Consider the following 72,089-nt stretch of genomic DNA (forward strand, 5'->3'; position numbering starts at 1 on the left):
CTTAAGACAAATTAATTAACTAATGATTTGAATTTAAAGAGTGTTGAATAGGCTTTTTACCACAGGTCCCCTTCTTCCTAGCAGCTACTGTGTATTTCATTTGATGGCAGTTTAACTCAAGCTGCTACTCTAAGAACGCCAGTATTAGCTAAAACAGAAACAGAAATCTCACAAACATTAACTTATTCTAAAAAAAAAAAAAAGAATAGAACACACAAAACAGATTTGATATTTCTAGAGAAATACCTCTTGATTTCTGGCAATCTTTCTTATTGTTTGAGCACAGAGAAAAGTCTGAATCCTAGTTTCTACTGTTTCATAGAACTAAACCTATAAAATGTAAAATTTAAGCACTAATTAATGTTTTGCTACTAGTTTCACATGGAATTGAAGAAAAATTCATGAATTAAGTTCAGAATCAAAGAAAACTTACTTGTTCAGTTGTTAGAAATCGAGATGGAGACAAGGAACGATGCTACTGAATTCTTCTATCAATCTATGTCGACTTTGACTTCTGCTACCGAATTTACTTCGATTCAGACAATTAGGGTTTTTGAATCTTGCAATTCAACATTTTGGGTATTAGGTCCGTGTTTGTGGATGATATCCTCTGGGTTTGGGGTTATTTGATCCATTCAGTGGCAGGGACATAATTTATCCAAAAAAAAAATAGAGACTTTTGGTTATTTTCGTTTAAAATGCGGAGCCAGGCCTACTCCAATTCGTTTCGAGCCTAGGCTGTGTGTCCTGAATTGTTTAAATCTTACAAAAATATGGAGTTTCTGTTTTAGATATTTTGTCCGATGATAGTAAGTCATTTTCTTTTCTTTTTTTCTCCTCCTTTTTGTTAACTGTAATCGTAGCTAAACTATGTAATATGTAATATGATCCCTTTCTATTTCAATAAAGGCTGACCTCATTTATTTAAAATATATATATATATGCGCACCATAATCAATAGTGTAGTGACTATTAGTTCAAAATCATTAATTACTATTAATTTTTACCTAATCTGCCCATTATGGTGCTGTTAATTCCAGTCTCCTCTTTGCTGTTTTCTTTGCTAGCTAGTAACCCATTTCCTTCTCTATTTTTGCATGTTTTTCTTTCTTTAGTTCCTGTTTTTCTTTTTCTATTTTTTGTCGCAATCCCCAATTTCTAGGTAGACATCCATTATCTGAATTTACTAATTTTAACCGATACATGGGGGAAGAGATCGATATATAATTGACAAGCCGCCAAAGCCATGTTCATATCATTGTTATCCGGTTCTAAATTGGTAATTACGCCATCAAAATGTCTTTGAGAGCTTTGTGTTGGTCGTTCCTTGTCTTCTTTTTCGTTGTCTATGTCAATGCTCATGATCATCATAAGCCAAAGCCTCATGATCAGCATAAGCCAAAGCCTCATGACCAGCAGAAGCCAGCAAGGCCTGATGGTCAGCAGAAGCCAAGGCCTGATGATCAGCAGAAGCCAACGTTTGATGATCAGCAGAAGCCAAAGTTGCAGTCAACTGAATGGAAACATGCTCATGCCACATTCTATGAAGGAGGTTCCGGAACATTTGGTAAGAACTTATGGTCGACAACCACCCTTTATTTTATAAGTACCGTACCATATGCACGGTGGTGACCCAAAAAGATTCGTATATTAATTCTCAAATTAATCGAGTTCATTTCTATCTTGGCTTGGTTGATAAGGTATCGTATGTAGCATCACCTTGTTTTACTAATTATGAAACATTTGGAGCATCCTGTTAGGTGGAGCTTGTGGATACCATGATGTAGTTCAAGAAGGTTATGGCCTGGACACAGTAGCATTGAGCAATGCATTGTTCAACAAGGGGGAGATGTGTGGTGCATGCTTCGAAATCAAATGCGAGGACTCGCCTCAATGGTGCAAGCCTGGCCAGCCAAGTCTCATTGTTACAGCAACCAACCAGTGCCCTCCTAATTACAACCAACCGAGTGATAACGGAGGATGGTGCAACGAACCCCGTGAACATTTCGACATAGCAAGGCCTGTGTTCGAGACTATTGCTGCGTACAAGGCCGGCATCGTTCCAGTCTCATACCGCAGGTACAATATATATATACCGATATGATTGTCTTAGTGCGTTGCTTTGTAAGTTTTTAGAGGTAAATACATTTAATTTTTGTAGCTTTAATTTACATTTTTTTGTGCCCCTACACATTTAATTTCACCACAAGTTCACTTCCACCGTACAATTTAATCAATTATAGCTAACCGTTAACTCCTTCATTAATATATATTTTTTATTAATGAAAAATTTCAGTTTATTACCCTGTGGTTTGCACTCAATATCATGTTAGTCCCTCTCCTTTCAATTTCATCGGCAACACTCATGTGCTTTCAATTTCTATCAGCCGTGTCCAAATTTTACCATGCCGTCCAATTTGGACGTTTACTTTGACGGACGGGCCCACTTAAAGGGCTAAATTTGTCTTTCACACAATTTTCCTAAAATAAAATAAAATAAAATCTAATCAAAGGACCTTCCATCTCCACCCACCTCCTCTCCCTCGACCCTCATATCAACACCAATACCCAATACCCAATACCCAATCCCAACCCATCTCCGATTCCATTCTCTCCCACCTCCAAACCCTCTTCGACACCAATGACCCCGACCCCATGGACCGCTTCTCCGACGAGCTCGCCACCAAGTCCCTTTCCCTCTCCAATCTGGTCCGCCCTATCGCTGCCGCCATGGATTCGCCCGGCCCATTTCACCCTCTCCCCCTCCAAGCTCTACCTCTCTCTCCTCCTCTCCCCCAATTCCCTACTCTGCACTCTCTTCACTCCCATGGCATTTTTCTCTCTCCTCCAGTCGATTCGCTGAAGCGCCTTCGCACCAAATCGGGTCACAAGGAATTAAAGAACAGTGAAGATTGCGAGAGTGAAGAGAGAGGGAGTTTGATGTTAGGGTTTTGTTTTCGGTGCTTGAAAAATTGGAACTTGTGATGGATTTGGTTCATTTGGATTAGTTTTCGGATAGTTTGAAGCCTGAGGTTGACTGATTTGTACTCTAAGGTTTTGCTTAAGGCGTCCAAGCCTGAGGTTGGTGACCATGCCAACATTGCAGCTGAGGTGTTCAAGTCATTGGCATCGATGATTCTTCAGCCTCAAGATGGTCCACCATCTTGATGCTCCGTCTGCAGATGAGTTCCTAGAGATTTTCAAAGGAGAGCTCGAGCTATTGGGTCGGATCGTTAGAGACCCGATCTAAGAAGATGAGGTAGGCGACTACGGTAGGGACTTTGGTCTGGTGCTTGGAAAGCCAATCGAGCTTCAATATTTCGGTGGGAGAAGAGGCAGTGGAGGAGGAGTCGCTGGGATTGGGCTTGCGGCGAGGTAAGAGGAGATTGACCTTGGAGAGCTCCAGCAAGGCCAAGGTGTTGATTTGAGGGTCGAGGGAGAGGAGGTGGGTGGAGATGGAGGAATGGGGTCATTCGATTATATTTTTATTTTTTATTTTTATTTTGATTTAGGAAAATTGTGTGAAATGAGAAATTTAGCCCTTTAAGTGGGCCCCTTCGTCAAAGTAAACATCCAAATTGGACGACACAGTAAAATTTGGACACGGCTGATTGAAATTGAAAGCACATGGGTGTTGCAAAGGGGAGGCAGTAACATGATGTTGAGCGCAAACCATAGGATAGTAAACTAAAATTTTTCTTTTCATTAATTACTAACATGATGCGATAGTAGAGAACTAACTTGCTGCACTACATCAACAAAAATATAAGCCCCATAAAAGCACCATTAGCGATTAATGAAAAAAATTGATAAACTAGTTCACGAAAAATGAAATTAACTAAAAATACAAGAGCACGGTGATTATTGGATGAAAGATTAGGAAGGTACAATAAAATTAACCACATATTTTTATACTGCATAGGTTTTATTGGATCAAACTTGATTAATATGCGGCTCAATCTACAAACATTTTAATGGTTCATTTTACATACTTTATATTCATTATCAATCATCGTGCAGGATTCCATGTGACCACAAGACTGGAGGCATTAAATTTACAATAACTGGGAATCCTTATTTCAATGAAGTGTTGGTGTGGAATGTTGGAGGTGCTGGGGATGTATGCAACGTCAAAGTGAAACCTGAAGACCAACCGAATACATGGCTGCCGCTGCAACGAATGTGGGGTCAGCGGTGGATTTACAACGGAAAATTGTGCGAGCAAGGCGCGCTTAGCTTTCGAGTGACATCGGGTGATGGAAGAACCGTAATCTCTGAAAATGTTCTCCCAAAGGGATGGCAGTTTGGCCAGACTTATGAAGGCAAGAATTTCGCCGTGTAGGAACATATATCATAATATTTTCACCCATGAATAAACAACACATTTTTTGAGACAAAGGAGCAACACATTGTATATCTGTTACCGGCTGAATTTTGTACCTTTAATCGTTTTCCATTTTTCTTTTCTAATTATACATTGAACTTTATGTAAGATTAACCAATTTTCAATGAAAATAAATATCCATGTGTTTAAGGAAAATTGAAATTGTGAGATAATTGAGTCGTACTTTCATTGATAATATGGACCTCTTTATATAGAAGATTACAACACATAGAATCAGAGTTGTACAAGGAAAGATAATCATACAATTAATCAGATATCTATGAATATCTCTGAGAATATCTCTAATTCGAAACCCTATTACAACTAGGTCAAGTAACCTAGAGTTTGGGTCAGACACATATTCTAGATTTACTTGAACACTCCCCCTTGTGTCGCCCAAACGTGGTGCTCCTCTCGTTGCCTCATTAAAAACCTTGTCGAGTAACAAAAACCCTGTGGGACAAAAAATAACCTTGGTCGAAGGGAAAAAAGAGCACAACACACCCTTCACGTTTCAAGACCATACATGTAGAAATCTCCCCTTGATGACTACGGCCATGGGAGTTCGGATAACTTCCGCAAATGATGCTACCAACATGTTTCTCGAAAGTGGAATTTAGGCATTGACTTAGTGAGCAAGTGTGCCACACTGTTCTCAGATCGAACCTAGTTCACTTTGATCTTTAGGAGAGTCTGTTGTTGTTGATTATGCTTGGTGTTATCGCTTTTGATGTAGCCTTGCTTTATTTTTTCAAAACAAGCAGCATTATCCTAAATACTTGTAGGCTCATCTGTGGTAGACTTCAAACCACAATTGCTTCGAACATGCGTAATTATGGATCCAATCCATATACATTCACAAATCACTTCATGAAGAGCAAAAATCTCTTCATGGTTCGAAGAAGTAGCGATTAGGGTCTATCCTGTAAACCTCCAAGAGATTATGGTCTTTACCCATGGTGAACACATCACATAACCAGTTTGGGAATGACCTTTGTGTGGGTCAGAGAGATACCCAACATCAGCAAAACCTTCTAAAACACATGTCGTTTTGGGATGGGGATAGAGAACGCAGGCCAACGTTGGCGGCGTTCCCTGTGTGTGATGGGTCCGAATCCATCGTTCCTCTGTAGGGATAGAACAAGCCCATATCAATCGTACATCTCAAGTACCAAAAGATATCTTTTACACCAATCCAATGGCATTGCATTGGAGCAAAGCTATATCTAGCTAACAAGTTTACAGCATATGAGATGTCTGGTCTTGTGCATTGAGCTAAGTACAATAATGCGCCTATAGTACATATGTAGAACACTTCCGCCTCTAGCACATCTTCGCATCATCCTTCGAACGAAGTTGATTTTTTTTAGGATCAAGACTACAGACGATCATGGGGTTGCTTGAAGGCTTGACCTTGTCAAAATGCCTAAGCATCTATCAACACATTGCTCAAGTTCCAAACCAAGACATAATCGTGTTTTCCCAAAATCTTTCATCTCAAAATCGAATTTCAAGTGTTTAGCGGCTTCCCTTAACTCTGTAAGGGCTTCCAATGAAGACATGTCCAACATGAACCGCGATAGAATCTGAAACTTGTTATAGAAATGCGCGGACATAACTCTTCCCAATCAAGTAGTCAATTTAGTAAGCATTTCAACCTTATTATAAACGTGCTCCATGGTCTAGAGCCACTTGACTTGGGTAAATGAAGTTCACGATGAACCTTCATGTATATTCTGTATCTAGATCCCCATATAGATACATAGTGACCACATTTGTAAGCTGCATGTTCAGTTATTCGGAAACTACTAAAATGACAGGGTAGTGGAGTGCAATGACATCCATTATGAGAGAATATGTCTCATCGTAGTCAATTCCAGGGCATTCTGTGAGAAGCCTTAAGCAATAAGGTGAGATTACTATCTCTTTTTCTCATCACGCTTTCTAACGAAGACTCATTAGTCAACAGGTTTTATGTTAGGAGGTGTTGGCATCACTGGCTCAAAAACCTTCCTCTTCGTTAGAAATCTAACTTAACCTGGATCACATCTTTTCATTTAGGCCAAATCTCTCTACGTTGGCATTCATTCATCAACGGAACGTGGTTCGATATCATCAGACTCAACAAACTCATGCGCGATTACATCATCAATCATGATGGAGTTTCTATCCCACATCTCATGTACACTAGTGTACTTTTTATAGAACTCTATATTCTCAAGAATAGGTTTTGGCATTGAGGCGTCCCCCAACGATAACCATAATCCGGAAGAATCTCATGAGACGGATTTTGAGTATTGATTATCAAAGGATTGGAATGTGCCAAAGTATCCTTTGAACCTACGGGCCTCCCACGCATCCTAACTGGGGCCATGGCCTATAACGCCAAAGTGCAACTCTCTTTGACGTTGGCGCCATGCCTACCTCCGTGTAGGGTGGCGCTACGTCCTCTCGTAGGGACGTCCTTCCTTGCAAGCATATTTCCAGCAGATATATGTGATTCGTCACTTTAACAGGGATCAAGATGAGACATAGTGGGGACATGCCATGACAATTCATGTCATTCCTGCTGAACATTCGTGTTCTTATCTCCCCCTAACGACGGGAAGACTGTCTCATCAAAGTGACAATCCAAAAGACATGCGGTAAAGAGATTGCCTAGCAAGGGCATTAAGTGGCGGATGATTGTTGGAATCTCAAATCCAACGTAGTTGCCCATTCGTCTGTATGGACCCATTATAGTGCGTTGTGGCGGCGCAATTGGCACACTCAAATTTGCGTAAGTACGAGCTGGTACCCAGTCACTAGCTGTAACGCAGTAGTAGATTGAGTAGCGGTGGGGCGTAGATGAATTGGCATAACTGCATGCGATATTGCATCATCCCAAGCAAATATAAGGAGATTGGTGCGCATTACCAATATCCGGGCTACCATAGTAGTCATTTGTCCAAGATCATTTGGATGTATACATGATAATATGATGTCCAACATTAGTCCCAGTGATATGCAAAACCATCGAAAGTCTTCGATGTAAACTCTCTAGCAATGTCAAATCCAATTGACTAAATACGATGATCCGGGGAGTGAGCCCATTGTCATATGATATTTGCTACGAGTGTAGCTTAGGCAGCATTTACGGGTGGACAATGGCATAACACGTGACCAACATGTTTGTGTATCAGCCAATAATATGAAATATTTAAGCGTTCGCAAGTTGGTTGAATCAGTCCACAGAATCCACAGAATCCCCATGGATTCTATGTAAGAACAGAATGAGTATTTTCATATCCTTTGCATAAGACGGTCTCAGTCCTAATTTCCCAAAGGAACAAGCTTTGTAAAACGAACGAGAGACTTTAGAAGCAACCAATGAGGATTTTGGTTGGGCCTAAGCGTTTAAAACACTATTTGAAGCAAAGTTGGTGATTGCAGCATCACCTAGGGCGCCATCACCATGATATCCATGGAATCATGGATAAGTATTGTGCCAGCCCTAGGTTGGTGGTGGACTGCGGCTGCGCCAAAGGCGGCGGCAGCGGTTACACTTAGTTCAGGAATCAACTTTTGATTCATGCTTCGTTTCGCTTGAGAGAATAGATACCCGTGTGAAGTTTTTAGTAGACGGATCATCATATTATGACCAGGATGACTTATCCTGTCGTGACAAAGCCAATATGTGTCTAAATCCAAGAGATCTTCTCTCATAACTTTATTGGATTTAATAGCTCAAATAGTGACATAGAGTCTACTAGAGAGATACATAAACTTCTCTAAGACGCGCATTTCTTCGCAATCATTAGAGATATTGAAAAGGAACTCATTTCTGTTCTCTACATGCATTTTGGCATGGAATTCATTGGCTGGAATAGCTCAATATGGTGTGTTTGTCCCTAGGAGCGTAGAGAGCTTTTGCGACATTAATCAAGGTGTCATTTGGCAAAGGGAACTTGGGTACGTTTGATAGGAGCATTTTAATGCGACGTTTTAACTGCATTTCCCTACATTTCTTGCGTTATTTCCTTAATAAAACTCTGTTTAGGAAAGTTTCCATTCTTCAATTGGGAAAGTTCCTATTTGTAGAAAGTTTCTATTTTGTAGTTTCTATTTTTCATTTTTAGAAAGTTTCCATTTTCAGTTTAGGAAAGTTGCTATTTTTCATTTTAGGAAAGTTTCTATTTTTCTTATTAGTTTCTATTTTCAGGACCTCGAAGCTAAAAAGTGGAAATGAACTCATAAATGGAAAGAGGAGCTTGCGAACATTAATGGGAGCAAAGATGAAGAACAATGAGCCACAGAAATGAGCAGAAATGAAGAAAAGAAGTTTTCCTGCTTCAACCAGGAAACCCTGCGAAAAGGAGGAAAGCTTACCAATGAAGTTTCCAACGTTATTATGAAAAAAGAAATGGAAAAATGAAGTGTTATGACGTTGGAAGGTGACAAGGCTTTAATGAGAAGTAACAAGGCCCAAGAACTCTCAAGACTCATTGGATTTTCGGCAATTGGATTAAAGGCCCACAAAAGCCCATGGAATTAGGGTTTGTGACGCAAAGAGTAAACCCTAGGAAGTTGTTTCCGTGAAATCCTAAGAGATAAACAAGGAAGTTGGCGTGAAAATCAGAAATTAAAAGAAGATTTCGGTTGAGATTTTCTAGGGTAATTTTTATGGAAAGAAAATATGCTTAGAGACTTATCTTGGGGATTTGCCGTGAGAAACTAAGAAGAAGGAAGGAAGCAACGTGAAACCCTAGCAAAGATGACGCCAAGAGAGATTCAAGGGAGAAATAAAAGGAAAGAGAAAAAGGTGGAGACCAAGAAAAGTTCAAAAGAAGTCTAGATACATTCCTACATTCCCTAAAGGAAATATTGGCCGAATTTAAAGTATAAAATCAGAATATTATCAAGGGAATTTCGGCAAGATTATTAGGGAATTAAATGGAATTTTGTGATTGGTTGGACCACCTCATAGGGCTTATGTGGCAAGCTACTATTGGAGGAAATTATGTGGAGTTATCACATTGTTGCCGTGAGAATTTTGAGAGAAGTACACGGCTTGGAGAGCAAGGAGGCCGTCTGGCGTGCTCAAAGCAAGCGCGCAATTTAACCCTGAAATATCGTTAGTAGTATAAGCAAATAGGGATCGTTCTATTCCGGGGATTGAGGGTACACCTGTAATTGTGTAACAAATAAAGAAAAGTATTATTTACAAAAATAAAATAAAGAATATAAATATATACAATTGTATAAACAAATAAAGAATTAAAATAATAAAGTATTATTTACAAAAATAAAATAAAGAATAGAAATATATACAAGTAACAAAATAAGGGGGGGTTTAGGATTCTTAAAATTAAAATTAAAATAAATAAAATAAAGAAAACGTAAAAACATATATACAAGGGTGGAACGCAAGGAACAAAGATCAAAATCAATTCCATGTAATCAAATTCGATTCAAACCCTATAATTGTTCATCCAAGTCATGAGAGAGGAGTTGATCATGTGAAACATTCGAAAGCAAATGATTTCCCATATTTTACTTTTCAATGCTAATTAACCTAAGCGAAAGCACCTAGATTAATCCTATCAAACATGCAATCAAACCCTAGAAAGCTAGTCAATCATGTCATGTTTAACGCATTACACATAGAAAAAGGCTATCAACTCAAGTGTACAACTTAGTATGAATAAGTTCACCTAATTGCAATCCTCTTCAATTGAATTCGATTTTTGTCCAAAACCTTTACTACTTTGATTCAAGTTTACACAAAACGAAAAGTCGATTTCATGTTCTTAAACCTAGCACCAATTACATGCAAATCCTATAAGTGTCGACCCAAATAAGATAAACATATAAAAGTTTTCTATCAAGCAAATTCAATCGAACAAACTCACATAAGCAACTTAGAATCACAATTATGGAATTCGAAAACTTTATTTAAACATAGAAATTGGGCTTAAACTTTGCCCTAAACATTATTGTTAACTAGAAACAAGTTCATACGAAATCAAACAAGGAAACCAAAAAGGTTACAAGGAAAAGGAACGAATTACACCGTGAGTGGAGATGGAGATGGAGAGCTAGATGGTTGGATCTTAAATCTTGGAAGCAAGCCTTCAAGGTGGATGATGGAGGATATGATCTTCACGGCTCATTCTTCTTCTTCCTCTCCTTGCTTGAAAATGCAGAACTTTGCAACTAGAGAATGGAGAAGGAAAATGGAAAGGAAATGGAGAGACAAAGAAGATGAGATGGATGAAGGAATTGGTTTAGGAAAATGGGAAGGAAATGGAGAGACAAAGAAGATGAAATGGATGAAGGAATCTATGGGAAAATGAAAACTAAGGAAAATGGAGAGGAAATGGTGAGACAAGGAGATGAAATGGATGAAGGAATGTATTTTGAGAGTGAGAGGAGAAGTGTATTTATAGCCCAAAAAATGATGAATGGAGGGTGGAGATGAACATAAATGAAGGGCTAGATATGTTAGACAAATTTGTAAAAAATATCTTCCCACATGTTTATCACTTGTTCAACTTGAATTGATTTTCCTCCTCAAGTTTTTCCACTTGGTTGCAATTTTGATTTTCCTCCTCAAGATTTTCCACTTGCTTGCAACTTTGATTTTCCTCCTCAAGATTTTCCACTTGGTTGCAACTTTGATTTTCCTCCTCAAGATTTTCCACTTGGTTGCAACTTTGATTCTCCTCCTCTAGATTTTCCACTTGGTTGCAACTTTGATTCTCCTCCTCAAGATTTTCCACTTGGTTGCAACTTTGATTCTCCTCCTCAAGATTTTCCACTTGGTTGCAACTTTGATTTTCCTCCTCAAGATTTTCCACTTGCTTGGAGGCTAGGTCCTAAAAATAGAAACTAATAAGAAAAATAGAAACTTTCCTAAAATGAAAAATGGCAACTTACTAAAAATGATAAATAGAAACTACAAAAATATAAACTTTCTACAAATAGGAACTTTCCCAATCAAAGAATGGAAACTTTCATAAACAGGGTTTTAATAAGGAAATAACGTAAGAAATGTAGGGAAATGCAGTTAAAACGTCGCATTAAAATGCTCCTATCACCGTCCCCTATATATACTCTCTCATTCTCAACGTCAAGGGTCCTCTCCCATACAATTTACACTTTAGAAAAAAATCAGAAAATCTTCTTAGCATAGCCGTGAGTTTCTCCATCCTCTAGTCATCTCCACGAGTTCAAGCAAGGCCAAGGGAGAAGAAGCATAGCCGTGAGCATCCATCATCCATCTCCAACCTTGAAGCTTGCTTTCGAGATTCAAGAGACCACCACATCAATCGTTCATCACCATCTCCATCTCACGGTGTAATCCGATTCTCCTTTGTAACCTTTGCTTTGAATTTCGTTGGTTATGAACTAGTTGACATATGTGTTTGAACAAATATTAATTCTGGAATTTTTATGATTAATTGAGAATTTTCAGATTCATATTATTGTTCTTCGAGAGTTGCTTATGTGGGTTTGTTTAATTAAATTTGCGTTATAGATAACTTTTGTATTTTAATCTTATGTGGTTGCAAACACTTAGGGTTTTGATATAATTGGTGCTAGGTTTAAGAACATGAAATCGACTTTTCGTTTTGTGTAAACTTGAATCAAAGTAGTAAAGGTTTTGGACAAAAATCGAATTTAATTAAAGAGAATTGCAATTAGGTGGACTTTTCCATACTAAGTTGTACACTTGAGTTGATAGCCTTTCTCTATGTGTAATGCGTTAAACATGACATGATTGACTAGCTTTCTAGGGTTTGATTGCATGTTTGATAGGATTAATCTAGGTGCTTTCGCTTAGGTTAATTAGCATTGAAAAGTAAAAAAATGGGAATTCATTTGCTTTCGAATGTTTCACATGATCAACTCATTTCTCATGACTAAGATGAACAATATTAGAGTTTGAATCAATTTTAATCATATGTTTCGGTTTTTTATCTTTGTTTCTCTCACTCCATCTTTGTATTTATGTTTTTGCATTTTAATTGTTTTGTTTACTTAATTTATTTTCGAAAACCAAAAACAAAATCCCCCCTTTTTCGTAAATAATGTTTATACTTGTGAATATCTTTGTGAATATTATACTTTGTTTTAATTTTAATTGTTTGAATGACAGATGTACCCTCAATCCCCGGAATAGTACGATCCCTACTTACTTATACTACTAATGATATTTTCAGGGTTAAATTGTGCGCTTGCTTTCGAGCGACATCAACGTTATTCCATGTCCTTGAACTAATATTGATGGCCCAGCTACCGTAGTCATAAAGTAATATGGTCAGAATCAAAATGGAGTCATGAAAAGAACTCAAAATTTTATTCATAAGCCAATGAAGTACATCATTGTTTCTTAACTATTAAGAGAATCTAATCCAAATGCTAGCTAATGCAAAACAAAGATAGTCGTTTGACTTATTTTGGTAACTCCAAAATAAATATGACCATGTGAGTAGAGAGATGTCGGTGGAGCAAGGCTCGCTTAAGTACCACTTATCTCAAAACCTTCCTAGACATCATACTCATTTTGGATGACCCTATGTGAAGAAAACTAAACTAATGGCATTTACTACAAAGTATATGGCAATTGCCTATTACATCTCTTGGAAAAATAAAGACTTAAATAGAATTGGCGATCTATTGATTCCATCCAGATTTGTAGTCTGCAACCCTTCACTCTAGATTATCTTCTTGATCTTCTTGTTCCACATAGTGAGCTTCTCTTGCTTCACAATATGCTTTGTAGGCGGTGACAATTTCTTCACGAGCTCTACAAATGTGTGCCCAATGACCAGATACTCTATATCGAGAACATACATCTCATTGCTCAGACTCCATTGATTGAGGCACTTTGAAAGCATCATTTATATGGCTCTTAATGTTGGTGGCACCACCAACATAGCCAGAAGCGTTGCCTTCCTCTCTCTTTCCACGTTGACCTTTTCGGTTCCGTGTTCGCCTATTTTGGCTGTTACCTTCGTTAGTAGAGCGATTATATGGACAAGAACGTCTAGAAGTATCCCAAAGATTAGGGTTTCGCTCTAAGCACATTCTTTTAAGGGCGTGACTATAATTGGACTCCGAAATATGCTCTCTTTTCACTTATCTCAAATTATAGTTCTTCACAAGGATGTTGTCATGCTTTTCAGCAACATTCATAGCTCCAATGAGCTCATGAAACCTTATGATCCGTCCTGCAGTAACATCAATTCGATAGTTCTTAGCAACCATCAATGCAGAGATGAGGAAGGTAGAGAGAGTCTTCTCAATCAACATCGCATCTGTGATCTCTTTACCACATAATTCCATTAAGGATTTAATGCGAAGTGTTTCCGAGTTGTAGTCAATAAGTTACTTGAAATCAAAGAAGCGGAGGTTATGCCATCTCACTTCTAGGTCAGGAAGCAGAGAGTCACGGACGTTACCAAATCTTTCGTCAAGTGAGACCTACAGTCTTCTAGGGTCTTTTTCATTCATACACTCGTACTTGAGCGAATCATCCATATGACTAGTTATTAGGATGATGACTTTCGCCTAATTTGCCTCTAAGGCTGCTCTATTTTCTTCCAAAGCTTGAGCTTGCTCAACAGTTAGCACATCCTGGCTAGGCTCGAGAATTGTATGCAGGATTCCATCGGCCTTAAGATGCTGGCAGACATCACGAATCCACCTGTGATATCCAGAGCTAGTTGTTCTCAATGGATCAAAGTCCAATTTGTTCAGGTTACTCATCCTGAAATAGAACAAGAAAAAGGGTTAGTTTCTGAGCAGAAAAAGCTACCACGAAAACATATAAAATTTCTGAGTGTAATCACTCCCAAGAAATTAGTAATTTCTGAGCGTAATCGCTTCCAAGAATTCCATTCCAAGAGGTATTAGATTAGATCGAAACAACGACATAAGTGGTCGATCATAAATTCTCTACAAACTCTAAGTTTGGAGATCTCAACAAGCTCCAAGCTTGGAGTGAGCACGAACCCCCATAATTCGGCTTAATTAGGTCTCCCCTATGATGAAGAAAGGGGGTAGAAGAAGGAAGTTTGCAAGTCCCCGAGAAAAGAAGAGAAATTGAAAAAACTAAAAAATGAGAACTTGTAGTAAAACATACCTCTTAGGGTTGCAATGTGCCTTTGATCCTTGTTGTCGGATTGCAGATGAGCTTTCGATCCTTGGTCGGGATTGCAGAAGCTACTTCAATCCTGATTACGTGCAGTAGAACAATTCACATTTTTCTACCACTTATCTCTCTGCAATAAATGTTTCACCATGTGGAGATTTCTAGTTATTCCTTAAAACTACCTTTGCTAATAGAGTTTCTATTGAGACTCCAAATTTTTTCACCTAACCTCCAACTTTTTTTAGTTATTGAATGAAATACTTATCGTCATATTAAATTAATGTTTTAGACAATAAGCAAATGATATATATGTATGAATGATATTTACGTATATCACTTAATAATTTATCCAACAGTGGAAATAAATTAAATTAAGATAAGATAACACTTTGAAATTATCAAATATGGGGAGATTATAAGTAATTTATTTCAAAATACTATAATAAAATAAAACAAAATAAAAGACATGACATCGAGAGAAGAGGTTATCTCTCAGTGGTGTTTACCTGGTTAGTAACTAAATAAAAAAAATATGTTCCACTACCGTGGGATGTAAATCTAATAATGGAAAAAAGAAAAAAACAACTCAACTTAAAAATAATTATTTCTATCGGTGAATTTACATCCAAGGATAGTTGAGCATAATTTTCTTAGTTAATTACTGATCAGGTGAACATTATTGGGTTGCTTGCTTCTTGTGTCAATTTCATGTGTACGTATTTTATCCTTGGAGAAGAAAAACCTGGTCTGTGAAAATAAAAATAGAAAATAAAAAATAAAAAAGAGATTTTCCCCAAATTGGGTCAAAGCATGTCAAATCTCTTTTTGGTTAAAACTCTCCTCCAACATTGCAAAAATTAAAGTAAAGTTTTAGAATTCTCTAGCGATAGAACATAAAGCTTAATTACCAACCCTATAATATTTACAAGATTTATTATTCTCCTACATTGTAACTTTGAAAAGTAATTACAGTGTACCAAAAGAATGGGATTAGTTCCCACGGGGTCAATTGCATTCTCAATATTCACTCAAAAATGCAACAAAATTTAACATAACATAAGGGTCACAATTTCACTGTCGAGGATCGCACCTTATCCGATGTTATGAACATAGCTTATTTACCACAACTCCTAAACCCTAAACTAGCATATGTTAATGTAAAAAATTCATCTATATTTCATTGCAATTTATAAGTTTTGCTCCAAAAAAAAAGCACTAAACTGGCATGTTTTTGCCATGTTTTAAAGAGTTCCTGATTCTGAACGAGTTTAAGATCCAAAGCTACTATACTGGATCCAACTATGTATGAATCAGTATTCAATCGAAAAAACTACATATGAATCAGTCCGAGTCAAGGGACCTTGAAGTAATATTGAGAGAGAGAGAGAGATAGAGTTAAATATCAATTATTTGTTTCTGGAACATATTTTGTAAATCACATTGCTAATCGCTTGAAGATGATTTTACCGGATTTGATATCTCCTTTCCAGAGTGCATTCGTCCCTGGCAGGTTGATTACAGATAGCATCCTTGTGGCAAATGAGTTAGCTCATTTCGTACACAACAAGCGAGAAGGCTGTGATGGCTATATGGTGTTGAAGCTGGATCTTAGCAAGGCTTATGACATAATGGAGTGGGTATTCCTTAGGAGAATAATGGAGAGGTTCGGGTTTGCTCATTCTTGGATTGAGATGGTGATGCAGTGTGTTTGCTCTGTGCGATTTTCTTTTTTGGTGCGTGGCAAGCCTCGCGGTCTTGTGATTCCGAGTAGAGGTTTGAGACAGGGCGATCCGTTATCTCCATATTTATTTCTAATCAAGACTGAAGGTTTTTCGGCTTTACTTCGACAGAAGCAAGCTTCTGGTGTCCTTCCTGGTATTGCACTTTGCAATGAGGCTCCCTCAGTTAATCATTTACTGTTTGCGGATGATAGTCTTCTTTATGCTCATGCTTCTTTGGAAGATTGCTATGAGATACAAGATGTTATTAAGACTTATGGGAGAGCTTCGGGTCAGTTGGTCAACTTTGATAAGAGTTCTGTTGTGTTTAGCAAGAATGTACCTGTATCAATGCAGGAGGAAGTTTCTAGTTTCTTAGGGGTGGAAGTTGTGGACTCACATGAGAAATATCTAGGACTGCCCACTTATGTTGGGAGGAAGAAAACGGCTACTTTCCAATACATTAAGGAGAATTTGGCTAAGAAGGTTACTACCTGGCAAGGGAAATTGTTAAGTGGAGCAGGTAAGGATATCTTAATAAGAGTGGTGGCTCAAGCCTTACCTACTCATGTGATGAGTGTTTTTCGGTTGACAAAGAATTTTTATGAAGACTTGGAGCAAATGTGTGCACGCTTTTGGTGGGGTAGTACGGAGGATAAAAGAAAAATTCATTGGAAAACCTGGAAAGCTTTGTGCAACCCTAAGGAGGAGGGAGGGCTAGGCTTTCGTAGTTTATCTGACTTCAATTCAGCTATGCTTGCAAAGCAAGCTTGGCGTGTGATTAATAACCCTCATTCTTTGACTGCCCGGATTTACAAGGCAAAATATTTTCCAGACGATTCTTTTTGGACTGTGGAGCCTCATCCATCTCCCTCTTTCTCTTGGAGAAGCATCTTCTCTACAAGAGATCTACTACGGAAGGGTACTTTTTGGCAGATTGGTAATGGCACAGCTGTTAATGTGTGGACTGATTCTTGGTTGCCTGGCGTACCAAACTATATACCTAATATGGATAATGCAGCGTTTTCTACTATTAGCTTGGTGAGTGACTTGATAAGTCAAACAGGTGTCTGGAATGTTGCTTTGATTCGTGATCGCTTTCCGGTAGTGGAAGCAGAGGCGATATTATCTCTTCCATTATCTTCAAGAGAGGTCAATGACCGAGTCGTATGGAGCCTTGAAAAAAATGGAAAATTCACTGTCAAAACCGCTTATCAGTTCTCTTTCTCTACTTCTTCTGATAGAAACCCTTTTGAGCTGCCGGTTGGTGTGAGTTTTTGGAAGAAGTTGTGGGGTGTGTTAATTCCTAATTCAGCTAAAGTCCACATTTGGAAAATCTGTCATGACATACTTCCATCAATGGAGAGATTGGTGTCCAAGAGGGTTGTCTTGGAGACATTGGTTTGTCCACTTTGTTCTAATGCTGTTGAATCTACCATTCATTTATGTCGTGATTGTCCCTTCACTAAACAATTGCTGCAGACAAATGGTGTTGTGTTCCAGGTATGTTATAATCCTCATGCTGTGCTCTACAATGCGTTGGAGTGGCTTAGCTTTTGTGCTAGTGAACTGTCATTGAAGTCTTTTGGTGAGTTGATGTTTTTATTGTGGAAAGTGTGGAAGGAACGTAATTGTAGAGTCTAGGAACACAAAAATAAGCTTGTTAATGATGTTATGATTATGGCAGTATCCAGGCTGCAAGCTTTTCGCTTTCACAATGTCCAATCTACAGCTCACGGCGTGAGGACTAGGAGATTGGTTAGGTGGAAGGCTCCTCCTGTGGGGTGGCTTAAGGTTAATGTGGATGGCTCATATATTCATACAACAAGGAGGGGTAGTTGTGGATTTGTTGTTAGAGACTCTCAAGGCTCTATGCTTGCTGGAGGGGGTAAATCCTTATCGGGGTTGCTATCTCCAGAGCATGCGGAGGTTGTGGCTTGCAAAACTGCGATTCAGTTTATTGTGGAGAATGATTTCTTTCCAGTCCTTTTGGAGACTGATTCTCAGGTCGTTGAAAGGCAATTGGCTGTCAGGGATGGTTATAATACTTCCATCCTGGGACGAATTTACGATGACATAGGAGTCATCTTGGAGCATCATGCCAATTTACAAGTGGTCCATACCAAAAGGAGTGCCAACAAGGTGGCTCATCTTATGGCAGCTTCTTTCCGCTCTCTCTCTGCATAAACTTTTTATTTTTCATCTCCTTCTTTCCTACAAGCTGCACTTGCAGCTGATGCTTGTACCATGTAAGCTTTCGCTTCATCAATAAAAGTTTGACCTCCTTTCCCTAAAAAAAAAATCAATTATTTGTTTCTAAGTATACATGCATATAGCTAGCTAGCAATAGTGTTCAAAATAGAGGTACAGAGAACAAAAACCAAACTGTACCATCCCAAGCACGAATCAAAATGGTGTTTAACTAAACGAAACAAGCGCAACAAATAATCAAAATCTTGTACTAACCAGTGTCGGATTTATAATGTAAAATTGGGGTGGGCTAATTTAAGGTTTGCATACAAGAATTATTTTTAGTGAATAATGCATACAAAAATTTTGAGACTAGGTCTTAGAAAAAATTTAATAAAAACATTAATAAAAAACGTGGTAACTCACAAAAAAAAAAAGGAGGAAGGAGAAAGAAATTTATCTTTTAAGTAAAGAACTCAAAGAAGTTTTAAAGAAATACTAACTGAAGATGTTGTAACTAAAGAAAAAGAGAAGCCCTCTTTTGGATGCAGATATGGGGGATTCTCCTTCTTTGTCTTGGAGAAGTATTATGGAAGCTAGAGTTGTGCTTCAGGCAAGATTGGTTTGGCAAGTTGGTATTGGATCTTCTATTAAGATTTGGGATGATAAGTGGATCCCAAATATTTCTTCATATCAATTGCAAATATCGACATCTTATAACATTGATCTCGTCTCCTCCTTGATTAATGCGGCTATTGGAAGTTGGCAGGTGGATGTCTTGTAGCATGTATTTCCTCAGGAAGTAGTTGGATATTATTTGAGTATTCCACTCAGCAGTAGACATATGAGGGATTGTTTGATCTAGAAACTTGAGAAGAAAGGTAGGTTTTCTACTAACTTTGCCTACTTTGTAGCTTGTGATATAGTGATGGGAGATTCTTTGGTTCTACTTCTCTTAGGGATCCTTATAGTTCTCTTTGGAAGGCACTATGGAAAGCTAAGGTACCTGAAAATGTGTCTATTTGTATTTGGCGAGATTGTCATATTGTGCTACTCACAGGGGAAAGTTTGAGTAAGAGGGGTTATACAGGTGATATAGGATGTGTTCTCTGTTCTTATCAGTTTGAGTCTATTGGTCATGTTCTATGTGGGTGTTCTACTGCACATGATATCCTTGCAGCTCCTCCTTTCTCTATTCAAGTTCATATTACTCAGTCTTTTATCTTTAAGGAGTGGCTTCTTGAACAAGTCTCCAACCTCTCATCTGATGTTTTTGCCAAATTGTGAGGTCATTGAAAGAATATGAATGACAAGTTATGGAATGCTAATGATAGAAATGCTTGTGTAATAGTTGCTGTTATGAAGAATTTCATCAAGTATCTCAGTAGCGCACAAAAGCTAGGGCAGTTTGGTCCCCTCATATGGCTGGGATGTTGGGTCTGAATGTGAATGGTGCTTATGTTTCTTCTTTGGTGCATGGAGGAATTGAGGTGTGTTGAGTAATGAGAAGGGTGATTTTATTGCTAACTTTTCCTATGGAGTGCCTGATGTGTCCTCTTCTAAGTTGCTTGCTATTAAATCTAGGTTAGAGATTATCCAAGCACTTGGTGTATCCAAGGTTGTTCTAATGAGTGATTTCTTGGAAGTAGTCAAGGCTATTATTGCTAAGGAACAAGATCTTTCTATTATGGGAATCATAGTTGAAGAAATCAAAGATTTTTCAGGGGAGTTGCAATTTGTAGGTATTCATCATACCTATAGAATTGCTGATCATGTAGCTCATAAACTAGTAGGTTTTGGTTTTGATTCTAACATTCGTATGAAAGAGTTTTCTCCTCGAGCATAGTTTGTTCTGGATGCCCTTCAATACGATAGTTATCGTATGATCCATTAATAAACTTTTTATTTAAAAAAAAATGTTTGTAACTGAAGAAAAAATGGGAGAAGAAAATAGGGAAAGAGCAAAAAAAAGAAAAGGCAAGATTTGTCTTTTAAGGAAAGAAAATATATAAAAAAAATACTAACATAAGATTTTTTTTTCTTTCCGAAAAGGGTCATCCCAATACTGTATTTCAGCAGTAGTACCAAAATGACGTACTCCTAGAGGTTGTCATAAAACGTTGTTTACAGAGTACCATAAAAACCTATTCTATAAACTAAATAAGAGCCAACATATATACCCCAATTACACCCACATTTTAGAGTTCCGCATTTTTATTCTAAACGAAAACTAGAAACTCCGAAGAAATTAAAAAAACAACATAATCAATGATCCTTACTACCTGAAAACAAAAATTAGATAACGGTAGGAGTAGAGAGTGACTCTTAATCCTCCACTCCTTCCTTAGGCATCAACATTTTAACCAGAGCAGAAGACTCCACCTCCTTTGCAACTTCAATCTCCCCCGAAAGAGGTTCCAAAGTTTGATCTTCAACTTCAATTGCCTAAGTTTTACAATATTCCTTGACTTAGGTCTTCCATTTCTTTGGTCTTTTGGTATCCACTTCCATGTTTAGTTCACGAGGTAGTTTAGATTTGTTCTTGCTACTCTTGGGTTTACCCAGCTTCTTCTTCTCTGGAGAGATAAGAAGCTTTCCTTGTTTATGCTTCAAAGCCAACGCTACATAATCATCAAGCTGAAGCGCCGGAGCAGGGAGAGCCAAGTACTGTTTCCCATCCCTGGCAGAGTACTCCTCAACCTTTCTTTTCTTCCCAGACAGGTGCACAACTTCAGAAGCCGTCTCACCCACATCTAATACCGTCGTAGCTGGCACCACAACCAATAAAAACAAATCCATCACCAGAGATGAATCCATTACCACCTTAAGAAGAATAGGTGGGGTCCACCCCTGCAAAAATCCAGCTTCACATAGTCTAGCGCTAACCTGCTCTAAGAAAGTGGGAGTTCCCACAATTTTGGAGCCAGATGAAGCATGCGCTACTTGCCACTCCTGGGCTCCTATGCCAGCACGTCCCACAACCCATTATCTTCCCTTGGTTCTCTATCAAAGCTTGACCACCCAAAAACCCTGCAGTCTTCCCTGCCACTAGGGCCAGTAGATGAGGATGAAGCAAAGAGAGACATGCTGGCCAGTGCTGCCGCTAGTGGCTGTGCCTTTTCTTTAGCTAGCAAATAATCACAACCTAGCATATCATGCTCAATAAAACCATACTTTCTACAAAATCCCTTCATCTTGTCAAACATGAAAGTCAATTCAGGTTCAACAGTAGGGGAACAAGAGAATATATACCTTCTAAACCTTGACCGTACGACAAGTATCAAGTTCCATTAAAATCCCCTGCTCCTTTTCCTTACAATGCTGTGCGGCCTAATCAAACCTAATGACTCGCCCCATGAAAAAATCCATGAGTAACAAAGTCACCTTATTGTTCAAAGCCGGAGCCAAACCTTTCACAACAACCCACGTCTCAATCAATCTCAATAGATTAGCCTCCACCGATCATATCCTATCGTATTATGCCAAAATCAAAATTTTGTTACCGTAAAATCAAGGACCACCAAATAAGATCTTAGTCTTGCTAGCCTCTTGATCGAATTGGAACACAAAAACAATCTCCTACATCCCTAATGGTCACACACGATTCGATCCACCAAATCGTTGGGATGGTTCCCTTGAAGTCGGGAAACTTAGCCTTTGGACCAAGCAATCACCCAACCATATACCAATAGCGGAATCTGACAATTGGAAGGCAACAACCAAACTAGCTATGGCATCTTCCATGATTGTTGAGAATTTTTGTAGAAAAAAGGTTTTTCAACGAGAAACCCTATCTGAGAGCAGCTAGGTCAAAGTTACAATCTAATCTAATAGAAGACATTGTAACTAAAAAAAAAAGTGGGGGAAATAAATAAAAGAGCAAAAAAAAAAAATTAAAAAAAAAAAAGGAAAATGTGCTTACAAGGAGATTTGAACCAAGTCAAGCCTTAAGAAGAAGCAAAACAACATAGCTACTTTGCTAACTAAACTACAATGGTTTTCAAGAAGAGTTAGCGCTTTAGTATGTAAAGTATTGTAGGATTTTGGGCTGGGCTATAGCCCAACTAGCCATTCATGTACGTAGATACACCGTTGTATATAACACAACCTCGTCTGCACATGAATCTTCAAACCAGTACAATATCGAGCTTTGTCTCTCTTTAGGAAAAAAGATACAAGCTTAAAAAAGGTTAACATGTCAATAACATCAATGAGTTGTGCCATTTTGGGTTCATTGCTTCTCATACTTCTCATATTACCTAACCATGTCAGTACTGCTCACCATAAGCCAAGGTTCAGACCTGCCCTTGGAAGCATGCTCATGCCATATTCTACCAAGGCGGCTCTGGATCATTTGGTATGAATTAGTAATCTTCGGTAATGGAAAATAATATCCTAAAATACATCAGAAAGTCTGACATGTTATATAATGCATGCAGTCGACTCATATCAGATCATTACTATAACCCTATCAACTTTTGAAAACTTATTTTGGGCGCAAGTGGTGCTTGTGGCATGGTTACCACGACGTTGTTCAAGATGGCTATGGCCTCGACACAGTGGCTTTGAGCGACGCCTTGTTCAACGGTGGGCAGTCATGTGGTGCATGTTACAACATTCGATGTGTAGACACTGGATCAATTTCCTTTGAACCTTCTTTGCACATGCAAATTTCATAATGGCTTTCAGCGAGAAAATTCTTCTATATACCAGCGGTGTAAGTGAACCAGTAAATTTAACAGATTTTAGCCGTTGATATTTCTAGATAATTTTTTTTATAATAAAAATATATATTTGATATTATCTAACCGTCTATTTCTGTTGGTGCAAGTGCACGTCGGTGCATTGAACACTCTCATTTTGCAGCGGTGTATTTTTCTAGAAAAAAAATTGTCGAACACTCTAAGGACACTGTTTTTTTTTTAAAGAGAATAAAATTACAAAACAAACCCTCTCCAATAACTTTCTAAGAGCAAGTTCACCCGTTGGGTAGGTGCTTTGTAGTGTATATTTTCATTCTCTGGGTCACGAAATACATTGTGCCAATGACCCAGGATACGAAATACACTGTGTTTGTGACTCAGATGGTGAAATTAACACTAAAAAATAGTGAATAGTAGGTAATCTGGTAACCCAACAAGTGAATTTACTCTAAGGATCTAAGGATACTGTTGATTTGCAAAACTATATATCTCTCTCTCTCCATCTTGTCTTAATTTGTTGTTGGGTGTAAAAAGGAAATTAGGAGTAGCATGGCATTATCCCACTTGACTTTTTGTGAGTAAAACCTGGCTGCTGACAATTCCCGAACAAAGAAGATAAGGTCTCTCTCTCTCTCCCTGTGCCAACCCCCTACTGTCCCTACAAACATCACACACTCCTCCCCAGACCTAACCATCACACACACACACACACCCACCCCGGCTCGCTAGGTCGACCATGACCATCCCATCCCTCCTTCCCTCCCTTTCGCACCAGAAGTACTTCCATCTTTTCTCTCTTCTTTTTCATCTTTAATGTCACATGTCGTGTCAAAGGGTCCTTTCACGTATGAATATGCCTCTGATACTACTCTGCACTACCCTCTGCTTTTGCAGCACCAACAGTCTTCCGGGGATATAGAGAGAGAGAGAGTATATTGTGCCTGCATATAAATCTAAGGCCTTCTTGTAGGTAGCTATGGCATGATGATGACGTAGCTAGCCCTGTTATTATTATCAAACGCTAAACCTAATAATGATAGATAAATAAAAAGAGTCATGATATTTTAGCTAGGGTTTTTTTGTGTGAGTGTGGTATCGTATGGGAGGTTTTTGAAATTGAAATCGAGACGGACGCATGCAAAAACCTAATGATGGTGTCTTCTGCTTCCTCTGCAGAGCCTCCCATGCCTTTAGTCTTTCAAAAGCTTACTTCCCTTCTCTCCTTCCTACCTTCCCTCTCATCCGCCCATTAATATTTTCCCCTACCCTTTCCTTGAATGCCCCTACCCCTCTGCTTACCCACATTTTAGCCCTTTCCTGTTCTGTCCAAAACGTGTTCTCTGCCATAATGAAATTTACCATTAATGATTTCAATTCAATTAATGAAACAATTAGAAAAAAGTGTTTTTTTTTTAATGATTTTGTAAAATACAATAAAACAAATTATAAATTCAAGTCGTTTTTTTTTTTTGAGAAAACATTCAAGTCGTTTTTTTAAATATTAAAAACGACAATTTGACATATTCCTTTATCGTATATAAAGGTCTTTATTAACATAATCTCGAGTGTTGGTATCATTCTAGATAGTTTCTTTCTGTCATTCTCTTTCTCTAAAGTGCTTTGATGATGTGTTGTCAATTGAATTGGTTCCACCCGATCCAGTTGAATATGGAGGTGTTGGCAAGTAAGCTTGATAGTGGAGTTTTCCATCCATTGTGTTGACACTATACTTTAGTTTTGATGATGATTTGCATCATATACCTACTTAGCATAGGGGATACCCTCGCGACGGCAGCAGCAGACTTTAAGATTAAGCGAAGTCTCTTGGACATTATCTCCTTTGATGCACTAGGTCGATAGTGGTAGTCTGGCAAGAGAATGCTCTAATCGTAAAGATTGTTCTAATTACTCTTCTAGTCTCAATGTACATTCTACCACATTATCAATGTATTATTATTTTTTATATAAAATAAAAGAGACAAGACTTCAAAGAATTTACTCAAATCATATTAAGATGATACACATAAATTATGAAAATTTTACAAAGCTTCATGATGTGATTACACCTACACAAAACTCAATAGTTATTACACGTTAATTAAAGGATCAAACCAACATTTTCTTTTTGGTTGCAATGCAACCAACTCATTAGAGTTGTGATACTTCTAGATTCTGATACGAATCTCTTAGAGCTTATTTGCGTACTTGTGTATATGATTATGCTAGAACCCTATGACTGCCAAAGCTGGTTTTTCATTTTGCCTTTTGTCTTCGATTCATCAAAGCCATTGAAGGAAGGGTAGTTCCGGTAATGACTGCAGTGGACCCGATCAAAACATTGTCACTCTCAGCCTGTCCCAAGGTCACTTAGGACATTTTCAAATTACGAAGCAAAATTGCTTTCAAAATATTCGAAGGTAAAAAAGCCTTTGTGTTGCTCCATTTCCCCACACAGTGGAGCGAACGAAGCTCTCTCTCTCTCTCTCTCTCTCTGAGCCGAAAGTGACGAACCAATGGAAAACAACAACAACAGGAACAACAGCTACCTCACCATTATCAGCAACAGAGCCAAAAACCGTATATGTAGTAATTCCCAAAAGTAAAAAACAGCAACACCCAAAAAGCAGAGGAGCATAAAATACTACTTTCCCTTTCCTTCTTCCTCAAACTCCACCGAGTCTCTCGTATACCTTTTCAGTTTCCAAACCCCATCCCATCCCACATACGCACTAAGCATGCTGCCCCAACCCACTTGAGCCCTCTGAAATGTCTCGCAGATTGTACATGGGAACAGTCAAGATCGGCCAAACGGTGATGTTTCCTCTCGTTCTCCGGTCGTAGTTTCAGAGATCGCTTCTTCCCAGCTGGCTGTGAAGAATCATCGTCCCACTTACTGGCTCGGTTCGATTGTCAGATCGGTCTTGGTTTCTGATCCCGGAGGATTTGTATAGTAGTTTCTTTGTGTTTGGTGCTGCAGAGAAACGAGGACAAACGCCGTTCCAGTTAAGCTAGTGCTGTCTCTTGTCGGTTTGTCCCAATCCCAAGTCGTTTTTAGGCATAAAGCAAAGTGGTACTTGCAAGTTTTCTAGAGGCCCGGTTTGGCGTTTTGGTTTCTTTTTTGTGGTAGAGGTAGAGGAGCTTTCTGGGTTTGGTGTGAGGGTTGTTTTTTAGTGAGGGGATAAGTGGAAAATGGCTATGTCCTGCAAGGATGGTAAAGGAGTAATGGATAATGGCAAATATGTGAGGTACACACCTGAGCAGGTTGAAGCCCTTGAGAGGCTTTATCATGAATGCCCCAAACCCAGTTCGATTCGTCGCCAACAGCTCATTAGGGAGTGCCCAATTCTCTCTAACATTGAGCCTAAACAAATCAAAGTTTGGTTCCAGAACAGAAGGTATTCTTGTTCTCATACCTAATTGCCTTTTTCTTCATCTTTAGGCTTTGTACTCTGTTTCCTTTGTGGCTCAGAGAATCTAAGGGAAAGAAAATGAATTTTGTGGCTTGGATCTTGAAGTCTGGTTCTTTGAGCATTATGAAAGTGGATGGGTTTGGTGTCAAGATTTTTCTTCTGTTAAAAAAAAAAATCTGAATTTCAATTTTGTTCTTTTATTAATTTTTTTCTTTTTAAATTTCTGGAGAATGTTTGGTTGGGGAGAAAATAGAACTGGAAAATTGGTTCCCATGAGGCTTATCTTCCTTGTTTATACTAAAATGGGTAGTTTAGAAATCTTAAATACATTGCATTTATTATATTTCCTGACCAACTGGTCTGATATCAATGCACATTGTCTGTTTGTGTTTTTTTTCTTCCAGATGCAGAGAGAAGCAGAGGAAAGAGGCTTCACGCCTCCAAGCTGTGAACAGGAAGCTCACTGCTATGAACAAGCTTTTAATGGAGGAAAATGATAGGTTGCAGAAGCAAGTGTCACACTTGGTCTATGAAAATGGCTACTTCCGCCAGCATACCCAGACCGTGAGAATTCTGGCCTCTCTTTTGTAGCAACACAAGGCTACCTTGAATGCTAGAATCAACAACCATATATCTAATTCCAAGATTAGATTCTTTTTTCCTTTTCAGAACAAGTTTCTGAATAGACCAACCTTAGTATTATTTGTGTAACCTCTGAATTGTACGGTGACTGATATATGGTGGTGTTTTTGATCACAGACGACGCTTGCATCCAAAGATACGAGCTGTGAATCAGTGGTGACGAGCGGTCAACACCATCTGACACCTCAGCATCCGCCAAGGGATGCTAGTCCTGCAGGGTTAGTGGGGATGTAGCTGTTGTGTCATTTTCAGTCATCGTTCTTTGTGAAATTCTTGTTGTTATGTGTTTGTGGCTTATTGATTCATGTTTTTGTATTTTTCTAGACTTTTGTCCATTGCAGAAGAAACTTTAGCAGAGTTTCTTTCAAAGGCTACTGGAACTGCTGTAGAGTGGGTCCAAATGCCTGGAATGAAGGTAACTAATATTAACTTTTACTTAGTTATGTAACTAATCATACTTGTTCAATAAGTTACGGGATGGTTATTGGAAAATATACATTTTGATTATTGGAATTTGGTGCGCACTCTTGTGTCTATTTACCTCAACTCTATTTGTGGGTACACTGGGAAAATAGTAAAATGCAAATTTCTGTTTTCCAATTTTTTAGTAAGTTGAATGGCTTTCCTTTTTTTAATATGTTTCTTCACTGTCATCTCTTCTTGATGTTTGTAGCCTGGTCCGGATTCCATTGGAATCGTTGCTATTTCTCATGGTTGCACTGGAGTGGCAGCACGAGCCTGCGGCCTGGTGGGTCTAGAGCCTACACGGGTAAGTGAACATGGTTTCTTTCCTTGTCTAATTCTTCTTCTGTGAGCTTAAGAGGATGTATGATTGACTAATGATTATGCTCTGCTCAGGTTGCAGAGATCCTCAAGGATCTGCCTTCGTGGTTGCGTGACTGCCGCACTGTAGATGTCTTGAATGTACTGCCTACAGCAAACGGTGGAACCATTGAGCTCCTTTACATGCAGGTAGGATCTAATTACAATTTTTTTTTTTTTCATATAAATATCTGTGTTCTTACCAATATTTAATTTACTAATCTCCTCTCTTCCTGATATAGCTCTATGCGCCGACCACTTTGGCGCCTGCATGTGACTTCTGGATGCTCCGCTATACTTCTGTTTTAGAGGATGGCAGCCTTGTGGTATGTAGTTCCATAATTATGAATTTCATTCTTCTTGCCAAATGACTGTCATGTCTGTTGTTCACTAAAATCCTTCAGCAGCACACAAATAAAAGTGCACGCATAGGTTTCGTTTACCACTTTAAATCAAGTTGTTCTCATTATATGCATAATGCTCAGGTTTGTGTGAGATCTCTCAAAAACACACAAAATGGTCCATCCATGCCTCCGGTGCAGCATTTTGTTAGAGCAGAGATGCTGCCTAGTGGATACCTGATACGACCATGTGAAGGAGGTGGCTCAATTATACACATTGTTGATCACATGGATCTGGAGGTAATTTTGTGATGCTTATTTTGATAATGTACTTTATGTACTTTGGTTTTAATAGTGTTAATGGATTTATAACTCATACATGTGTATCATCTTCTAGCCTTGTGGCGTGCCAGAAGTATTGCGCCCATTGTATGAATCTTCAGCTGTTCTTGCCCAAAAGATGACAATGGCGGTAAGATTACCATATGACAGTGGATATTGTATTTTATTATTGGTAGGGCTCAGTCGTGTATGCATATTGATTGTATATATGGATACTAATTTGTCCCACAAGAATGTAATAATTAAGTGCAAAGGGGGGAGGTTCAAGTTTTTCATTAGTCTCTCTTTTTCATTCAGGCTTTACGCCAGCTGAGGCAGGTAGCCCATGAAGCTTCTCAATCTAGTGTCACTGGCTGGGGCAGACGACCTGCAGCTCTACGAGCACTAAGCCAGAGGCTTAGCAGGTTAGTATTAAAGTTGTTTCAATAAATCTTTTTAGGTGAGCAAAGGCTTTGCTTCTTGGAAGCTAATGGATGTTTTCTGCCAGGGGATTTAATGAGGCACTAAATGGATTTACTGACGAGGGGTGGTCATTGATGGGGAATGATGGCATGGATGATGTCACAATCCTTATAAACTCATCTCCTGACAAGCTAATGGGTTTAAATCTTTCATTTGGTAATGGATATCCAGCTGTCAGTAATGCCGTCTTATGTGCTAAAGCATCAATGCTTTTACAGGTCAGGATACTTACCATCTTTCTTTCCCATAATCCACAGTAGACAACTGGAGTTTAGAATAAAAGTAATAGCACAAATATATGCTATATTGATATCCAGTGACCTTTAGAATTTGGTAATTGTCTGCGGGGCACGCACTAATGCATGATATTCCATTAATGTAGAAGCACTGCATAACCCAAACATGGTTTTATATGATCTGTTGTTTAAGATCATTATTTGGTATTTCTTAAGTTAGAATCCTTGCTTTATGTGTCCATTGTCTTGCATTTTCATCTTCGGTTAGAAACTTTACATAAGAAACTTGGAAACTTGTCCAGATTAGAACATAGTTGCTGAATGTCCTATCATGCTTATAATTCATGGGGGATAATATGTTTGACATTTGTTTTTGTTCCTGGCTTGCTATGTATTGTATTTCCCAGAATGTGCCTCCTGCTATCCTTCTTAGATTCCTACGGGAGCATAGGTCAGAATGGGCAGACAACAATATTGATGCTTACTCAGCTGCAGCTGTTAAAGTTGGCCCCTGTAGCTTAGCGGGGTCTCGAGTTGGAAGTTTTGGTGGTCAAGTTATACTCCCCCTAGCTCACACTATTGAGCATGAAGAGGTGAGCAATATGATGATTAAGGAATTTACAGCTCTTAATGATGCCTTGTTTTATAATGGTTTATACACCATATTGTGTCAAAACTCTATTATTCTCTCATTATTATTATTATTTTTTTGTGCTTATTAGTTCTTGGAAGTCATTAAACTGGAGGGTATTGGCCATTCTCCTGAAGATCCAATGATGCAGACTAGAGAGATGTTCCTCTTGCAAGTAAGATTTGATTCTTCTATGTATATTATGAATTTATGATGATTCTTTTTTATGAGAATGCTTGCCTAGGGTTTCTGTTTAAGATATATTTGGGGCCTTTCAAGATGATGTCTTGAATTGTCAAGTACAAATGATATTGATAAGAGGTAGTGATGTTCAGTTTTTGTTATTTTTTCTAATTTTTTTTTTCTGCTTGTTTAATAGCTATGCAGTGGAATGGACGAGAATGCTGTTGGTTCCTGTGCTGAACTGATTTTTGCTCCGATTGATGCTTCCTTTGCTGATGATGCACCTCTCCTACCTTCTGGTTTTCGCATCATTCCTCTTGATTCTGGGAAGGTTAGCCTATGAGTCATATTTAAAGCTTTGTAAATGTCAAAATCCATAACTCATCTTCAACGGTAATTTTTATAATTGAGCTAAAAAAAATGTTCAGGAAGCCTCCAGTCCAAATCGCACATTGGATCTTGCTTCTGCTCTTGAAGTTGGGCCGACTGGAAACAGGGCATCTAGTGAATATTCTGCAAATGCGGGTTGCGTGAGATCTGTGATGACTATAGCATTTGAGTTTGCATTTGAGAGCCACATGCAAGAGCATGTAGCATCCATGGCTCGACAATATGTTCGCAGCATCATATCTTCAGTTCAGAGGGTGGCATTAGCACTCTCTCCTTCACATTTAAGTTCGCAGGCTGGTCTTCGTTCACCACTTGGTACCCCTGAAGCGCAGACCCTAGCTCGTTGGATATGCAACAGTTACAGGTAATAACACTTTCTATCTTTTTTCATTTTACTCTGTTCTTTATTAGAAAGTCAATATTCTCTGAGATTTTTGCAGCACTCTGCAAAATTTAAAATGGGGTCCTTTTGGTTCATATCTGTACCAAGAGAAATAATAATTTTCCCTTTACTGGTATGACACTTTGATAATGCAATTTTACATTGACAATTGATAAAAAACTGAGGCCAACGTACTATTTGTTAGTGTTGAAATTTCTGCTAACTACGTAAGTTTGAATAAATTGCGCTTAATGCCTAATAACTCCCAAGAAGGCTGCAGCCTAAATTAGTCTGGACCCTTAATTGTGTGTATCAAGATAACTCAATATATCACTAAAAGTAAAATAAAAATGGTATAGATTTTGTAAATTCGTCAACCAAATTGAGTTATTATAACCTGCTCATGTATGTATTCATATTAAATGTTATCCTTTTTTATTTTGTGTGTAGCTTGTGTTAGAGTAGCATAAATAGTCGTCCATTTAACTCATTGTGCTTTGTTATGTAGCCATATGGTCCATATTTTCCTCTGACAATCTTCAGTTCTGAAATTCACATATTGACCAACTTCCAGTGTTGATAATTAATGTAAATACAGTTTCTAAGTTTTTGACCGTGTTCTATTTGAAGAAGTTGGAATACTTTGTAAACATATTCCTGCAAGTTGTTTCTCAACTTAGGATGCTACAAATTCTGTAATCAGAAATGATTAAAGTACACTATTGATGTTGCAGGGGATATTTGGGTGTGGAGCTGCTCAAATCTGGCAACGAAGGAAGTGAATCCAATCTCAAATCCTTGTGGCATCACTCTGATGCAATTATGTGCTGCTCTCTGAAGGTGCTTATATTAGATATAAGGGGAAAAAGAAAGAGAGAGAAAAAATGGCTCTTGCTCTCTGCTTAGTCTAACACTGAGCATTGGAGCTCACTCTTCATATTTTCGAGCAATCTTATCGAGAATTCTGTTTAATGCAGGCTGTGCCAGTTTTCACCTTTGCAAACCAGGCAGGACTTGACATGCTTGAGACAACCTTGGTTGCACTGCAAGACATAGCTTTGGAAAAGATTTTTGATGACCATGGACGCAAGACTCTCTTCTCTGAGTTCCCGCAGATAATGCAACAGGTATCGGACCTTTTCTAAATTCCGTAATCTCTACATTTCATATTAGACTGGCGCTGAACATATTGGATTGATTCAGGATGTAAATAACTGCCAAACGTTGTAATGTTTGTTCTGATTTGTCGGCGGTGTACTTTTTGTAGGGTTTTGCTTGTCTTCAAGGTGGCATCTGTCTCTCAAGCATGGGGCGACCAGTGTCATATGAAAGAGCAGTAGCTTGGAAGGTGTTGAATGAAGATGAGACGGCTCACTGCATATGTTTCTTGTTTGTGAACTGGTCTTTTGTGTGATGTTGAGACCAGGAAACCTTTCACGGTTAGGAGCCTATTATAATAGGGTCGAATAGACGGGAGACTTGAAAACCTTTTGTGCTTAATTAAGTCTTTTGTAAGTGATAATGACGATGATGGATGCTAAGACCAGTGTTGTGTTAGATTGTTGCTGCTGCACTCTATAAAACTCGAGCCTATGCTCTTTGTTTTTTAGTTCTCTGTTTCTGAGTGCCATTTTTAGCTTCATTTTTTTTTTTTTAATTATTATTTTTATTTTTATTTCTAATTAACTTGCTGAAGTGGGCTTTACAGTCAGATGTATCTTAGCAGATTATGGGAAAATTCTACCATATGCTCCTAAGCATAGGAGTTGTCCACATTATCTTAGGAGTTTTTTGGTGGTAGACGAAAATGTATTGGTCTCGAGAAAAGCAGTGGAGAGTGTGGGTTCTATACGCGGGTAACTCCAACTATAGGGGTTCTATCTCATATTTAAGACCCATATAAGCACTTGAACTCTCTAAAATATAGGGGGAGTTGGTCTCATCTCAAAAATATAGGACTTGATCTCAAACAGAATCAAGATCACGAACGTGGGGCCATGCAATTGGGCTGGGTCAGCCCAACACGGTACGAGACGTGGTGAGAGAGAAGGGACGAGACAAGCTCGCCGGAGTCGTTGAGTACATTGCACGCGCGCTTGATGCGCTGGAGAGAAAAGGGAGCTGGCTTAGCATCCATCGAGGATTTGAGTGAAAAAAAAAGGGATCAAAGGCTCCTATTAAATCGAGGATTATTAATACCAATTTTATCCAAAAAAAAAAACAAATAAATAACCAGAAAATTGAAGAAAATAAATATACCCGTTGAAACAATGCATTTTAGCCTTTTAGGAAATTCTACAAATGCCAACCAATTCTTTCCTAATTCTTCACACTAAACATCCTCCATCTCCTTCAAAAATATTCATTTAATCACCCGTCTTCTTGTTCTTCAATTATTTTCTCTTGGAAAAATTGGGTCCAAGAAATGATTCTTGGAGGCACAATGAAGAAATTGTTATTTGTCAAGTTTGGATTACCGTTGGTGGTGATGGTTGTGTCGGAAAAGATCAAACATCGGATTTTCATGTTTCAGAGGAGTACAATACACACAAACCAGCGGGTTGCATAACCCGAACATCTTCATGTTGTAAGGCTCGTTGGAAAAAAATAAGTCCAGCATATATGAAGTGACACCAAGCTCTTACCAAGGTCGAACTTTTTCAATGAAGAAGCAGGACAAACCAACGGTTTGCGTAACTAGAACATCTTCAAGTTATAAGGCTTATTGGGACAATTTTTCCACTTCCAGTGCATACAGTCAAGACTCCCGACCTCTCCGGGAACCCCCTTTCTAAAGCTTTGTCGAGCAACCGTCGCAAATATGCTAGTGTTGGTCGGCAAAGGTATGTCTCATGGCCGGTACACATTCCAGATTGCTCTCGTGAAGTGTTCTAAAATCTCAATGGTAGTGGATTTAGCCATCTCTAGGAGCTCATCAAGGAAGTCAGCTGTAATGTCATACGCGAGCATCCTCATGGCGCATGTTAGCTTTTGTTCAATGGAAAAGCCGACTCTCCCAGTAACATCTCTTATCTGGATAAATTACGGGTCGTAGTTGCCCACGTCAAGCATTATCCTGTCAAAGACCGAAGGTTGCATTCTATATCACTTTACGAAATATGTTTGGTTCATAACTGCACGGATATGTGAAGTATAGAGCTTTGAGTCGTTGATCTATAAGCTCTCGATCTTTGACTATATATACTACGACCTTCCGAAGAACGACCAATTGCGATTCCTCATCTTCCACAGTTTGGATTTACAAGGTAGTGACAAACATCATCATGGATCTTTGATGATTTCTCATGATGGCATCTTCTTGATCTTTCACCATCCATTTTGTCAATCAATTCATTTCAGAAATGGTTCAAGAAAATCAACTAGGAAAATAATATGAGGATGGGGAGTGAAATCCACAATATTCATTTTACCATCCACACTTCTTTCTTTTTTTGGTTGAAATTTTGATAAGGAGACAAAATTCAAGTCACTAAAAACAAAATTTAAGTTACTAAAAAAAGAAACATGGAGTGTGGATCGTAAAATGAGGAGTGTGGATTTCACTCCCATATGAGGATTTGTAGGATTTGAATACGAGTAGTGTTTGTGAATTTGTGGTGATTAGGGTGACAATGACTCCATATTTATGTACTGATTGAAAAGATATCATTAGATCAAATATGACACATGGCAGATAAAATATAAACCGTAATTTGGGCAGCCACTTAGAATTTGACAAGTGGCAACAAAATCACATCTAAATTTGGGATAAAAAATTATATCTATACACGTGGCCAAAATATTTTCTCAATAATTTTATTGTTTGTCATATATGTCGACACAACAAGATAAAAAATTTATTATGAAATAATTTTTTTAAAATTATTAGACGATAAGAATAATTAAAAAAAAAGAATTTTTTTTAAATATTATGATAAAATAGAAATGTAAATTTTCACCTTATTTAATTAAATTAACATATTTTTAAAATAATATTCATAAACATTATACTCATCTCGTCTAATGCCCTATTTTTTTAGGGCCCTATGCTTGTTAGGTTAGGTTACTTAATGACCCCTAACGAATGTAGTTTTGCTTGTCTATTCGCTATATTTTTTCCATAGCATATAGGCTCACTTTTAAGTGAACGATAAGTTCGAATATAATTGGTCTATTCTATGTATCACCATGGTTTCATCATGAAGCCTTGTTCTGTCCATTATGAGGCAGTGGGTGAATATGTAATTGCCTTCTTGGCATGAGTTTTATCAATGGAATTACCATTAATTTCAAAAACAAACAAAAAAAAGAATAGTGAAAATAACACCCCCATATAGAGATGAGAATTGGATGCTATATGAATAGTGCAAAAAAGAGGTGCTAAAATGAGGGTAACACGCATGATTTTTCAAACTTATAAAGCTAATATCTCTTCTGTCAGACGGAGTTTGAATATAATTAGATCATCTTGAAGAATGGAGTTCATCACCTCCAACCAAACTTTAACCCCAGTACATTTCACCTCACGCAAACGAGATTAGGATCATCTAAAACGTAAATCATTCGTTTGCAATAACTGATATTCATTACCCGGAGCTAGCTAAACAGTGTAGAAGGACCTTTAGTACGAAATTGGCAAGGGTTGAATTATGATTTCAGGATTGTTTGAGTTCGCTAGAGAAGAAGAACTGAAACTGTGGCTTCCAGTTGATATATAGAGCTTCATCCAAAAAAAAAAAAAAAAATTGATATATAGAGCAGTGAGTGAGTTTTAACACACTGAATCAAATTGATTACCTCCCCTGAATTCATGTGCAGTCTACTTGTTGATCGTAAGGGTTAATTTGTAAGCCTAATTGGGCTTCTATGTATTGTTACTATAATACCGAAGAGGAGAAAATATACAGAACAATGAGACTGTAAGCTCAGAACGAAATAATAATAACACAACATTATTATTACTAAAATAAAAATACGTTAAATTACATGATTAATTAAAATTACATAGAAAGGACTAAGGAGTCAAAGTAAGCTCTTCAGAGAAACCAACAACTAGCGTATGATAAACATAAGCTAATAGGGGGCTATATTCTAGGCACTTCGATCCTTCACGTAGTAGACAAAAGAAGAATTAAGTGGAAGGAGGAAATAGAACCCTAGGGGAAAAGGGCATTGAAGAAGCATTTAGAGTAACCCCAAAAAGGCAAAAACCCCATAGGGGTGACACACATATGTGAGGCTGCTTCAAGTTAACTAACATAAGCGTAGGTACGTGCATGGATTTAGAAAAACTAGGAATATTGATCACAAACCCACCAAAAGAAAACCGTAGAGGATACATTGACTGAAAGGTGGGATGCCAATCGACTAGACATGAAAAAAAGCCTTAGAAACTCAGACTGGGTAGCTAGGTGACTTTGGATGACGACCCGGAAAAAACCCATTTAGAGTTGACTCTTCAGATAACCGACACATATTTTGTGAATTAGGAGATTTGGAAGCTGAGGAACGCTAGAAGTGTTTCAGAAGATTTAGAGGGAGAGCTATACTAGACACTAGAGGTCATGGTTGAGAAATATAGAACCATCTCCCCTAGAGATATCATCATTCATATAATCTCCCTAGTAATTGCCGGAATACAGCTCGAACTCCGAGCAATCACACCCTTCCTTGATCCCCCTTTGTCCCTAGGACTGATGGACTTAGCCCTCATACTTCTCCCTTCTGGATTGCTCTTCTTCAACATATCTTTCATAGCTTCAGCTTGGAACAAAACCGGATAAGCCCTACTATACTTGTTAAACCTAACACATGCACTTATATGTGCATTCAAGGCCTCTTCTTTGTTCCCTCCATTTTTTTCCAGCTCTTCTTTCACTGCCTCAGCACACAACCCACATATCCACTTCCCCAAGTACTTGTTTCGTACTCGGTCTATGTACTCAGGCGTGCACTCTTCGCTCATGCCACAACACTCGCACCTTGCGTCTTCAACCTCTGAAATGGGTTGGAGTGCTTTAAGATCCTCGATAGAGCTCTCCTTGCTGAGTTCGAATGAGATATCAGATATGGTTCTTTTAAGGCTATCGGATGAGAATGAGAGCCTTGGTGGTTTGGATTTGGAGATGTTTTTGGTGGATGTAGAGTAAGAGGTAGCAATAGCTTCTCCATGAGGCGCCATTGAAAAAAGGTAGCTTGCAGTTAAAACTTTGAAAAAGGTTATTGAGAATTAGCAAGAACTTGGCTAAAGATATAAGTTTGAAGATTGTCTCATGGTAGTAGAAGGATGTGAAGTATAGCCTATTTATAGTGGTTGTTGTTCCCCTTTACTTGAATCTAGAACCCTGAACTTGTGCATGGATCTTGTTAATGCACCTGTCTTATCAATCCAAGTGTTAATAGTCGTGACCGTGCTAGATTTTTCAAGAAAGTATTGAAAGAAATTGTACTGTTTTGCTTTGTTAGGTTTGAAATCAATGCCTAGCCAAAAGTAAAGAAATGTTTTTTTTTTCCATTGGCACTCTTTTATGAGGAAGAAGATGGTCTTGGTGAAAAGGTAGCAGCCTCATTTTTCAGTTCAAGGATAGTATGATAGCTGTGGCACATCCCAGACCATTACATACTTTACCTAACATATTATGTATAGATTCATATGGGTCTTAATCCAAACTTATTAAAGCATAAACTATTAATCCCTCTTGGGCGGGTGGCCATAATTTGTATATATGAACAAGTGATTTTGACTTGGTCTATGAGCGAATAATGTGTGATCCCTATTTGAAATGCATGATGTGATAATGAAATCAAGGAGAGGCTCTAGTGAAGACCACTAAAATGAGGACCTTATAAGAATTTTTTAATTAACAGTTGGGAGACTCACTTTTTTTTATTACAATACGGAAAATCAATCGATAGATGTTTTTGTATGCATGAGTAGATCACTTCTTAACCATTTTCTTCTAAATTGCTGATCGTTAATGTATCAAACTAGATCAAATAAATGGACAAACCAAATCTGTCTACAAACTTAAACCATTCATGTTCATAAATGATAAGTCACGATTATGAATGCCTTAACGATTTTCAATTTAGTTGAAAAATTACATAAATAATCTATACATGAATATCTAAACATCTACTGGTTGATTACGGAAATGTGATCAAAAAGTGTGTCTCACAAGAAAGTCCTCAATTTAGTAGTCCTCATTGAAAATTCTCCCAATGAAGTCATCTTTAAAAGAGTTATTTCAAATTAGGTTGGAAAAAAACTGCTTCCAAGTTACTGATAATATGAATCCAGAGATTTGCATCAATGCATAAATATGAAGATTAATTATTTGTCATAATAATGTAGCCTATAAAAATATCGGATTGTATTTGAATATAACTCTATGCACCTTTATTATTTATCTCTAAAATATTAAATGTTGTTTTTCTGAATTTTACATGCATGAATTAGCTAGTGTCTTCTAGCCTTTTCTGATCTGAAAGTGTCTTCTAGCTCAAGAACCATTGTCCTTTGCCAAACTTCAACAATTATTTGTCCCTAACATGCATGCACGCACCAAAAGAAAACAGTTTTATTTGTCCTATAAAAGTCTACAAGTTGCAGATTCACGATCACGGGTGAGCCTACTCAAACCGTACACTCCATGAATGGTCCATAGCTTCAAACACTAGTAGCTGCAAATTTAGACAGAACATGAAGGAAAGGGACTTTGCCTCACATGGTTTCTTTCCTGCAACCACAAATCTCATTTTCACGAGCAGTAAAATCCATCATAACATATATGTGTGGACTGTGGAAGTGAGACCTTGTTGAGGGTTTGTCAAGACAAAAAGTGCCAACTTCTTAATTAATCCAAGGAACAAGTCTTTGTAACTTCACAGCTACTCAAAAAAATAAAGCTGCTTTAAATATGTGGGTTTCATTGCTATATAAATATATATGTATGATAATGACATGAACTTAGATTCTGTACTGCGTCGGCGGTACTAGCCAGTTGGTTATACAGGGGTTGTCCTTCTGCATAATTTAGGGCTCTGATGGTAAACCTGGGATTTGTAGTGCATGCAGAGTAGCGATTAGATCAGTCAGAAACCAAAGAAGTCTGAGCGTAGGCAACCTGAAATATCAAATGACAGTAGGTAAAGAAGTTGAAGACTGATACTACTAAACTGTGAAACTGAGGTTTATGACTTCATATTTATGCTATTAAAACTAAAAAAGTGATGGATATCTGTTCCAAGTAGGGTAGAATGGTAGATATAAAGTACTTCTAAAACCACGGTTGGACCCAGCAGAGAAATGACAAAAGGATTCGATGAAAAAGAGCAATGAGACAGACACAGTCATCATGTGATTGACAATGCAATGACACAAATATAAATATCTTCGATGCAAAGCTATTGCTGCGTTGCAATTCTTCTATTTCTGATTTTCTGCACAAAATTATTAGATACCCATGTGTAGCCCAATTTGAACCAAAGAAAAAGAGACCCAATTAATGTCCAATTGCCCAACCCAATGCAACCTAAGGGGAGAAAGCCCAAAGTGGCAACAAAGGAGGGGTAATTTATGGTGTCTCTCAAAGAGGGATCCGGCTCCTCTAAAGTGAGGAGAGTGTGAATTTACTTCAATTTTATAAAATCTAGATGCTTCATATAATCTAAAGGCTCTAATAGGTGACACATCACTCTATCACAAATTTTTGGGATTTTAGTCTAAACAATGTTAACTTGCCGTTAACTCATATTGACGTGATCTTCCTATGTATCACTAGTGCGTTTGCTATTTCTCTATGCTTCTATGGAAACAAACTCGTCAATAGTTGAAGAAAAAAATCTCTGAAAAATCATTGATGTGCAAATATTATAGAATTGTAATGATAAATTTGATCAAGGTATAGTTTGATAACTTTGAATTCTCTCATTCATATTACAATTTAAGAAGAATACTAAATCGATCTGGGTTAATGGTTTTTGGCTTTTTTCTTTATCTAAAATATCCAGAATTTCTAAAGGCTGTTTTTCATTGAATCCAATTGTACAGAAAAGTGAAATTCATAAGCAAAATTGGTTGTTCGCGATCTTTGGTGCTTTCGTTCAAATTCGCTATTTGGTATTACACCAATCAAAACCAGGTATTACACCAATCTGATTTGGTATTGGTTGAAACACTTTTGTTTGTTTCAAGTTATTGATGGCATTGTGAATTGGCAAACTGAGAAATCATATTTTGTGCTGCTAAACTATATATGAGATATAAGAGTACATGAATAGTTTTAAGGTTTATGGGTCTAGGGATGGATATAACAAAATACCAGTTTTACATACTGGCTTTATTTTTCTTACGTTTTTTTGACTTTGTCAAGGGGAACCCAAAGGCTTCCTAGGCCCAAGATAAACCCATTCGGCGCATTTGAAATGCTCCAAGATATATCAACTTGTGTTATATATATCATTATATCCAAGTAACAGAAGCAACTGAAGGCATAGTTGAGAGCCCTATTTGTTCACGCGACCATAAGGATGGAAAGTACATGAGTTATCAACTATGGACGAGTTTCCATGGAAGAAAGTCTAAATGCAGCAGTGATACACAGGAGAAAGATCACGTCAAATATTTTTTTTTTTTTTTTTTTTGGAGTTAACGGCAAGTTAACATTGTTTAGACTAAAATCCCAAAAATTTGTGGTGGAGTGATGTGTCATCTATTAGAGCCTTTAGATTATATGAAGCATTTAGATTTTATGAAATTGAAGTAAATTCACACCTTCCTCACTTTAGAGGAGCCGGATCCCTCAAAGAGAGTCGATAAAAGATGAAAAGAAAGAAGAAGATCTCCCGACTGTTAATATATACGATGAGGGGTGTTTTCTTTGTCCCTTATAGTGACAAGGGAATTTCATTATCAGTAATTATCATTAGATTTGAATCCAAACAGGGTTTGAACTTTGAAGGGTAAAAGCATGGATCAAATGCTTGATTTGACTGTCTCAAGTAAAAAGCATAACTCCCTAGGAGAATTAACCTTGGTGTTCAAGATATCCTCAAAATATTTCCACAACTTTTCAAGCACCCTTCCGCCATATGTTTCAAGAAGTTAACTTCACGGTAGACACTTTTGCTCCGATGGGTCACAAAATATTTATCTTCCTCTTCAGTTTGGTTGGTATATGAGTTATACCCATGAATGTTTCGCCTGCTTTCAGTTTCGATTTATGTAGTACTATTTGTAATAATTAAGGAGTACATTTACTGTGTAGTTTCTCCCTAATGAATGTTCTGTCTTTGTTTGTATCTTTTCTTATCAAAAACCATATTTATACATTAATTACAATATTGTCATAATCATGAAGACCATCAATGCACGTCATTACTAGTGATTAGAGCAAGAAGCAAATGTGTAATTATATTTTTTTGGCTTCTTGGAGAAGTTAGCTAGGTGGCAATATTGTTTGATTTGGCTCCAAGCCTCCAACTAATTTGAATACAACTGAAAGTTTCAAAAGTCACGTAGGCTGATCTAGAAGTACTCAAGTACACCGTTTTGATTGGCAGGGTTGATGATGAAATGATCATTAGCCTTTGAGTCTGCTCATATTCATCTTATATATACAGCTAAATTTTCTTAACCTAAATTTAATGTAAACCATAAAGTAATTATATCAGTGATAACTTATATGGGTTCATATCATATTAAATAGATTACTCATTACTCAACAGTCTCAACTAGACACTGATACCACATTTATTAGCTTTCAACTCTTGAAAAAAAATATGATACTATTTTGACTCAAGGCAGCACCCAATTTAGCCCATGCATGTACATAAACAAAGTTTCACCATTGTCTTTAAAATTTCACCCTATTCGATCTTAAAACTTTTAGATTTCAAGCTTAAACATTGAAAAAGTATGTAAAATAGCGATAAGCGTGGCCCGTGGCCTACCATTGTACCGATATTGTCCAAACTTAACTACCTGTTAGGTGTTGGGTTTTAATCACAAAAGGCCTTGGTACAATTGGGTGAGATCCACCCACTTATAAGTTATATTTTATTTGTCACTTTTCCAATGTGGGATCTTTCCTCTCCAACACTCCCCCCCTCACGTGCAACCTAGCTCTAGATATGCACGTGGAATTAATTGACAAACCCAATTCCACATTGGAAATCGGGTCACAAGTCCCACATTAGAGACTTGACCAATCACATAACAATCCAAGACCCACATCAGACATTTGGCAATAATCCAATCGGAAACTTCCGATGGCCAATTTAATGAACCCAAACTAGGTCCATGATTTGAGAGGAGATTGGTGAATCAATTAATGAATGAACCCATATCTGGGTCCATGATGGCGACGTATTGAAGAGCGACCCACTCTGATACCATGTTAAATAGTGACAAGCGTGGCCCGTGGCCCACCATTGTACCGATATTGTCCCAACTTAACTACCTGTTAGGTGTTGGGTTTTAATCACAAAAGGCCTCGGTACAATTGGGTGAGATCCACCCACTTATAAGTTATATTTTATTTGTCACTTTTCCAATGTGAGATCTTTCCTCTCCAACAAAGTAGTCTTCTTATCATTCCAAATCAATGGAGCGGATAGTTTCAAATAGTTTTGAAACTATCTGCTACATGCAATATGATTAAATAATAAAAAATCAGCAAAAAGAGTGAAAAAAATCATTGTGCCACATTAGATGGACACATGTAGTTCAAATGATTAAGTGTTAAGAAAAGTATAGTTGCCAAAATATTTTAGATGGTAAAATGCATGCGAAATCAGAGTTCAATAAGATGTTTTGTAATTACCTATTTGGCTATATCTCATGTGCATTAGGAATCGATCATTTCCAACTTTTTTTTCTTCTTTGCTTTGCAAATTCAATTACATCTTTTGTTCAGTTAACAAAGCCTTTTAACTTCTAGCTTTTAGATGAAAATGAAATACCGCCTACACAATTGTACACGTTTAGGCATATGATAATTGTGTATGCCCCAAACTAAAGTAACACTGAAAAGCTATGCACTCACATGTGATTGTAGTGCCTATTCAAAATACAAAAACCCTTCCTCTCTTCTTCCACATACCTCCGTCTCCCCCTTTATATACCCCATCCCTCCTCTTCTTTAGAACTCGTACTCAACAACTCTCTCTAATCTTCTCCCTCTCTCCTTCTCCCTCTCTCCCTCTAGAGGAAAGGAAGAAAGAAAGAAAAAACCAAAAGCCTCATCAACTTGAAAATGGAACAAAATAATCTACCCGTTATAGCCAAGAAACTATGGAGCATAGTACGTGTGGCTTTCTTCATGCTAAGAAAAGGCATCTCAAAGCGAAAGCTCCTGCTAGACCTCAACATGATGATGAAGCGCGGCAAGCTCGCCAGCAAAGCCCTGAGCAACCTCATGTTCCACCACCACCACGACGGCTCCTCCTCTTCTTCAGCAGCCTCCGCCGCCCAGCGCGAGTATGAGTTCAGCTGCAGCAACACGCCCAACTACCGCTTCCATCTCATGAGTGGCAAGCGCCGCGGTCACCACAGCAACCACAGCCACTTCTTTGGGTGCGCCCACGCTCCTGCCACTCAAGAAGATGATGTGGCGGCGGTCAATGCCGTTAAGGCTGTGCTGGAGATTCTGAATAATCATGAGGTGGTGACAGCGGTGGAGGCGTCTCCGATGTCGACTCCATTTCAGACGCCTTCACTTCCAGGGTTCGGGCGGAGCCCAATGGTCCGCCAGCTGAGGATAACGGACTCACCGTTTCCGTTGAGGGAGGCCGACGAGGACAGCCACGTGGACAAAGCGGCGGAGGAGTTTATTGAGAGGTTTTACAAGAATTTGAGACAGCAGAAGTAAAATGTATGAGTGAGAGAGATTGAGTTTGGAGTATTACCATGATGCTTAATTTAGCTATTTGAGTCTTATTGTTGTTGGGAGTGTTGATAATTACAATAAAAGAGAGAATTAGCTAGCTTGTATCAACCTGAAGTTCCTGAACTACTTTTTGTTCTTAATATCGAATCTTTATTTGATTTTTAAGCTTTTAGGATTAGCCTAGACGCTTTTCTTCTTCAATCAATCTAGCTAGCTAGTAATCGGGTTTTCTGAAAGCAAAGATATTCTGAACTCCAATATCAAGGAATTAGAAAGTTAAAAATTAAATGAAAAAGAGGTATATACAATAGATTCACCACAAGGTACCCCAGTTCGTACAGCAAAGATTGCAGGAACCTCTGGAGAAAGTCTTGATTTTTAATTAGTTTTCATTCTTTGTGTTTCACATATAATTTGAAACGAAAACATGCTTGCATGTATATAATAGTGAATATCCCAATTAGATCCATAAAACGTGCATAAACCCATACAGTCTGTACGTATCTTTATTTCTTTTATTTGAGATACAAGTACAGTCTGTACTTGATCTGCTATATATATAGGGTTTGTGGTTAATTCATTGCTAATCCTAAAAAGTTATATGGTTCTTATTTCTAAATTGGGATTGCTTGGCATGACTACCATTGTTATTATTATTTCTATCATGCATTTGTAATTTCAATTAGTTGCAAAGTCTGACCTGCTAATCATTTGAATCTTAGTTTATAAGTGATGCATGCTCCAACTCACAAGGATCAAGAATTATATATATATATATATATATATATATGTTTATTCTAGTTTTCTACCAAAATAATTGAAGGGTTAATTTGGACTTTTATCTTATGAAGGGTTTAGACTTTGGAACATTATACTGCCTGTATTTATGTAATTGAAAAGCTGAAATGGCTTTTACAGCCCCACTTCCACCACTAACAGGTCCTGATGTGCTTCTAGTCTTCCACTATGTTAAAGTGAACCGATATAGTAGAGCTAGCTGGCCCCTTAAAATATAATCACCTTTTTTATGTATATACTTTTGCTTTCTCCCTTTTTCCTTTGTTTTTACATCAAATTTTATAGGAAACCCAGCTACTTCAGGTTGGTAATTGGCTCCTTTTGAAGATTTGTAACATCTTTCACACCCAAATACAAATAAAAAGAAATGCAGCACTATTACTCTAATTAGGGTTTCGTAAAGGGCTTTCGTCACTGAACATCTAGGACCTGCTACGAGGCCGATGATCATGACCACAACAATTTTAAACGACAGGAAAAGTTCAAACCATGGTTGAAATAAAACGAATCATCAAATGTGCTGGACTATTATGTAGATGCATGAAACAGTGATTACTTTACTGTGCAACCCAGTAATTATAAAATTAATCAAAAGTTTCTTTTTAGGAAGCAAAAAAGCAGTACAAAAGTTGGTCAAGTTAAAGAGGAAAACTTGTACATATCAACTTCAGTTGAATTTAAATTCAAAACAGAATTCACGTTGGATCTATTAGTTTGACAGACATGGATTAGGTATATATAGGACAGATCAGATATTAATTAATAAACTGTAGTTTCAATGCTTATTAGCATTTTCGATGAATTTTCTCGTCATGTACAACATGTTTATTTATTTAGAATCTCTCAAATTTTTTTAACGAATTTATTTATTTTTACATAACATATAATTAATTACATGTTAATTAATTATACATAAATGAAGTCATTAATAGCCATATATACATATAAACAGTTGAAATACTATCCCATGTCTAAAAAGTTAATTGGAGTAATAGTTGTTGCCCTTAGTTATTCATGTCTTCATCTATCTCATGAAAGTTCCAGTAAACTTAAGCGGTATGATATGAAGCTCTATAGGTCAGAAAATAAATAATGAACCTGCATAAGAAATATCCCCATGCATGCCAACAAGAGAGAGTCCTCCCATGCTCTATCCAATAGCGATGGGAATGCAACATTGGAGATCGAATATCAGAGAGCCAAAGTGACCACTGCAAACCAAAACTTTGCCACGACAAAAAGCAAATGCTAGCTGATTAGTATAATCAATCTGTGGTAAGCTCCAAAATTAACGTTCAAGTCGATCCCAATTTCCCAATGGAAGATATGAAAGTGAGATGCACAGATATATTGTTATTTCTTGCGGGGAAAGATTTTTTGCAAACTGTTACTTGCAAGACGTGGCTTAATTTAACTTTTAAAATAATTTGTTTTGCCTACAAACTGTTACTTGCAAGACGTCGCTTTAACTTTTAAAATAATTTGCATTTTATAATGCAAAGTCTCATCAATCTAAACTCCCATGGAGCCAAAAGTTTTAGGTAATATGTTAGGTGAATCTTGAAAAGAAGAAATCAAGGCAAATTGCTAGACAGATGTCATTTTTAGAACTTATCTTTGGTCAAGATTAACATGCTTCACGTTTAATCACAATCGCTGATTTGCATGAATTATTTAGTGTAAACAACAACGATTAATATTTAAATAACGACTAATTAATTAAACAATTGCTTGGCAGTTGGCACGCAGACTTAGCAATTAAGAGAGAATTTTATTCTTTTCTTAGGACCTTAGAAGAGACGGTTTCTGAGCAGTGAAATGATGTTCCCCACTACTCTACTTGTTGCATAGTTTGCTTTTCATCTCATTTTTAATTTTTATCAGGAAATAAGATCTGCATGGTATGCTAAATATACCAGAAAAATATTTATAGTGTTGATGTTATGCTCATGCTTACAATAATATTCTTTTTTGTGTTTAGGCATTATTTAATATTCAGGACTAACATGTTGTATTATGTATTTCGTGATTTGTAGCCATTTTCATTATACCATCTATTCTTTCACAATTTATGCAACAAATATTGTTTCAAAAGTATAACACTTTCGAACGTACATTTTGGTCGATGATTAATTAATTGTTGACAAGACATACATTTTAGGAACCCGATCTTTTTGAAATTAACCACAACTATGAAGTTTGCATGCGTGGATGTAGATAAGGTCGGAGGAGTTGGAGACTCATATTTTAGACCGTAATGAACTCTTACAACGTTTAGGCAGAAAGCAACACATGGATCATATCCAAAAAATTATATCCCAAATTTTACTCTCTTCATGTCAATTGTGAATCCTGATAGATCGAACACTTTTTGACAACAAAAATCAACCAATTTTCATTTTATTTTAGTGTAGTAGCATGGGATGAAGTTGTAATTATACAAGGCATCAAGATAGATAAAAAGATGGATAAATGATGGATGAGTACTCTAAATTTGATGGATGAATGATAGGATGGATAATTGATTTGATCCAGATCTATCCAATGAAGATAACAGGTAATCATATGTTATGTAAATAAACAAATTCGTTGAAGAAAAATGGGAGATTCAAATTCTCTTTCTTTAGGATAATCACCAAATGGGAGAATACCACTAGATTACAAATTAGTTGATTTGCTCTCGTTGTTTAGGATAATTATGCACGCAAAAAAATTTATCTCTTAATTAATGGCATAACCAGCTGTTAAGGAGAATTGGTTAATGTATCCATATATAATGACAGGAGAGGAATGTCTGTAGATATGTTGGAAGTCTACGTTTTGAACTAAATTGATGTTTTAGGTAATATATTAATTGCCAAACCCCTAATTTTAAGGCGCTTATGCTGCAGGTAGATATTCTTTCATTTAGCTGTAGATTTGCGAGTTCAATTATTGAATTTCTTTATTTTTTTTATGTACCTGATTTAGACATGCTTTTCATCTCTATTTTTGTTTGACATTTTTACATTGATTTTGTACTTCGAAAGTAGTTGACCTGTCTGAATCAGGCCCTTTTCTAATTTGGCAGTGTCTGCGAATTAAAGAGAAATCTTTCACAAAGTAATCTCAAGATATTTTTTGTAGTTTTTATAATAATCTAATTAAAGCAACATTTATAGTTTCATTCTCACAGTATCTGTTCATTAATTCACCCACTTATGGTTAACAAACTTTAATCTTACAAGTGCACGTCGGTGCTCTGAATCCTCCCCCCATTTTCATAATTCAATATACTATATCAAATATACGGTTTTGCTAACAATTGAGATATATAAGGATGATGAAATTGATATCTATTTTATTTGATACACATCAATCACTAAAGGATATTCAATTGAATTGATTATTTTGTCATAATAATTTTTAAATGAGAATTTGAAAATTAAATGAAGTTTTGTTGTCTTAGAGAGAGAATTTAAGAAGGTCTGCTTACCTAAAGGCCAGTTTTTAAGGGACTGTGAGTGACAAGTGAATCTGCCGGCTGAAAATAAATGCACAGTTTTAAATTGTTATAATTTCTACTTTTATATTTAATACATGTAGTTGAGATGAATTTGTCCTTTATAGTCCCATAAAACTGCCCCTTAGGTGAGCAAGACTGATGGTTTCTTTCCTTTGATATTGATAAAAGCTCACAAAAGCAACATACTGATGGGGGAGGATTCAGTGCACCGACGTGCACTTGCACCGACACAAATGGTTGGTTAGATTATATTAAATATACTCTTAATTTATTAATAAAAATATTAATTATAAATATCAAGAGTTGAGATCATCTTATAAGTATTGGGTCATTTACACTGTCGGCGAATAGAATAATTTCCACGTATGATATACCTTGCTACAATTAATTAAACTTTCATCTTCAATTGTAAGTGGGAATATGGCACTCCCAAATATAGTGGTCAAAGGAGCCTCATTATTTATAATTAAGTAGTGTATATACCATGGTCTTGGGACGTACAAAACAACGTGCCTTGTTCAAGATATTAACGTTGAACCTTCAGCTGGAAAGTGGGGAAGGCTGCTTTAATTCTTTACTGCTTACACATGCAGCCGGTAAAGGAGAGAGCATTGCTAGCTTACAGGTTGGGAAAGTGGAGTAGACGTCCTACAATATAAAGTTCATACCTTCAAACTAAGTACGTACATTTCTTTATCGCTCAGCTTTTCCCCATTATCCACTAACAAAATAATAATACAAAGTAGCATCGTTCCACTTTTTCAAATCCTAATTAATTACATTTTCAGAAATCCAAATGCATTCGAATTATTGGAGTTTAGCTGCATTATAGTATTACACACACAAATTATATATATATATATATGTATAATAGATGTTTTTATATGTATATTTGTGGATGAAAATTGTACTTTAAAAGCTTGTGCTAATCTAACTTGGAAATTAAAAGCAATTAAAATAGTACTAGTAGATCTATGAACAGATATTGATTGGTTTGGCACTGTCTTTTGTGATCACTATTTTTGTTTGGGAAGAAGGAAAAAAGAGTGGATAGGATTAGGGTTTCTACTTTGTAGTCTTTAATTTGTAATTTATGAGTAAGATAGGTACATGCGACCTACGCACGTATAAATATAGAGATGATACATGGTTACTAGATTTAGTGTCAGATTTTAGCAAAAAATTGTGTTGAAGTTCAAAGCTCGCTGATATATGGCTGTATTACTAACGACGTCGTATTATTACTGTTGGCAAGCAGAGTCAAGCATTTATGCATTTATGCTAGTGGTGATTAATGAAAATACTGTTTATATGAATTTGTGTTACTGGAAAAAATATATATTGAGTTATGGTTGAACATAAATTGACTGAGAACACATCTTAGATAATGAAATATGCTGGCAAACTTCTTTTTAATTAATCATCTTCTTTTAACATTGTTATTCTTCTCATTTTGTGCTATGCTATTATGATTGGATCGGAATTGCCTTCCATAAATAACAAGAGAAAGACTACTGGCAAAAAAAAAAAAAACAATTTAGCTTAATCATCTGAAGTAGTCATGCATCGGATCAACAAATTGATTTGAAGATTGTTTAGTCGCTTAACAATTAGATCTAAAAACAAACGTGAGTATTTGTGAAGAAAGAAGCTTGGAAAATTTTTGCTGATAGTCCTCTTAAATAATAATACGCAATAGATCGACACATAGATTTTACGAAACCATTGTATATGCATAGAGAACCTAATTAGTTTGCATGCATGACTAGGTGAAATGTGTTGCAACTTTTATATGCAATTAGCTAGTGCACTAAACATATAATGCAATTAGATTCTAAATGTTTGTAGCAAAAAAATTAGATTCTAAATGTTACAAAAAACAAACTTCGAAAACGACCTCAACAAAGAGTTGGTGGCCGTAGGCCTCACCATTTGGCCCTTCGGCCCTAAACCTACCCTAAGCCCGCCCGGCCCGTAGGGCCGAAGCCCTACCCTACCCTTGCATTAGGGCGGGCCGGCCCGACCCTTTTTAAAATAGGGTAGGGTATGGGTTATGTAAATGAAGCCCGGCCCTACCCTACGGCCCGGCCCGATTGAGCCCGTAAGGCCCAAGCCCGGCCCGGCCCTAACCCGGCCCTAAAATTTATATTTTATTTTTGTTATTTTCTATTACATGTGTTATATGTATAAAACTATGGAAGTGTAGAAAATTATTTCAATTTGCCATATTAGGAAATGAGTCTTTTAAATTGAGCCACATTTTGAGAAGAAAAAAATATTTTTTTTTAAAGAATTAACCGTTAATTAGGCAAAAACGCCGCCATTTTAATATAATCTTATGGGTATTTTAATATTTACCAATAATTATTGTTAACTAATTAACTGTAATAATTACAAAGCTATTATTTCAAATTGGACAATATATTCATGTAATACCAATTTTGAAATAAATCAAGTAATCAACATAACTAAAAATAATCAATTGGTTGAGTTGAAACCATTTTACCAATGTAATGTTAACTTCTTAATGAGCAAAATGGGGGACGAAATGGAATTTTTTAAAATGCACCGCTGGATGTTATTTGCATATGAATATATGTTAGTGGTAGAAATTTCAACAATTTCCGCCTTCGTTTGGACCTCGATCTACCCGGTCAACTCAATACCCTAAATAGAACATAAAACAAATATTCTCTTAACCGGTCCTTGGCAATTCACTTTTTTCGATTTTCAGCTCCCACACTCTCATGGGTAGGGGGTCTACTTATGGATGTCAAAATTCCGCAACGTTTGTCCGCGCATGATGCCGCTCCCCTTAGGGAAGTTTGCTTGTGCAAAGCGTTGACCGCTCCGTTAGGTGCCTTATTCACGGCGGATCAGCCTAATTTCTTTACACAATACCTATCACTATTGTATAAACATATAAGAATTTTCCGATTGATCGATTTTCATTTTAAAATTTTTGGATCGCACATAATCCTTATATGTCTTGTAATGTAGTATAACTAGTTTATTAGGCTTGTTACCCTCCATGAGCAAAATAGGGGACGAAATAGAATTTTTTAAAATGAACCGCTGGATGTTGTTTGCATATGAATATATGTTAGTGGTAGAAATTTCAACAATTTCCGCATTCGGTTGGACCTCGATCTACCCGGTCAACTCAATACCCTAAATAGAACATAAAATAAATATGCTCTTAACCGGTCCTTGGAAATTCACTTTTTTCGATCTTTCAGCTCCCACACTCTCATGGATAGGGGGTCTACTTATGGATGTCAAAATTCCGCAACGTTTGTCCTCGCATGGTGCCGCTTCCCTTAGGGAAGTTTGCTTGTGCAAAGCGTTGACTGCTCCGTTAGGTGCCTTATTCACGGCAGATCAGCCTAATTTCTTTACACAATACCTATCACTATTGTATAAACATATAAGAATTTTCCGATTGATCGATTTTCATTTCAAAATTTTTGGATCGCACATAATCCTTATATGTCTTGTAATGTAGTATAACTAGTTTATTAGGCTTGTTACCCTCCATGAGCAAAATAGGGGACGAAATGGAATTTTTTAAAATGAACCGTTGGATGTTGTTTGCATATGAATATATGTTAGTGGTAGAAATTTCAACAATTTCCGCATTCGTTTGGACCTCGATCTACCCGGTCAACTCAATACCCTAAATAGAACATAAAACAAATATGCTCTTAACCGGTCCTTGGCAATTCACTTTTTTCGATCTTTCAGCTCCCACACTCTCATGGCTAGGGGGTCTACTTATGGATGTCAAAATTCCGCAACGTTTGTCCGCGCATGGTGCCGCTCCCCTTAGGGAAGTTTGCTTGTGCAAAGCGTTGACCGCTACATTGGGCTCCTTATTCATGGTAGATTGGCCTAATTTTTTTACACAATACCTATCAATGTTGTATAAACATATGAGAATTTTCAGATTGGTCGATTTCCATTTCAGAATTTTTGGATCACATATAATCCTTATATGCCTATTAATGTAGTATAACTCGTTTTTTTTATTTTTTCTATTTTTTACTTATGTTTCTCTTTTTTCTATAGTATGCAATTTATTTATTTCTTTGTAATTGATTTCATAAGTTTTGTTTTCTTTAATTTCTATTTTCTTTGTTACACAACAATTAATATTGAGAGATTTATATAGATAGTTAATTGAATATAACCACCTTAACTAATATTAATAAATGTTATAAGTTACAAGTGTGTGTGTGTGTATTAAATATGTTCAATAAAAAACAATGAGTCTTTTATTACCAATATATACCATTAAGCCATATTTTGAGAAGAAAAAAATAATGTTTTTTTTTGTTAAACAAAATAAGGCCCTTTTTTGGCCCATTTCGGCCCTATTTGGCCCTATTTGAGGGCCGGCCCGACCCTGCCCTTTCGGCCCTAACAGATCGGGCTTTTCGGGCGGGTAAGGGTTAGCATATTTAAGCCCTGGCCCGACCCTACCCGGCCCTAAATTTTGTTGACTTTGACTAGGCCCGGCCCGACCCTACCCTAAACCCTAAAATTTAGGGTAGGGCCGGCCCTAGCCCGGCCCATGATGACCCCTAGGTGGCCGGATGGCAACGAAGTGCCTAATTATTGTACCTTCGCTCTAATTAGTGCCCCAACAATGATCTCTCTCTCTCTCTCTCCTCTCTCTCTCTCACACACACACACACATCTAACTAGATTACGGCAAGAACATATATACTTTTATAATCTTTTGGCCATATATAGGACCTTTTTATATTTGGATGTTCTATGATTGAATGCATGTCATACATTACTCTATCTTAAACCATTTGTTAGGGGGACACATGTCACTCGATGCAACTAATTTAGAAATAATCAAACTAAGAAAAGTACCCTCACCTCCTCGAGTCATATCCATTCACAGTGTTACTAGCTATAGCTTTCTCAAACCCAGAAAGCATGAACGATCAATTTACAGTCCAATTTATATACCCCCTCTAGCTCTAGCTAGGTTAGAAAGAAAGTGGGGAAGTATATATGGGGGTTAGTTCTTATATCTTAAATCTTCACAATTGGCACTTTGGCAGGCATTAGTGAAAAGCAGTTCTAATTACCTTGACGCTTAAAATCTGGCAGCTAAACAAGGGCATGCACATAGCCTTACCAATTAATTAGAATTGCCAAATTAATTATTGGTATGGAAACTTAAAGCAACTGGCAAAGTTAAATCCATATTGGCTTTCCCTTTTGGTTCAAAATTATTGTTCATATTGTTTTTTAAAGGGACTTTAGAGTTCATGCTAGCTGTAGCTTTCTGGCCACTTAGAATGAGTTGTTTGTTTATGCACCTAAAACCAAAGTTTGTGGACGTGTAGGATCATAATTATAGTAGTGCATGCTCATCCACTGAATAAAAGACGAGAATTCGATGGGCATATTGTGCAGAAAACAGGTTAGGCTGTTGGATTTTAGGTGGTACTTCTCAATTTCCTCCGACCTCAAAAACCAAGCTCCATTACTCTCAAGACATCCCAACACTTTGTTATTTCGAGTTTGAATTCCCCTCTTCTAATATCGTTAACTGGATAAAAGATAAATGAAGACATCTGCCATGTAAAACTTGATATAGGTAAGTTCATGAGCAATGTCATATGTAAAATCCAAGACTCATTGTTGTATGACTGTTTCTTATTTTTTATTTGTATATGTATAAAACAAAGAAGTATAGATAATCAAAGGATAAAGAATGTAACTACAGAATCCTAGTTCCTGCAAAGTAGATTTAGAGGGCTTTGAACCATATTTTCTAATTGTTAAATTGATCCTTTGGGTGTCTTCCATACTAAGAGACTAGAAAGCGGGGTGTTAGCTAGCTTGTGGGATTATATAACTAGTTCTATCTGTCCATCTTATCTGTTTTGGATCAAAACTTTATGACAAAGCCTTCCTTTTTACGTACTATCCAAAATGTACGTCGTCCTTTAAAGAAGTTCTTATCAAATGGGAAGCATGATCCTGAGCATTAAGAATATAATTGCGGATACGGGTATGTCTAATCTCGATCAATCAAGAATATAAAATTTACCTATTGGATAATTTGTGTATCAATTCTATCACATGATGAGAGGTGTACGTGTTTAGGAAAGAGATTACTCAGGCAGGGGAAAAGACATCAGATCATTGAGAAGCTGGTAATAAAATATGAAGTCCATAGAAGTCCATATATAAAAGAGGGAACTTGTTCCTGACATGTGTTGCCTATTGGGTAAGAGCTATTTAGCAAGTCCTGAAACAAAGCATCTAATCAACCATATCATGCATTCTCATGCACTGGAGTTTCAGAATTCAAGTCGAGTTCTCTGGGAATCTTAGAGAAGAAGAACAGTGCCATAAATTTCTCAATCTTAAGTCCTAATGAAAATTGTGTGAACAATTTTTTTTTTCAGGATAAAATGTGTGAACAAACAGACGCCACACAAATTTAAAGTATTTCACTAGCTAGTGTGTAAATCCTAAACCAAATCTTATTATATAAAGTAATTCACTAGTAAGTCATTAGGGTTTCTATGCCCCTAGACTTATTTCATTTAGAAGATTTACCTCGTTATTGCATACACTTGGTTATTTTCATCAATTTCTGCGCTGAAACACTACAGGATGCCCGGCTACCTCAAGCAACAAAAGATCTCTCCCAAAGATCAGAATTCCATGCCATAATCTTTTTTTTTTTTTTTTGAAAGGGCCAAAAAAAAAAGCACCAAAAGATCTCTCCCAATCTCTGTAATTAGATTATCCCAAAGATCAGAATTCCATGCCATAATCTTTCTTTCTTTTTTTGAAAGGGCCATCATTTTTCTTTTGGTCATAAGGTTTTTCTTCTTTTCGATATTATATGATTCAATGGGATTGATGAAACTCAATATAGCTAACGAGGTCAAAACAAAAGGGCATTTAGTGAAAAGCAATTCTTAGGCCGTGATGTTACATCTAGTAGCCAAAGGAGGACACGTAGCTTTTACCTATATTAGACTTGCCATATCAACTGGAAAACTTAGAGCTCACCTAGCATGCTGGAAAATTATTGTAAGTTTCTTTCTGTCATAAAAAAAAAAATTAAAAAAAAAACTGGAAAATTATTGCTCATATTGTTAAAGACACTCATGAGTGCTATGCCCTTTCGGCAGTGGGCCCTAATCATGGTAGATTAGTAGTGCTCTTCGACCGAATAAGTGATGGAATTCTATGGGTTTTGTGCACCAGATGAGTTGGGGCAGTTGGTCATCAAAAATCAAGCCCGGGCTGTTTTGAATACAATCTTAATATGGGCTTACTTTTAACCAGACAGGAGACAGCATATCATCAATTCACGAAGAATCGCGAGCAGTAACATGTGTTAACACATCACCTCACGAGTAATGTTGAGAGCAGCTAATATCCAGTTTTATTTATTTATTTATTTTTTAATAATTTTTTTTTAATACTAACGAGGATTAGGTCATACCAACCCCTCTGTAGCGGTCTAAGAGACCGGGGCTCACGGCCCTTCACTCGTTAATTCTTGTATTAATAAATAGCAAAAGTGCCAAATTACAAAAGGAGGTGGGGGACTAGGCCTAAACCACCTCCAATAAAAGGAAACACGAATGTAAAAATAACAAGTTGAGCACACCACCAACATGAACACGAACAATCCAGCTATAGAAACCAGTTTTCAGTCTGAGCTGAGAAGTCATGACCAAAAGCACCATATAACAATTGCAGAATTGAATCCCACCAAACAGAACTATCAATCATGGCCCACATCCAGTTGACATTCTCTAAAATAAAAACATTAAGAAACCAAAACCTAAGAAAATTATATATCTCTACAAGCTACAATGCACGTTATCTCACGTGTAATCTAAGTTAACCAACCTTAACTATTGCATATCATTTTGGAGGAGGAGTGAAATTCACACTCTCCAGATTACATTCTACACTCCCTTTTTATTTCTTTAATATTTGTTTACATGCATTTTTGCTTTTTCATTCTAGTATTCCACATTTGCCCCTTAAAATTCTCAGCTTCGAAAACACACTACTCGCCCCCCCCCCCCCCAATCACTTACTGAGTTTCAGTTTTCTCTCATCTCTCTTCAACGTATCCTTCTTCTATAGCTAAAATGAAAAAAAAATTCAAAGGAAGTATAAATGAAATAACTATATCTTCTATATCGATTACTGATTCAGGGATATGAATATGATATATCAACTTATCATCAATCTGTCCAAAAAAAAAAGGCCAAATCCATGGCGAAATGAAGTATGACATGATACCAAAATTGATGCCCAAATTGTATGCTTATTTGAACCAAAATATTCAAAATTTGATTTTGTTTTTTGTATTTTGCTATTTTTCCTTCTTATGTTTCAATCACAATAGAAATTTCATCTTACCAAGAGAAAATGGAACCTTCCCTGAGAAACCGGATGAACCCACATCCAATTCTTTCAATGAATTAAGCTTTCCAATCGATAAAGGTAGGTTTCCCGAAAAATTAGTAACGACAAGTATCATTCTCATGAGAGGACTACTTCGATTAAATTCAAGCAATGAACCACTGAGATCTTGGTTGAATCTCACACTCAATATTTTCAATATCTTTAAGTTCAGTAACTTGAAAATGCTTGGTAGGAATTCGTCAAACAACTCACAATTCCTTAGAACAAGGGATGTCAAAAATGACAAGATAGCCATGAAATCAGAAATTGTTGAAGATAGGTTAATGTCAGTGAGATGAAGTTTTTCAAGACTAGTTAAGTTTTGAACTAGGTTTGCCAGGTTTGATGCTTTGAGCTAGAACAACCCCTCGCCAGAAATTTTATCAAGATTGACAGATAGATTAAGGGATGACAATTTGGAAAACTGTGAAATTTCTTATGCGACTTGGCCAATAAACACAGAGGAAGACAAGTTGAGATACCTGAGCCTCAAAAGATTCCTAATAGAGAAGCAAATTGATCAAAATAGACAAAGACTGTTAGATTGTAAAACCAAGAGATAGATGGGGAACACTGTCCTTGCTCAAAATTTCTACAAGGATCCTTCACGAGTAGGACCCAGTTACCCATCACCTGTAACGTGGTTGGTTCAGGAAATCTTAACTTCACAAAATAAGAAGAGCCTAAGATGGTAGACGAAATGTAAATCAGAAAAGGGAAGACGTTGCCCGAACCTCAAATTCAGAGGGAGAATTAATCATTTTTAATGACTTTCCTTTTCTTTGTTGTTTATATATTAGAGACGGATGAAAATGAAATCAGATAAAGGAGGGGAAAGAATTTTTCTAGAGTGGGAAGAAGAGTCAGAAACTTTTTGCATCCAAAATCAGTTTGATAGGAGCATAATTAATTATGGAGGAAGGCTAGGAAAGAGAAGGGAAAAAAAAAATCCTAAGTGCTGCCCAGTATCCCTATGCGCCACTACTAAGCCATCGTGCCCCCCACCAACCTGTCATCGTGTGTCAGTGTAATATTCTTTAATTTATCGGTTTACTAGTCATTTGGATGGTAAATGATGACTAATGCTACTTTTTTACTTCAATTTCGAACTTTTAGGGGACTCAAAAGTTGACTTTTTATTTTGTTTGTCTTTTCAGAAAATTTCTTCACAAAAGTTGTAGAGATGTTAAACTCATACAGTGAACACGTGGCACAATCAAATAAGAGTTTGTATGAGAAAGTTATTGTAATACCCCAGAAATTCGTTATTAATTTCTGATGATTTTTCAAAAATTATTATGTTGATTGTTAGGATGATTTCGTGGTTCGAGGAAGGAGTGGAAGTGTTTCAGACGAATAATTACTCGAAACGTTTTATTTTCGAGGGGTACTCAAGAAGTTGACTTTTTATTCGTTAAGTTTCTCTAAAAACTTCATTCACGAATGAACGTTCGTTTTATCTTGATCCTTGTGGAGTGAAGGGGGGACTGCATTGAATATGCATGAACCTACTAATAATATCCACAAATGACTTGTTTTGGGTTCACAATTTGTCTCAAACAAGAGAAATAAACAAACATAAAATTATTCATATATATATATATATATATATATTCACGATATATATATATTTTTTGAATAAAAGGCTGGTGCGGTTGCCCTCAAGCCTTGACTCACGATATGTTTTCTATGGTAACTGGGTTAATTAATTATGGTCAACAAACAGTGTGGGCTGCAAGGTGCATTGGTCAAAGTTTCATGATTACTTTATCTCACACAAATAGTTTACCGTAACCATTCTGGTGGGCTAAGTTTTTCTCTTCTTTATGAATTAATTATGTTACTTTTTATTTCCATTGTTTTGTTATTTTAACTAGACGTGGCTTTATGCTGGCAATAAGTCCCTACCATAATGGGGTAGGGCGACGTGGGCTCTGTCCCGGACTGCACACCTTGTGTGCCTTGTCTGCCCTAGGTAGGCGGCGAGTTCCCAAATGGTCGCAACCTCCTAGTGGCAGGATGAAACTAAGTGTTATCGGACGCGTTTTCGGGTGGCAACATAGTGGGAAAGCTGATCTTATTAGTATTATATGGCTTCGAGTAAGCATTTACTTTCCGGTATGTCACCACCTCTGTAAAGCGAATAGAATAGCCAAAAGTGCACTCTTCGCTATTTGGTGCATGGTAGAATACATATTTTTTTGTTGAGACTCTCGTTATTATCTCGAGACGTTATCTCTATGCTTATTGTCATTTGGGGTTCATGTATCATGTTCCCCCTCCCCCCCCAATGTATTCTGCAGTTTCATTAATGATAAAGGCTTAAGGGCAGCCGTACCGGCCCTCTTTAAAATAAAATAAAATTAATCACCGCGGAGCGTTTCCGTGGTCGAATTCATTTTGAATTTGATAAATGTATTGCTTGTGAAGTATGTGTTCTATATAAATGAAATTGTAAATTAATGTACAATTATATAGTAATAATAGAAGTATATTACTAGTAAAATAGATACTATTTTTATTATTATTGTAGAATATATATGTAACGCCCAAAGCTGCACCTCACCGGCTTAAGCACGTTACAGTGCCGCGAGTCTCTAAAACATAAACCGAACGCTCGATTTACATTCTAGAGAACCGCTAGGCATTTTGTTTGAAAACTTTTCGTACAAGCACAGCGGGAGCTACAAATATTTTGAGGTGAAAAATCCTTGAGTTGCTAAAATTTATTTCATTGGTCGAGAACTTGAAATGAATTCTCACACACAAGGTACGAACTTCAAGGAAACGAGAACTCAACCAAAATTGACACAAGGCTAACTATCAACAAGTCTCGAAATACGAAGTTCGAGAAATAGAATTTAGAACAAGGTCTAAACAACAAAATTTACCGAACTTGTTCCGCACACCCAGCTCCGTCCACTATTGTCCCGTCACCAGTGCACAGTACCTGCATCCACACTGTTGTAGGGGTGAGCTTTCGTCCTCGCTGCTCTTATAGGAACTCTACCACGACTAGGTTTGAAACCACTAAATATATATTTGGGATCCCAGTATGAAAACATGCTTAAATCAAATATTTTAAAGGAACGATGCTTAAAACAGATGCATGATGCTTAAATAAATACGGCGCCAAATCCAAATATTACCTGATGGTCGGTCCCATAGACCCACTACAATACCTTACCTCAAATTAATTCATCACCAGGTAAGCGTAGCGAGAGCGTCCGCTACCTAGCTACACACACGGATCGGGTCGTCATTGCGATCGCTCACCGTCCGACCGGTGTAACTAACCCTCCGGAGGTTTTGGGGATCGAACCCAAGGAAGTCAAAGCCACCCTTCGCTCTCAAGCCATCACATTTCTCACATGGTTTGGTTAGTATGCATTGCATTTGAACATGACCAAACCATACCAACTAACATGCATAATTTAATAACAATATAAGAAAATCACTAACCGAGGAGAGTCCTGAATCCCCTACCTGGATTCCGGTGCTTGCTTTCACGTACTCCGAGAGTCGCGAACCTTCCGTTCCTCGGGTAACTGGAGTCCTATGTTCCGACATTTCGATAGTTAATATCTTTTGAACAATTTACGTGAAATATCGACGATTACTAAATCGTCCAACCAGCCTTTCCTGGGTTGACCAGGAGTTGACCAATTTGACCATCGAGATAGGTTCGATAATTAACTTAGATTATCGAACATTCACTTGAAATTACGATATTCACCAAACATATATTGAGTGCACCCGATTACTAAGGCCACCCAATATATATGCTTATATATCAATTTCTTTCACTTTCTATCCATTTAACATATGCACAAGCATAGAACATGTTTCCAATTTCGTCAACAATTTATCTCAAATTTACTTAACAATTTCGTCGCATAGTAATTTGATGGAATTTACTATGGACACCCAATACTTTCCGATTTTCATAACAAGGTCTACCCAAAATTAGTAAGGACACCCAAGCTTCTTAACTTGACCATTTTTTGATTATTCCACAATCAATTCATAACTCCTGTACTTTTACTTCTTAATTAACAAAAGCCAAAATTCCGACCTAACAACAAAATTCAAATAACCACTACATCACCAGTCAACCATCTCACAGTAAGCATACAATTAACAAAGCAATCAACCCCAATCCAAAATTTCAATACCAGTAGCAGATTCATCAACACAAAATCAAGAGGTTTCCAATTTCACATACACTCATTCTGAGCATGCAAACCATACCGCACATCCAACCCAAATCTTCACTTTCAGGGATTAACATCCGATTATCACCAAGTGATGTGCTCATATTTTCCTATATTTCTTTGCCTCTTAATCTTAGTATTTATGCTTAGTCCTCCTTATTTCGAGTCATTTATGTTGTTATAGTGTTTTTGTAGGTTTGCCTCATAAAGAGAAGAAAAGAAGCCAAAATGAGCTAAGTTGGATTGAAAGACAATGTGCAATCTGAGACTGGGAATCTACCTGTGCAGAACCACCAACTTCGTCGAATTACTGGGAGTTATCTAGATAGAATCAGACAATGAACCTTATATTCATGGAAAGCTACGGATGTCTATTTTCTGCATAATTTTACGGATCTCAATTTCGATACTTCTGGAGAAAGTTATGATTATTTGAGTGAAGATAGGTCGGACAGGAAATCTGCTCGGGAATTTACAACCATTCGTGGAGAACTCAAGTTTCGCGGCACAAGATCGTCAATCCTAATGTTTCAAGGAAGTTAATTCAGATGAGGATTCAAGAATACATGTATTCCTACTTCTACAAGAGATATTTCAAGGTTTTCCCATTCCAAATGAAAAAAGGAATCCAAATCCAAGTCTTACAAGGAAACTTGAAGCCAAAGATGAGCAGAAATCTTCCCTATATAAGGGAGCACGAATTTACATGAGGAGAGAGTCTCGGGAGCACATTGAAGACGCCTAAGGAGCGGAGACGACTCATCCATCTTTCCCCATCTTTTTCCCTTCCATTCCTTTTATGTTTTTCCTATGTTTTATTTAGTTATATTTTGCTAAACCTTTTTCTAGGGTTAGGATGATGCCCTATCATGATTGTTTATGTACTTTGATGTTATATTGATGGATTTATAGTTTCTTTATGATGAATGCTTAATCACTATTTGAATTGATGCTTTATGTTTAAGTTCTTTGATTGATCACCTTAGGGCTTTGCATATAGTAATTGGAAGACAAATTTGAAGCAGAGATGCAATATAATTCGATTAGCTTCTTGTGATTAAGTGTGGTAAATTACATTATTACTTGAGAAAGACTAATGGTTTGCTTGATTCCCTTGTTTTCTAAAGCGTACGTAATGAGTCTTGCATGTTAAATTTATACCTGAGAAGGATAAACTGCATAGTTAGGATATAAGATCTTTACCTGAGAGGGAGAGCATCATACACTTAAGGAAAACTATGGTCTAGAGTACCTAAGAAGGACTTAGATACGGGAATTATCATCTAAAGAAACAAAAGAATCTGTTAATTGCATTGAAACATGAATATGATTGTTAGTGGTTGATTATGAAACCCTAAGTTTTATCATTATTTGTTTCTTTCTTTCTTTCTTTAATTTTCATATTATTTCTTTATTCAAAAATCCAAAACCATATCTTCTTTAGTTTGATTTCTTATGTGTTTTTGTGTTTGGATTAATTAGGTTAGGATTTAAATTAATTATCAATCCTCAGTTCGAACGACCTCGTACTTGCACACTATACTAACGACGATTCGTGCGCTTGTGAGTTTTAATTAAAATTTCACAACACCAAGTACCAAACTTTGATTCAAGATCAGGATTATACCTTGGAAAATCGATTCCAACCAAATCAACACACTGCCGAAACTCAACTGATGATGAACTAATGCTTCTGATGCAATCAACCCAGGAAACTTCCCAATTTCACTTCAATAGACGCAGTCAAAACGGAAACCGAGCCCAGAACTGTCGGAGAAGTCGCCAGCAGCAACCATGACGTCGAACCGGAAACAACCTAGAAACCAATTTGTCAAAACTCGACCGAATTGAAAAACTAATCATACTGGGGTATAGAGCATGACGAGGAGGTGAGGTTTCATACCACTTACGGTTTAGAAGGTGGCCGGAATCGCCAGATTTTGTAGAAACTCGCCGGAGCAGTTGGACATTCTCAACGTCGATTCTTCATCCTCATCAGGTGCATGGACGATCTGAGGCCACAATCGTGACGGCGATGATGAGAGGAGGACATCGGTGGTCACACGTCATCGGTCGGTGGCCGGAGGTGAGAGTTCCGGTCGGGTTTCCCTACCGGGTCGTCTCTCTCTCTTTCGGGTCAGAGAACTCTGGTTCTCTTGCTTTCTCGATACTTCTGGTGTTCCCACGGGTCAAGACTCATATATATAAACTGACCCAATTAACAGTGGACGTCCCTGATGAAGTGGTGGAAGAGGTGGATGGCTAGGATCGCTCCACCTGTCTTCTATTTCTTGAATTAATTTCTAAAATCCCAAAACTTCGGAAAGTCACGATAAATAGCTTGGGTATCCAAAAACTTCTCCGAAAATTTTCATGAACTCGTCGTGACGTGTACTTTATTATCCAACTCCTAAATTGAGGATTTCTCTTAGTGAAAATTTCTGAAATTATTCTCGAGTACTTTAACTTTTATAGAGATCGATAAGTAAATTATCGAACTATTTCACATAAGCTCGATAAACTTTTCCGGGGCTCAAAATATATAGAATAAAATATAGATAATTCTATATAATAAATATAGGGTTAAAGATTTTCATTTTTATCTTTATATTAAGGATAACTTCTTATAAATTAATTAAAAAAATTTAGTTATTGTTCAAGTAAATCCAGAATATGTATTTGGCACAAATTCTAGGTTACTTGACCTAGTGGTACTAGGGTTAGAATTATAGATAATATCGGAGAATCTTAGAGATATCCAATCAATTGTAATATTACGTTTCCTTGTAGAACTCTGATTCTATGCGTTGTAATCCTCTATATAAAGAAGTCCATATTATTAATGAAAGTACGACTCAATTCTCTCCCAATTTTAGTTTTCCTTAAACACGCGTTATCAGCATGAGCCCTAACCCTAGCCCTAAAAACAAAAACCCTAAAACTCTTCTCACCAAATCCCCTGCAGCTTCTACGCACCCCTGCGCTCGCTGCTCCCCATGATCGCGCCTGCAATCTCTGCCCCCGCAGCCCTACGCTTGCTCGTTGCCCCCACAACCTTACGCTCGCTCGCTGCCCCCGCTGCTCCTACGTGACTCTGCTCTCGCTGCTCCAAGTGTGCGCGCTCTGCCACTGCTGCCCTATAGCCCTGCAGCGCCCGCAGCCTACCCCCGCAGCTCCCGCGTTTAGCTAGCCTCACCCAAAGTTTGCCTGCCTCGCACATCCCACAGCCTGTTTTCCAACACGCCTGCATCAACACATGTGTGTTCTCAAGCCTCGAAACAACAAGTAGGTTTTTAAGATTGAAGTTCTCGTTTTTGAACTTTTTCACTATTTTCTTCTTTTTCTCGGGGACTTGCAACCTCCCTTCTTCTACCCCCCTTTCTTCATCATAGGGGAGACAAAATTAAGCCGAACAGTGGGGGTTCGTGCTCACTCCAAGCTTGGAGCTTGTTTAGATCTCCAAACTTAGAGTTTGTAGAGAATTTATGATTGACTACTTACGTCATTGTTTCGATCTAATCCAATACCTCTTGGAATTGAATTTCTTGGAAGCGATTACGCTTAGAAATTCATTATTTCTTGGGAGCAACTATGCTCAGAAATTTTATATGTTTTCGTGGTAGCCTTTTACGCTCCGAAACTAACCCTAATTTCTTGTTCTCTTTCAGGATGAGTAACTTGAACAAATTGGACTTTGCTCCATTGGGAACAATTGGCTCTGGATATTACAGGTGGGTTCGTGATGTCTGCCAGCATCTCAAGGCCGATGGAATCCTGGATACGATTCTCTAGCCTAGCCAAGACGTGCAAACTGTTGAGCAAGCTCAAGCTTTGGAAGCAAATGAGCAGCCTTAGAGGCAAATAAGGCGAAAGCCATCATCCTAATGCCTTGTCATATGGATGATTCGCTCCAGTATGAGTGTATAAATGAAGAAGGCTGTGGGTCTCACTCGAAGAAAGATTTGGTAACATCCGTGACTCCCTGCTTCCTGACTTAGAAGTGACTCTCTACTTGGGAAGGTAACCTCCAAAATAGCCGATCACGGAACCGAAGAGGTCAACGTGCAAAGAGAGAGGGAGGCAACGCCTCTGGCCATGTTGGTGGTGCCACCAATACTAAGAGCCATCTAAATGACGCTTTCAAAGCGCTTCAATAAATGGAGTCTGAGCAAAAAGATGTATGTTCTCGATGTGGAGTGTTTAGTTATTGGGCACACATTTGTAGAGCTCGTGATGAAATTGTCACCGCCTACAAAACATATTGTGAAGCAAGAGAAGCTCAATATGTGGAACAAGAAGATCAAGAAGATGATCTAGAGTGAAGGGTTGAAGACTTTGAATCTGGCTGGGATAAATAGATAGCCAATTATGTTTAAGTCTTTATTTTTCCAAGAGATGTAATAGGCAATTGTCATATACTTTGTAGTAAATGTCATTGGTTTAGTTTTTCTTCACATATGCTCATTCAAAATGAGTATGATGTCTAGGAAGGTTTTGAGATAAGTGATGCTTAAGCGAGCTTTGCTCCACCAACATCTTTTTACTCACCTGGTCATATTTATTTTAGAGTTATCGAAAGAAGTTAAACGACTACCTTTGTTTTGCATTAGCTAGCATTTGGATTAGATTCTCCTAATGGTTAAGAGACAATGATCTACTCTGTTGGCTTATGAATAAAATTTCAAGTTCTTTTCATTATGACTCCATTTTGATTATGAGCATATTACTTTGTGACTTGGAATAGCCCGAGTTCCCCTTCCCAAATGACACCTTGATTATTGTCACAGAAACTCTCTATGATCCTAAGGCTAATCGCACGTATGAATAACAAACAGATTCCATGCGAAAACGCATGTAGAGAACGGAAATGAGTTCCTTTGCAATACCTTTAATGATTGCGAACAAAGGCGTATCTTAGAAAAGTTTATGTGTCTCTCTAGTGGACTCTATGTCACTATTCGAGCTATTAAATCTAATAAAATAATGAGAGAAGATCTCTTTGATTTGGACACATATTGGCTTTGTCATGACAGGATATGTCATCTTGGTCATGATATGATGATCCGTCTACTAAACATTTCACATTGACATCCTTTCTCTCGAGCGAAACGAATCATGAATCAAAAGTTGTTTCCTAGACTAAGTGTGACCGACGTTGCTGCTTAGGGTACTGCTTCCGTCTAGCACTAGGTTAGGGGTGGCGCAGTCCCTATCCATGACGTCATGGATGTCGTCCATCATGGTGATGGCACCCCAGGTGATGCTGCAATCACCAACTTGCTTCAAATAGCGTTTAAAACGCTCAGGCCCAACCAAAATCCTCATTGGTTGCTTCTAAAGACTGTCGCTCGTTTTACAAAGCCCGTTCTTTAGGGAAATTAGGACTGAGACCGTCCTATGCAAAGGATAAGAAAATACTCATTATGTTCTTACATAGAATCCATAGGGATTTTGTGGACTGATTCAACCAACTTGCGGATGTTTAAATATCTCATGATGTTAGTTGACACACAAACACATTGGTCACGTGTTGTGCCATTGTCCACTTGTAATGCTGCTTGTGCTACACTTCTAGCACATATCATATAACAACGGGCTCACTCCCCGGATCATCCTATTCCGTCAATTAGACTTAACGATGCTAGAGAGTTTACATCGAAGACTTTCGATGGTTATGGAATTGGGACTGATGTCAGACATCATATTCCCATGAACACACCCAAATGGTCTAGCGGAAATGACTACGATGGTAGTCAGGACCTTGGTAATGCGCACTAATCCACGTATATCTGCTTGGGGTGATGCAATATCGCATGCAGCTATGCCAATTCGTTTATGACCCACTGCCACTCAATCTACCTCTGCTTTACTGCTAGTGACTGGGTACAAGTATCGTACTTACACATATTTGAGTAAACCATTTATGTGCTAATTGGGCGGCCACAGTGTACTACGATGGGTCCTTACAAACGAATGGACAACTATGTTGGATTTGAGATTCCAATAATCGTCCGCTACTTAATGCCCTTGCTAGGCGATCTCCTTACCGCTAGATTTACAGGTTGTCACTTTGATGAGACAGTCTTCCCGTCGTTAAGAGGAGATAAGAACACGAATGTTCAGCAAGAACGACAGAAATTGTGGTGGCTTGTCCCCACTATGTCTCATCTCTATCCCTATTAAAGTGACGAGATCACACAAATATACTGCAAACATGCCTGCAAGGGAGGACGTCTTTACAAGAGGACGTAGCGCCACCCTACACGGAGGTAGACATGGCGCCAACGCCATAAAGACTGGCACTTTGGCATTACAGGCCATGGCCCCAGCTAGGATGCGTGGGAGGCTCGTGGATTCGAAGGATACTTTGGCACATTCCAATCATTTGATCATCAAGACTCAAAATCCTTCTCATGAGTATCTTCCGGTTTATGGTTATCGTTGGGGGACGCCTCGACGTCAGAACCTATTCCTGAGAATATAGAGCTCTATGAAAATTACACTAGTGTACATGAGACGTGGGGTAGAAACTCCATCATAATTGATGATGCAGTTGCGCATGAGTTTGTTGAGTCAGATGATATCGAACCATGCTCCGTTGATGAATGAATATCAACGTAGAGAGATTTGGACTAAATGGAAAGATGCGATCCGAGTTAAGTTGGATTCTCTAACGAAGAGGAAGGTTTTTGAGCCAGTGATGCCAACACCTCCTAACATAAAACCTATTGACTAATGGGTCTTTATTAGAAAGCATGATGAGAAAAAGAGATGACAATCTCGCCTTAGGGCGCAAGGATTCTCACAAAACGCCCTGGAATCGACTACGATGAGTCATATTCTCTCGTAATGGATGTCATTGCACTCCACTCCACTACCCTGTCAGTTTGGTAGTTTCCGAATAACTGAACATGTAACTTACGAATGTGGTCACTACGTATCTCTATAGGGATTTAGATACGGAATATACATGAAGGTTCATGGTGAACTTCATTTACCTAAGTCAAGTGGCTCTAGACCATGGAGCGCATTAACAAGGAGATTGAAAACGCTCACTAAAGTGACTACTTGATTGGGAAGGGATATGCCCGCGCGTTTCCATAACAAGTTTCTGATTCTATCGCGGTTCATGTTGGACACTATCTTCATTGGAAGCCCTTAAAGAGTTAAGGAAATCGTTGAACACTTGAAATCCGAGTTTGAGATGAAGAATTTTGGGAGAACACGATTATGTCTTAGTTTGGAACTTGAGCATCTTGTTGATAGATGCTTAGGCATTTTGACAAAGTCAAACCTTCAAGCACCCCCATGATCGTCCGTAGTCTTGATCCTGAAAAGGATCATCTTCGTCCAAAGGATGATGACAAAAATGTGCTAGAGGTAGGGGTCATCATGGGCCGGCCCCACCCTAAATTTTAGGGCTTAGGGTCAGGCCGGGTCGGGCCTAGTCAAAGCCAACAAAATTTAGGGCAGGGTAGGGTCGGGCCAGAGCTTAAATATGCTAACCCTTACCCGCCCGAAAGACCCGAGCCACTAGGGCTGAAAGGGCCGGGTTGGACCGGCCTTCCAAATAAGGCCAAATAGGGCCGAAATGGGCCTTAATTAGTTTAATAAAAAGAAATATATTATTTTTATTTTTTATCTCAAAATGTGGTTCAATGGTTATATAGGTAATACAAGACTCATTATTTTTTGTTGATCATATTTAATATAAATATATATATATATATATATATATATATTGGAATTAACTTATAAGTTATAACATTTATAAATATTACTTAAGATGGTTATATTTAATTAACTATCTCTCTAAATCTCCCAAAATTAATTGTTGTTTAACAAAGGAAACAAAAAAAAAAAATAAAGCTTAGGAAATCAATTACAAAAAATAGATAAGTTGTATGTTATAGACTAAAGAGAAACATATTTAAAAAATAGAAAAAATAGAAAATTATTTGGGCTTAATTGGGCGGGCGTAAAGGGTCGGGCCGGGCTTGGCCCTAACGGGCAGGGCCGTAGGGTAGGGCCGGGCTTCATTTGCATGACCCTTACCCTACCCTATTTGAGAAAGGGTAGGGCCGGCCCGCCCTAAAGCAAGGGTCGGGTAGGGCTTCGGCCCTACTGGCGGGCTTAGGGCCGAAGGTCTAAATGATGAGGCCTAGGTAGAGGTAGAAGTGCCTTAACAAAGTATAATAGGCGCATTATTGTACTTAGCTCAATGCACAAGATCAGACATCTCATTTGCAGTGAACTTGTTATCTAAGGTATAGCTCTGCGCCAACGCGACACCATTGGATTGATGTAAAAAGATATCTTTCGATACTTGAGATGTACGATTGATATGGGCTTGTTCTATCCCTACAGAGAGACGATGGATTCGGACCCATCACACACTAGGAACGCCGCTAACACTGGCCTGCATCCACTATCCCCGTCCCAAAAATGGTAAGCGTTTTGGAAGGTTTTGCTGATTTTGGGTATCTCTCTAACCTATACAAAGTCATTCCCAAACTGGTTAATTGTTCACCATGGGTAAAGATCGTGATATCTTGGAGGTCTACAGAACAGACCCTAGTCGCTATATCTTCGAACAATGCAGAGATTATTGCTCTTCACAAACACTACTAGAAATTTCCCCAATAGCACCTCTTTGATAGACACTAAAAATTATCCGTGGCTTTCTCAAACAGTATCACACCAATCTTTGACATCAGTGACATAATTTTTGATTCCACTGTACGTCAGTGCCTAATGGGTGAATAGAGGTTATGGAAGTACTGAAACAGTGCCAGAGTCATTATAATAATAATATAATTGGGCTCCAGGGTTCCTATGTTTGGGCCGAGTTCTTGAGAACTTTTATGGTGCAGTGCCGAGACAGCAAACCTCTCATCTTTGGTATATATTCACTTGCTTCGACTAAAAACCCTAGCCTGCTCTGTGCTTCTCTCCTTTTGAGTTCGTTTCTCTCTCTCGTTATCATGTAATTTTGTGAGTTGTCCGTCTCTCTCTGTCATCTCCTCTTTCAAAAGCCATGTTATTTTTGGACCTAAACCAACCTCGATGCTTTGGTGATTCGTGGTTGGCTTAGGGAGTGGGAGATCTGTTGTAGCGTTTTCCGATGATGATGTAGATTTGGATCTACGAGGCATCGAAGGCGTTCGATAGAGCAGGGGAGTTGGCCTGAGCCTAGAGCTTGGGGTGCTCGAGGTAACTTTCTTGTTTCTCTTCTCTTATGTTTCTAAAGTTTTGATCTTAAGGCTTGCGTGTTGTAGATCTTGAATGTTTCGCTTGATGGATTTTTGTTTGTATAGGATTTTGTGGTGGGTTGGAGGGTATGTTGTTTAACATTCATGTGCTTTCCCCCTTCTCACTCTGGACTTCTATGTGCAGGGATTTGTCTTACAACTATTTATCAACAAGTCTTCCTCCATGTCTTAAAGCCCTTTTCTTTACACTTCTCCTCTCTCACTCTACTACTGAGCCGGCTTTCTTTCATTCGATCTCTTTTCTCTACTGCGGATCCGCCAAATTTATCGAGGAACTAGCTGCAATGGTGAAGAATGAGTTTCAGAGGTATTAACTTTGAGTTTTTTTATTTCATTTTTACATCTGAATATTTATGGTAAAGTAATTGCAGAGGTACTTACTTTCCCCATTTTCGTTTTATAGCTTTTAGTTTCGAAACTGAAAGGCTCAGATCTACAAAAGGCCCTAACTTCCAGGGCTAGATATCACCAGACGCGCGATGCGTCATTGTCCCCTTTACTTTTAGGGCCTTAAGGTGAATGAGTAAGGACCATCTATACATCAGTAGCTCTCTAACATACCAGATCTATCAATTTATGACTTTTCTGGGTTTTGTATGGTGGGATTTTGTTAATTTTCGGTCTGGGGTGCTTTATAATGTTGTGTTGGAGAAGATTGAGGTTGGAAGTGATGTTATAGAACTTCCTACTAGTGGTGGTGGTGTTAGTGATAACATATCTGGCAACAATTCATACCAAAATATGGCATTTTTTTAACGGTGGTACAACATTTGCTTATTTACCACCAGAGTTGCAGGAGCCAATAGTGAAGAAGGTATCTGCTAATTTCATTTAGATTTAATTTGACTTGGTATAGATATGTTCATATGTTCAATTAACTCTTACATCAGATATTGGCTTAGGAGCCTGGATTGAAATTGTATACTGACGAGTTAACATGTTTTGAGTATTCCAAAAAGTAAAGCACTTTTCTAACATGCAGCATTACTTATTTGAATGTCTTATTACCCTAGAAATTAAATGCTACTGATACAAAATTGATATATTATTGTGCTTTTGTGTGAGGACCTTATTGATCTTGTTAAATTAATTAACTATATTTTGCAGGGTTGATTTTAACTATGAAGAGATAATTGAAGCAACTTCAATTGGCTTTAGTTCAGTGATTTCCAAATTTGTTCAAATGGTTAGTGAACTTACTTTTACTCATTACACAGACAATTGTTTTGAGCAACCTTGCTTTTGTGCAAATACACTAACTCATTAAGGATATTTATGTATATGTGCTAATTTCTCTATCCTGATTAAGGTGAGTGTTTGGTGCTAATTGTTTCATGTATAAGTTTCTGTATTGGGTAATATATTTGTTTTTGTTCACTTTCTGCAGTTGGATTTGGAGAAGGGAATGATGGACTACCTATATGCAAAGTGTGAGTCTTAGAGTTATTCACTCATATTAATGTTTAATGTTTCTTAGGAATTGTTTTTCAATGTTGAGTTTTATACCAAGAATGATTAAGAGAACTTGGTAAACTTATGATAGTCACCAAAATTTTTGATAGATAATGCAAGGGAATGTTCCATTTCTCTTATGTTTATTTTTCTCTAATGGTTTATCTGTCTTTTAATATACATGCACTTTTTGTATCATAGATTGTGTAATGGCAGAGCTTGAGAAGTTGGGTCAGAAATATCGTGTTACTCTGAGGTATTTTCCTATGTTTTCAACAAATTGTTTTCATGACCAAAAGGGTTTGAAATTGAAAGTGTGTATGCAAATGTGCACTGCTGTTCCTTTTCATTGTTTAATTGAAAGTGTGTGTGCAGATATGAACTTGGTTAACTGTAAAATATCCCTCCTTTCACAGCTTTTTTTAGCGGCACAGCTTTGCTTGAACATGCTTCATTTCTTAAATTTACTTTGCAACCTTTGAGACAACTTGTAGTTTAAGAGAAAAATCAAG

General features: G+C 37.6%; 4 protein-coding genes across 4 annotated transcripts; 3 read left to right on the forward strand and 1 right to left on the reverse strand.

The window, feature by feature from the left end:
• Positions 1-1,296: 1,296 nt before the first annotated feature.
• On the forward strand, positions 1,297-4,540 carry LOC112184607 (expansin-A9). Its single transcript, XM_024322863.2, has 3 exons — positions 1,297-1,567; positions 1,761-2,079; positions 4,021-4,540. Exons 1-3 carry the CDS (start codon positions 1,297-1,299, stop codon positions 4,340-4,342), a joined length of 912 nt encoding a protein of 303 aa, XP_024178631.1. The 3' UTR covers positions 4,343-4,540.
• Positions 4,541-26,322: 21,782 nt separating this feature from the next.
• Positions 26,323-32,583, forward strand: LOC112188585 (homeobox-leucine zipper protein ATHB-15). Its single transcript, XM_024327730.2, has 18 exons — positions 26,323-26,528; positions 26,948-27,107; positions 27,303-27,403; positions 27,510-27,600; positions 27,859-27,954; positions 28,044-28,157; positions 28,250-28,333; positions 28,493-28,648; positions 28,746-28,820; positions 28,988-29,094; positions 29,178-29,370; positions 29,796-29,981; positions 30,111-30,194; positions 30,399-30,533; positions 30,631-30,956; positions 31,709-31,814; positions 31,952-32,101; positions 32,242-32,583. The coding sequence occupies exons 1-18, from the start codon at positions 26,323-26,325 to the stop codon at positions 32,386-32,388; spliced, it is 2,517 nt and encodes an 838-aa protein (XP_024183498.1). The 3' UTR covers positions 32,389-32,583.
• A 3,311-nt stretch (positions 32,584-35,894) lies between these two features.
• On the reverse strand, positions 35,895-37,257 carry LOC112188879. The gene has a single exon (XM_024328111.2). The coding sequence runs from the start codon at positions 37,153-37,155 to the stop codon at positions 36,583-36,585; it is 573 nt and encodes a 190-aa protein (XP_024183879.1). The 5' UTR covers positions 37,156-37,257; the 3' UTR covers positions 35,895-36,582.
• A 5,855-nt stretch (positions 37,258-43,112) lies between these two features.
• On the forward strand, positions 43,113-44,029 carry LOC112188099. Its single transcript, XM_024327124.2, has one exon. The coding sequence runs from the start codon at positions 43,232-43,234 to the stop codon at positions 43,844-43,846; it is 615 nt and encodes a 204-aa protein (XP_024182892.1). The 5' UTR covers positions 43,113-43,231; the 3' UTR covers positions 43,847-44,029.
• The last annotated feature ends 28,060 nt before the right edge of the window (positions 44,030-72,089 follow it).

Source organism: Rosa chinensis, chromosome 2 (genome assembly GCF_002994745.2).
Source record: "Rosa chinensis cultivar Old Blush chromosome 2, RchiOBHm-V2, whole genome shotgun sequence".
Lineage (NCBI taxonomy): Eukaryota > Viridiplantae > Streptophyta > Magnoliopsida > Rosales > Rosaceae > Rosa > Rosa chinensis.

Coding starts and splice junctions, on each gene's coding strand:
- LOC112188099 (XM_024327124.2), top strand. CDS start 43,232: ATGGAACAAAATAATCTACCCGTTATAGCCAAGAAACTATGGAGCATA.
- LOC112188879 (XM_024328111.2), bottom strand. CDS start 37,155: ATGGCGCCTCATGGAGAAGCTATTGCTACCTCTTACTCTACATCCACC.
- LOC112188585 (XM_024327730.2), top strand. CDS start 26,323: ATGGCTATGTCCTGCAAGGATGGTAAAGGAGTAATGGATAATGGCAAA. Junction 29,095..29,177: donor CTAAGCCAGAGGCTTAGCAG/GTTAGTATTAAA, acceptor GTTTTCTGCCAG/GGGATTTAATGAGGCACTAA. Junction 32,102..32,241: donor TCCCGCAGATAATGCAACAG/GTATCGGACCTT, acceptor TACTTTTTGTAG/GGTTTTGCTTGTCTTCAAGG.
- LOC112184607 (XM_024322863.2), top strand. CDS start 1,297: ATGTCTTTGAGAGCTTTGTGTTGGTCGTTCCTTGTCTTCTTTTTCGTT. Junction 1,568..1,760: donor AGGAGGTTCCGGAACATTTG/GTAAGAACTTAT, acceptor GCATCCTGTTAG/GTGGAGCTTGTGGATACCAT. Junction 2,080..4,020: donor GTTCCAGTCTCATACCGCAG/GTACAATATATA, acceptor ATCATCGTGCAG/GATTCCATGTGACCACAAGA.